Source organism: Clarias gariepinus, chromosome 9, assembly GCF_024256425.1.
Source record: "Clarias gariepinus isolate MV-2021 ecotype Netherlands chromosome 9, CGAR_prim_01v2, whole genome shotgun sequence".
In the NCBI taxonomy this organism is placed as follows: Eukaryota; Metazoa; Chordata; class Actinopteri; order Siluriformes; family Clariidae; genus Clarias; species Clarias gariepinus.
The window spans coordinates 32,223,603-32,295,691 of NC_071108.1; the positions used below are offsets into that span (position 1 = coordinate 32,223,603).

The following is a 72,089-nucleotide window of genomic DNA, read 5'->3' on the forward strand; positions in this document are numbered from 1 at the left end:
GATTACACACAACAGAGGAACATTAAAGCTTGTTGATGAAATGCAAATTCCACAATGTGAAGGCTTGCAGCATTCTGGTCAAAGTCCACCTACAAACTTTGGTTGTCCAAAATCGCCACCTCTATAAGGTTACACCATTCAGCTCAATGGCGAAGATTCGATGATGGCTAGTCCCACTGTGTCCTAAATTACATCAGCAGGTGTGTGACATCACTAAAGAATTTGTTGTGAGACAGATTTTAGGTCGTCTAGACTCCCTTTGGTCTCATAGCTCAAGTGTAAAACCGAAGACACAACTATAAGATAACCAAAGCAGAAACAATTTATCAAACTGTTGGGATGATAAATGTAACACACACACACACACACACACACATACACACACACACGGTGATGGAAACTCTCTGTTCTCTCCGGCGTCTCTTTTCTTGGGCCAGCGCATGATGTGGAACAAAAGAGAAGGGAGGAGAGGGTTTTATCTTATTAGTGCCTTTCCTTTATATCTTTTTCACCGTCCCTTGTGTTTCCCCTTCTCTCTCGCTTTTCCTTTTTAATAGGTGGAAGAGATGGAGTACCAGCTGTTGATCTAACATGCTTCACCCTGTCTGAACCTAAGAAAGAGATACAGATAGATAGATAAAGAGAGAGAGAGAGAGAGAGAGAGAGAGAGAGAGATGAAGGATAAAAGGGAAGATAACACAAGTGGCTGAGTGAAAGTGAGGCATAACCCCTAGGCCCTAAACCACACACAACCACACACAACCACACACACACACACACACACACACACACACACACACACACAGGTGTACAGGTGATCAATGGGCCACAAGCATATAACCACAAGTACTATGGTCTAATATACTGTATGTAGCACACACACACACACACACACACACACACCTCCATTTGTTCACTGACAGTGCTGGCCAGAGTTAAGAAGAAAAGGTGACAGCTGCTTCTGAGGCATCTGTGACCAGATTCCATCTTTCACATTTTTCAAGTGATTAATTCCCCCTACTGCAAACACACACACACACACACACACACACACACACACACAACCTCTAACTGAAAAATGTAGACCCCTTGACAGTTTAATTACTCTTCACATGAAAAGAGGTTTAGAGAAAGTCAGTTTTAACTGACAGATCAGTTACAATCTGTACAGATGAAATAATTACCCCCCCCCCCCCCCCCACACACACACACACATACCCGTTGCTCTAGATATAACTTTTGTTTAATCATATACTATTTTTGACATGCACTGTCAGAGTTCTCAGGATTACAGGTCGTGAAACCGGTCTCGCTCTGTATGTTCAGCTGTTCTGTCATGTCAGATTTGGACGGAATTTTAAGAAAGATCTACGAGGTGCAGCGTTGCAGTCTTTAGTTTTTTCTGTTTGCTCATTTATACAGGGATTATACCGCACATATCTGAAGTCTAGAAATAAAAGATCAATAAATAAGATAAAATAAATCAATAAGATAAAATTCCGCACCATTGATGCTAAAGCATATAACCACAAGTAGGACATAATTAGAATCTAAAATGATGCGCTAAAACTAGAGCTAAGAAAATTATTGGAAATGCCAATGATTTGGTGCATGCATTCAGGAAGTAACATTTAACCTCAAAGATGTACAATTTTCAAACTTGCAATACATATACATAACAGACTGTCAGCATAACGGAATAAAAAAAACATTATTACCAATAAGATGTAATTGTCTGTGAGGACATGTTTATTCATTTATTCATTCATCTTCTAGACCACTTATCCTGCACAGAGTCACAGAGGGTGTGGAGCTTATCCCAGGAGATTTTGGGCAAGAGGCAGGTAACACCCTGGATGGGATGCCAATTCATCACAGGGCACACACACTCATGCAAATCAAGATGTCTTTGGGAGGAAACCATGAGTACCTGGATGAAACCCACCCAACACAGGGAGAACATGGGCACAGAGACCTAAGGCAGGAATCAAACCCTCGACCCTGAAGGTGCAAGGAGATGTTTATTTGTTCTTTATTTATGAAAGGAGTTTTCAGTGTCAGGAGGAGAATTCCATTTCCACTTTCATGATTTTTCCTTTTACTTAAAAATATTTAACATTCGGACTTAATTACATTCTCAATTCATGGTATATTGTGAATATATCTTTGGGCTCCTACAGAGAAACCAGTGTTTACTGACAATTTGCTTTTTTATATATTATAAAGGCAAACAGAGAATAAACCTGGAATTATGTGGAATACAACAACATGGGTGTGAAGGGGCACAGACTTTTGGCAAATTTGTGTAGATTTCTGAAGAAGAAAAAAAAAAGTAATGAATGTGATGAATACATGTAAATGATAGGAATCAAGTGTTACTTTAAGAAAAATAATTTTATTGCAAAATAGAGCTGCTTAGATGCTCAACACCAGTGTTATGAAGGGAAATCTCTCTTTTGGATGGTTCTCGTGGTTTTCTCCAGTGGAATCACAACAAAAATAAAAAACCCTTCGATGTATAGTTTCGTATACAGGATATTTAGGGTGTATATGTAACTGTAAGCTATTTCTGTGGAATGGGAAGTTGACTTCATCCCCAGGCATTTAAAATGTCACGTATCAACCTCCACGTGAGCTGATAAGATAAATAAACAGCTTGATTTGGAGACCAATTCAACCAATGGGAAATACCAAGGGCCAGTGATCAAGGGTGTGTTAAAAACAGTACTGGAACAGAGCCTGAGTAAAAAAAAAAAAAAAAACTAATGCCTCGTAGCCCTGTGTTCCTGTTTCCTGTTATGGGTTCGGTGGTCATGTTTGGACGTCACGGGGTACAATGTGTTCTCCACGGTTATCAGTTCTGCTTAATGCATCGTACTTACGAGCGATCGGATTACAGAGCTGAATCTGTTGGATAAATCACATGTGCTGTGGGGTTTCGTATGAAACAAGACACTGCATGGAAAGACTTTATGGAGTTCAAGGTCATGTAAAACACACACACACACACACACACACGCAAGTAGTCCAATCAGCAGATACAAGCACGAATAAAAGGCAAAGTGTGCTACTGTTTCATGAAATTATCACCCCTGGTGCCAAGAATCCCTCGAACGGGTTCCAAGGACCGTGGCTTACTTTTTAAATAAAACATAAACAAGGAAAATATCAAACCCATTAATCTTTCATTAAGCACGTCGGATAAAAAAGAATCGCTTAAAGTATCATTGGTTACCGTCAGTGCGAGAGAGCGGGGTCCCCTGCTGACTTCAAAGACTTCCTCAAAGGAAAAAGAGCGGCGAGAGAGAGAGAGAGAGTGAGAGAGAGAGAGAGAGAGAGAGAGAGAGAGAGAGAGTGCATCAGTTAGTTATCTTTTTGCTACTTTATGTTGGGCATTGAACCAGTTTGTGCCTGTTTTTTTATTACAACTCCAAAAAAGATAGAGAGATAGAGAGACAGAGAGAAAAAATGTTGTTGGTGCTCAATGGATGGAATTTTAAAAGTTAAAATATATGAAATATAACATCCAAGATAAGATGATTACTGAAAATGAATGAAGTTAAATGTTAAAGTTCAATTTAATTTAATTCAATTTTATTTGTATAGCACTTTGGTCATGGTCGCAAAGCAGGTTTATGAAATCAAATGAAAACTATGATATGAAAATGTGTATGATGTGTGAGAAAAAAATAGTAATTTTTAAAGGGCAATAAGGGAAGAACCCTTTAGAGGAACCAAGCTCAACAGGGAACCCACCCTCATTTGGGTGATATCAGATAGGAGGGATTGTTTTGCAGTCATACAGGGTGTACTGTATGACTGCACTGTGTACTGTGTGTTATGCAGCTGAAGTTTAATATAACAAAAGAAGTTTTTAAGTTAATATGGAATCCACTTCAGTATTGGACGCTCAGGTACAAAGCTGTAGGGAATTCCAGTCCTGAACTATCAAACAACTGCAGTCATAAGTCCTCAAAGAAGAACAGAGGTCTGCATCAGCCCTAAAAGTAGGGACAATTTTTATATCAAAGACAGATCAGAAGCACTAACAGTCCACCTAAACATACAGACTTTCTATTTTTACACTATGAAACAAGCATGCTGCTAACTATCTAACTGTGCTGTTTTAGCTTCTTTCTTTTTTTTTTTTATCTATTTGTGGCATTTAATCCTACATTTTGTTAATTAGTTCCAAATGTTCCCTAACTATTATTTTAAATCACACAATATAATGGTTAGCCTAATACTAGTTAGCTTTCTGTGTGTGATTTATTCCTGTGCTTGCTTGCACGGCTATAATACAGTAATAGCATTATGTTAACAGACTATAGGTTTCTAATAGTTAAGAATAATACTTAGTTTAAAATAAGCAAATTCCTAATAATATTGCCTTTTAGATACAACAAAAAAAGTTTGATGTAGTGTATTTAGTAGCAATTTTGCTACTGCTACTGGTTCTAAGCACACAGCCAAATTTTAGCTAGCTTGCTAACAAACATGACTCGCTAATAAAACAAAGGTTATCTCTACTGCTTAAAAGCTGAAGTTATCATTTGATACACATCTAGTTACCTGACTTATATCTGCAGTGTGTTGTACTTAGTTAGCTGTCTGGGTTAGTGTATTATATTGTGGCGTGGGCGGGGTTTCGGGTAATAACCATCATGCTTTGCGGGAGGGACTGTTTATGTGTTCACCGTGTTGGGGAAAGGTGTTTGGTTTAGTGGCTTCAACCAGGGTATGTGTGATAGGGTGTTCTTCTTTTAAGCCGTCTCATGTGTTCGTGTTGTGAGATTGTGTGCTTAAATAAAATACTCCCAGCCATTTGCATTGGGCAGCAATATAAGCTCGCTCGTCTCTCCACCATCCTTTCAGGTGATAAAAATGCCACAATATTGTGTGTGTGTATATAAAGCAGAAACTTATGCTAAGTTAACTAAGAGAGAGAAAGAGACATCATGGAGTGAGTCTGTGTATCATTCAGTATTATCATACTTATAAGTTGCCATTGCCACCACATTTAGGTTTTTATGGTCATGGAGACTCGATGCTGAAACATCATCACAGCATGACCTGAAGTGTTTGCGTTTAAGGTTTGAGTGTTGGTGTGTGTACATGCCATGGGTTCTTACAATATATATTCTACACTCAAGCACCTTTAAAGTCTCTTAATGTCCACAGGGCTCCATGCTTCTATCACACGCTTTGTCATTAAAATCATTCAAGAAGTGGTTTCCTAACATGTCAGCACATTAAAGATGCTCTCAGCTGCCTTCAAGGTGCATTGTAATTGCAATAAATATCAGACCCAGCCTTCGTTTTGTTTCTGAGAACGAACCCCCAAACCTTGTGTTTTGTTGTTGGTGTGAACTCATTTCAGGGCCACAAAAAATATAAACAGAAGATAAAATGAGAAGGAAATAATAATTGCATGGCAATATTATAAACAACATAATTCCCCCATGTGTGGTATGTTTGAAATTATTTGAATATTAAAATCATATAATATAAATATTATATAAACTATATTGTGACAGAGTGATTGGGCGAGAGGCATTCCACAAGTGGTACTAATAGACAGTAACAAGACTGGGACTTTTACTTATATGTATCACTTGGTCGCATCATCTGTGAAAGTGGGTCAGTACAGACTGCAGTACTGAGGAGAGAGCAGTTGCCTGCCAAAACCCACATTCAAACCCGGTCACACAAGCACTTTTATATCTTTATTAATTCTTTCTAAGTTATTCAAAATTGTCTCTGAATTCATGTTGTTTTATTTATCCCTAAGATGAGCTAAAAAGCTAACTACCGTCTAACACAATGCTAATCTCAAATCCCTTAGTAACCCCTGATCAAGGGCACTACTTGGTGTGTTGAACAAGGGATTGTACACCCTATACAATGCACTATGGCCACATCACAGCCGTGCTGATATCCAGAACAACAGCACTCTGTGATATTGCCTAATTACTGACTGCACTTTTTAAACATTTAACACACACACCAAAAAAATCACATTATCTTACATAAACAGAGATATCTATTTGCGTGGAGGTATGCAATTTTTACTCACTATATTTTTCTAATTGACATTTAAACATAAGATTTATATAGGATTTATTAATGTTAATTTATTAAAATATGCTACATGGTGAGAATACACACTTTTTTAACATATCAATAATATTTTCAGGTAAAAAAAAAATAATAAATAAACAACCTAGGAGCTTAGTAATAATTTTCAGAATATACCTTTACTATACCTGTCCAAATGTTACCTGGTAATCTACTCTCCTCTAGGACACTTTAATTAGGGATGCTGATAATGCTGCAGTACCCCCGATTTGCAGGACTGTATAACTGCATCTACCAAATAATGATTCCATATCATATTAGTCACCTTCCTCTCTGTATTTCTCACACTTTTCAGCTTTTCAATTCATTTTTCCTCACTAACTCACTAGAAGTTACATGAACGTGATCAGGATTTTAAAAGCCCATATCTTTAAATGCCACAGAAATCCTCTGATCAACAGGAAAGGTGTTCATTAGGACTGCTTCAGAAGAAGGCCTAGTAGTTTCCCAGCTCTTATTTGAGCACTAAACATCATGATTAGCATGAGGATGTTGTTCTTTGGATTTGGGCCTCCACCCCAAGGCGTGACGGAGTGATGAAGTTCATCTGTAGGAGGAACGATTGAATTGACCGAGGAAATGGGTAAAAAAAAAAGGGTATGGGTTTAATGAGATTTCAGAGCAGTGGGGGAGATGGTTTTAATTACTGCTGAGGATTGGTTTGGAGGTGTGGAGTTGGGTGCTGAGTGTGTGTGTGCGTGTGTGTGTGTGTGTGTGCGTGTGTTTAGGGGAAACTGGGTGTCTTTGGGTGAGAGTTCACACACCACTAGAGGAGCATGCTGAGATCTAATGCCTTTGATGCTCACTTCGGCATGGCGTTTCCTCTCTCTCTCTCTCTCTCTCTCTCTCTCTTGCTCTCTCGCTCTCTTTCACTCTCACTGTTGTTGCTCTATTCTTCTCCTTCTGCCCCTTTCTGTTCTTCTTATTAGATTGCCTGCTCCTCCCTACACTATTGTTCTGTACCATGCAAAGAAAGAAGACATGGAGGGGGAGAGTCTAACTCGGTGCCCTTTAAAAAGTTCCTGTCAACACTCTGGGTAGCAAGTTAATCATCTGTATGTGTGTGTGTGTGTGTGTGTTTATGAATGCAAGAAGTGAGTTCTTGGCCCAAAAAAATCTTTCAGGAAGAATCATTGCCAAAATGGCTGCCAGAAAACAGCACAGAAGGCTAACATTCACAGATGATAAGTTTATCTCACCCAAAATAAATTTCGTACTGAATGAAAGCTGAAGAACTGATTAAAAGAAGATTTGAAGATTCTAAGAGCGATTGACTTGATTTAGTTGTTTCCTCAGTGAGCCATGTAGCTGCTGAACATAAGTTTTGGATGATCACTTCCATTTGTGGTAAGTGTGTAAAAAGAAAATGCCCTTAAACCACAGATAATTTAGCAATTTCTGTATCAAATGTTCTATTTGAACTGTGCTGCTTGGTTTTTACCAGTATCTGTATCTTACACATTGAAATATAGAAGGCTGATTGGTGTGAATCTTCTGTATCGTTGTGTCCCAGCACCCCCAGCGGGACACCGCTGATTTGCTCATACTTTCTGTTCCCTCAGCTGCCCAGCTGTGTCCCCATGCTTTTGTTGACTTTGAAAAAAGATCACATAGCTTCCCTGCTCAGCATGGGGGGACAAGAGAGGGGAGAGAGGGGATTCACAGGGCTTTGCTCCAGTCAAAATGAGACACACACACACACATAGAGCCATATCCCCTACATCATCTTGATGAAGTAAAGGAACTGAGCTTATCTTGTCACATGCAGGCATCTGTGTGTGTGCATTGCTCCTTTGAGCCGAAGGCCAAGTGGAACCCTAAGTTCAGCATCTGGATCTTTTAATAGAGCACTCCATTCCTTTTTCTGCTCTGGGTGTGTGACAACAAAAATTTAATAGTGACAATATAGACGTGCACATCTGACTGTCAAACCAAGTGACTGACTGACTAAATAACTGATTATTGTCACAGACTCACTGACTGACTGACTGACTGACTGATTATTAGTGGTGTAGTGGTTAGCACTGTCGCCTTGCACCTCCAGGGTCCAGGTTCGATTCCCAGCCAGGCTCTGTGTGTGCATGGAGTTTGCATGTTCTCCCTGTGATTGGTGGATTTCCTCCGGGTACTCCGGTTTCCTCCCACAGTTCAAAGATATGCAGGTTAGGCTAACTGGCGTTCCTAAATTGCCTGTAGTGTGTGAATGAGAGTGTAAGTGTGTGTGTATGTGTGTGTGCCCTGCGATGGATTGGCACCCTGTCCGGGGTGTACCCTAATTCTCCTGGGATAGGCTCCAGGTCCCCGCGACCCTGAATACAGGATAAAGCTGTATAGAAGATGAGTGAGAGTGAGTGAGTGATTGGCTCACTGCCTGACTGACTGACGGACTAACTGGCTTCACTGACTGACTGGTTGGCTTCACTGATTGACTAACTGATTAATTCAATTAAATTTTATTTGTATAGCACGTTTATTAATTGTCATTGTCACAAAGCAGCTTTACACAATCAAAAGAAATTATGGAAGTTTGTGTGAAATGTGAATGTGTATAAATCAAAATGAGAAGAAAGAAAAAACTCCCTGGAGATGGCAATAGGATGGAACCTTGAGAGGAACCAGACTCTATAGGGAACCCATCCTCATTTGGGTGATAATGGATAGCGGGGATTCATCTGCAGTACTGATCTGCATACTGTGTGTTAGGTGGCTGGCAGTTCAATATAACAGTAGATGTCTTTAAGTTTAGATGGAGTACAGTTTGGTGATTATTCTCACTGACTGACTGGTTTTACTGAATGACAGAAACTCATTGGCTGTCTTACTGTGTGCCTGCCTGACAAACTGACTGACTGTCAGTAAATGTAATGTAAGTGTGAGGCATATAGTGTTATGTTACAAATACAAGCTTTATGTAGAAAATACATTATACTCACACTTTAGCCAGATTAATTCTGCCATGAAAGACCAAACAGGAGATTTATGGATGCAGTGAGAGAGGACATAAAGTTATTTGGGTGAGAAAAGAGGAAGCAGAGGATAGGGTTAGGTGCAGGCAGATGATTCGCTGTGGCGTTCCCTGAAAGGGATTAGCCGAAAAACATAAAAGACTTATGCCATGAAAACTTACTAACATGAAAGGCCAATATGAGGATTTGGCTACATTAAAGCGAAACTTATTAGCGAAGTGTCTAATATATATTCCATTCCATAGGGCTGCAACTGATCCATTCCTCATAGCTCCCGCCTGATTTGATGGCTGTATGCAAGAATCAGGGAAATATTACAAGTTTAAACCAGTGTTATAATTTTCTTACAATCACTGACATTATTCCAGATCATTGTCATTATTTCCAAAAACACAAATTTTACTCTCCCTAAATTTGTGCACAGTTCTTTCATGACATATTGAATGATAGGGGAATAAAGACAGGCTAGTTTGGTTGCATATCCAGTTGTTTGATTTAAATAGGATTTAAACCATGTATAATTGTGGTTTGAATCCTATTGGTGCATATCAGATTTCATGTGTTTTCCTTTTCATCCAGAATGTAGAAAATATTTTTTGCTGAAATCCATATGCCAAAATAAATTTACACTGGAGTCGCCTGTTTGGGAAGGGGGAGCTAATCATTAACTTTAGGCTATAAGGCTGGTTTTCCTGATGCAACTAGCATATATGTGCTCTTTGACTACTTGGGCATATTGGTCATAAGTAAATAACTTTTTTAATTTAAACCAGTTCCTACATGATGTGCAATTCAAATTCCGTGTTTATTGATCTGCATGTACTAAATATAATCATAACAGAATATTTTAAGTCAAGTATAGTTTTGGTACATTAGGGTAATTTGTAGCAATGACAAATGTAATTGTTTTTATGGGTTTTAAGAGTCTTTAAATGCTGGGCCAAAAATAATGTCTAAAACTCATGCAATGTTTCAATTTGAACTTGATATCTAGTTGTAATATTGTGCATGAGATATGGTTCTGTGTTTTATTTCCCTCTTCTAACTCTTGAAAATGTACTAAATTTGATCATTTTAAAAACTAAATTTCTAAAACAAAAATGTTATAAACAGTCAATTGTGTGTTATAAACAGTCACATGCTTGTTAAACTATCTCAGACAACAACTGATTTTTTTTTACAAGGGTTCTTTCGCCAGGGGTTGCATTTTGCTTTTCAGTGAGTAAACCAGCATCTATAACAGGTTCGTACTTTTAAAGTGACCTAATCAGTCATTATAACGGTATCATTTAAAAATAAAGAAGAATGGGAGAACTTTGATTCCAAATGTTTCGTTAGGGTGAATGCGTTCAGGGTTGAGTAAATGTACAAAAAAAATGTTTTTTCATAATGTCCAAATGTAAAGTATTTTAATAATCAAAAATAATGTTTATGAGATAATAATTTTGTAGATTTATTAACGTTTTAGGTTATTATGAAATGTGCACATACCTGTGTTTGCAAGATGACCGAGTCAAGTAGATATCAGAATTATAGTACTGATTGTGTGTCACGACCGGGACATCGCTTATTCACTTCCTGGCAATATCTTTTTTGAAACTGCTATTTAAATTTTTGTATTAAACCTGGCACACAATCAATAGGGTAAGTGTACAACTTTTTTCCCCTTTTTTTCTCAAAACATTTTAATGCAATTTAGGGCAACTTTGGGAACATAATTAATTTCACACAATCATGTGTGTTAGAACATCACCAAATATGGATTATACTATTTTCTGCCCCTGTATTTTAATCTGGATTTCAAGCCATATCAAGATCAAGCCTCTATTCATTATCAGCTGTTTTGAATTTTGACCTGCGTTCTTGATCGTTCAAGTAATTATACAGGGCATCGCAAAGAAATCAGTACTGGAAGGAAACTCACTAGTGTATCACAGAACCAGTCTGAGGTTTTATCTTTATGACTCCCTGCCCGCATTGCCTCCCTTCAGCAGTTCTGGTAGATGTGGAACAGGTCAAGGGCGCTGCACTGACTGGCTCCAATTGTGTGTTATCATGTGTAGGGAAGCTGATTGTGCCAAATGCCTCAGGAAATCAAGCGTGTGCTCGGAGCACCTTTGAAGGTTGCATTTTGTTTATGTGAGTATGAGTAAAAAAAAATCCTGTTATTTTTTGTTTGTTTGTTTGTTTTTTTAGTTATACATTTAGTCTGACAAAGTCCACCTTTATTCATTAGGGTTTTTCTTATGTGCCGTTTTATGAAAATCGTAAATCAAAACACTCATTAAACATCATAAAAACGCCAATAAAAGACCACAATTAGGATATTCATAGGTCATAGTAAGACCAAAGACACAAAGGTAATACAAATAATGGAGTATAGTCATAGTATATACAGTGCCTTGCAAATGTATTGATATCACATTTATTCACATTTTGTCACGTTGCAACCACAAATGTAAATGTATTTTATTGGGATTTTATGTAATAGACCAACATAAAGTGGCACATCATTATGAAGTAGAAGGACACCAGATAAACAGTATATAGTATTTTTTTATGTTGTGTTTTCTATGTTTGAATTTTAAACACCCTTGTTGAATAAGCTTTAGTTTCACTGTCAGTATTAAAACCAAACCTTTATCCACAAATGCAACCCACATACTGTACATGTAGAATAAGAAGTCAGTGTGCCGTCTTTGATTAGCAGACATGCATGCTAATTTATGTTAAAGTTAGCATTCAGCATTTGTCCCATTCTGCTTCTCTAAAGATGTGCGCAGCTAATCAAAGTGACATGGTAAACATGGTACGATTACCAAGTTGTCATAAATGATTGGTTTCACCCTCATCTTAACAGCTTGCCTTGCTAACAGCAGGGCTAATGCTAAGGATATCTGTCAACTCCTTGGATTCACATAATAAAAGATGTGAAAGCTTCTAAACAGAAGTCATTAGACCATGACCTAGGTCATGGTACATTGGTGCCTTGGTGTGTATCTCGAGAAACCATGTTAACTATTCCCTGAAGAACATGTGTTTTAAAGCCAGGAGCAGAACAGGGATGAAACTGCACCCCATTTGCTCCACTCATTCTGCAGACTTCAAAGCTGTCCTTCATCTTCAATTAATTGAATTGCACTCTTGGTACAGAAGTACAGTTCGTCATGTCTCTAATATCTTTAGACGATTAATGGGAAATGAGGGGATTGCTTTGGGCCCATACAGAAGGATGAAATCGTGGTCAGATGTTTCATTTTGCAAATTCTTTCTTCACCAGTAGACCAACTGCATGCTGAATTAGCTGAACATATTCAGCCTGTCTGTTGCAATTGCGGGTTTCTAGAAGGATCTTTATCTCAAAGGACATTTGTTTCCACTTATGAGTTCAAAGAAGTCTATTCATGTTAGTCAGAGCTGGTTAGTGGGAAGATAATGCAGTCATTTTGTATTTTTACAGATTAAAGCACAGAGCTTTTGGTTTATCAGGGAAACTTTGTCCGTTTGTTTTCACTCTTATTTTGTTCAGTGTACCCATAAGCACCAGTAAAGGGAGATTATAAAGCACAGCGAAAGTAAAAAGTGAGAAACAATGACATTGGGGATAAAAATTTAAAAGCTGAATTGGCATATATGGACATGCATGCCAATATTTGTCGCTGTTTCTCCACATCTTTATAACATTTTAAAGTACCAGTTATCAGTGAAGCTTATATATGAAAGAAAAGCTAAGTCCACTGCCTGGTCAAAAATAAAAGCATCTGTTTTACTCACTCACTTATACCTTTATCCAGTACACAGGGTCATGAGGGACTGGTTTCCTTCCTAGGAGACTAAGGGCATGAGGCAGGATACACCCTGGACGGGGTGCCCATCCATCGCAGGGCAAACACGTGTGCAGGATGCACACTCATTCCCGCACTATGGGCAATTTGGGAACACCTATGTCTTTCCAGGAGGAAACCCACCAAGAATGAGAAGAACATGACTAAGCCACCATGCCAACCGGTTCAGATAAAAATTTTAAAAGGTAAAATGATTGGCTGCATCAAGCAACAACTAAGGAGATTTCTGAAATGACTGGAATTTGGTTAGGAATCCTTTATACCTTATTAAACATAATGCTCAACCAAATGCAGATCAAATTCATAAATGGAGATTACTTAAATGCTTGGAGAATTTGCCTAATAAAAAAGTGAAAATCACAAGCTGTCTAATGATAATAATAAAGATAATAATAATGAAAGTAAGAGTTTTTCACACATAATGTCATGAGAACTTTGGGAACTTCAGCTTGGGACTAAAAACCTGTGTTGCCAGAAAAAAACATATTTTGGTGAGGTTTGTCAGAAAACAAGCTTGAATTTGCTAGGGAGCATAAATATTGGACTTTGGAGCAATAGAAAAAGGTCATGTGCTCTGATGAGTTCAGATTGATCCTATTCCAGAGCGATGGTAAAAAGGGACGTCCATGAAGCGATCATGAATAGTGGCCATTGTACAAGCCTCTGGAGACAGTGTTATGATCTGGGGTTGCTTCAGTTGCTCAGGTCTAGACACAGCAACGTTATGTGGCAATAAAATGTAGTCAGCTGACGAACGAATGTACTGAATGGACAGATTTGAGCATCTCTATCTGAGTTTTTCTTTCATGATGGCACGGCAGTATTCCAAGGCTCAAACTGTGAAAGAGTCTTTCTTTTAAACATACAGTATTTTGAAGTGTATGACTTTTTTTTGTTTGTTTTTGGCCAAGCAGTATAAGTGTGTATAAGTGTGTATTGTGGGAGCCTACAATGAATAGGCAGGCAGAATTACCATTTTAACATTGTGCTACACTATTCTCCAAATTGTTTAATATTGGACATTTATTATTATGCACTGAATCAAATTTATAAAAGTATTTTTCAAGCGCAAAAGTTCATGCCAGAATGACATAAAAATCATATGTGTGAGATGAGCTACAGTAGCAGGGGACCACTTGGGATCTACTCCTGTCTGTCAAAAACAGGAATCTGTGGCTACAGTGGGAACCTGCATTGTGCTGCTGCCATATAAACAGCTGATAAGATAACTGGGTGAATGTGCAGGTTCATAAAATCGACTATAAGTGTGCACTAGGTTTTATTGGACAAGAGGATTTGGATTTATTTGTCTGGATACAGGATATAGAAGGTGTTAACAGATAAGGAGTCAGGAAGCACAGTGAGAGGTCTGTTCTCAGGGCACAGGAATTCTCATCATAATATTATACCTTACAATATTATAATACCTTCCACATGCGTTGCTGCTTTAGCATTAAATAACGCTAATAATTCCATGTGCATCCTCAGCAAAGCTAAAAACGACATTCATCCATCTTGATCACATGCAGGTAAACACAGATGGCGGAGACAACGGAGTTCTCCCTCAGGACAAAGCCTCTTAACACTCTGAGATCTTAGATATGGAAGCCAGCCTGAAGTCTGCCCTCAAAACAACATTCGAGGTGCCAAGAGCTGGCTATGAAGGCTTTCCCTGGCCGTGGATAAATGATTGGGGGACTGGGATGTTGAGATGGGTGGGATATGTGGTGGTGGTGGTGGTGGTGGTTTAAGGGGGGGGCTGACTTCATAGCAGAATCTTTAACATTTGAATCATTAATGTTTCATCAAAGTGTATGGGAAACAAGAACAAGAGCAATCAGGCTGTGAAGTGCTCCTGAAAAACCCAACATTTTTAAAACAGCTTGGTGTTGAGATTTCAGAAATGACTAGTTACCCCTTTCATCAGTCATCAGGCCAGAAAAAGAAAGCAGAGGAATTATTAAACAAGCTTGCTTGAAATTAAGAACCAGTTTTAGTATCATATCCCATGATCTTACTCAGCAGTAGTCTATAGAAAAGACATTAGAGCTTTTTCCCTGCCCTCGAATAATGACTCCTTTAAGTTTAAAACAGACTGTATCTCTCTGAAAAACAAATCTATGCAAAAATGCCAAGCAGTGACTGGAAAATAAAATAAAAATAGTCATTCATAATAGACATTTATAAGCAACTTATTTTGTAACTGGAAACACACACTAAAGAAGTGCATTATGTTCTGAAGGCACACAACTAAAAAATGACTAAGAAGCAGTAAGCAGTATGGTAGGAGACATTTATGAGTGACAGGAATCATAAAATGTGAAAAGCATCTGGCTTTGACCTAACTTTTTCGAGCTTATTAGAGTTTTGCCTTAAATCTGAGCTCAAAGCAAACAATAAAATGCACCAGCTCATTGCAGAGAGTTCACCCCTGATGTACAGGTATGGTGACTGCTCTTTGAGCAAGCGACAGAAATGAAAAACAAGAAGAATTCATGTCAAAGTCTTTTTCTGTGCATTCTACCAACTTGCCTCTTACAGGTCACAGACAAAATAAAAGGATTTATTTCTCCCTAAGCTGAGACAGGAGAAGTCTCAAATGTCTTTTCAGATAGAGATGTGATATTTGATATTTTTTAAATACATGTTTTATATGTTTTATATGATATAACGTTGGTTAATGGGATTCCGTCTTGATTCCGTCTCCAAGAAAACCTTGGGGGCATGCTGTTCTAAGAAAGTAATCAGTAGCAGGTTTTGTTATGTGGTCCAACACAAAATGAAGTTACTATGACTAACTATCTTTAACTAAAATGTATTACCATTTTTCTAGAACAGCATGTTATTGTTTTATTCCTCTTACACCACAGCAATTTATGACTTATGTCCAAAAATTACACATCAAGATAATCTGTTGTCCTGTGTACAGGGTGGCAGCGGCCTGGAGCCTATACCAGGAGGCTTAGGCAGGGCACACCCTGAACAGGGTGCCAATCCATTGCAGGATACACACACACTATGGCCAAATTGGGAAAAAATATACTGTATTATGAGTAATACTGTATTATGACTTAATCTGCATGTCTTTGGACTGTGGGGGAACAACAGAGAAACTGAAAACCCACTAAGCATAGGGAGAACATGTAAACTCCATGCACGCAGACGGAAATTGAACCCTCAACTCAGAAGGTGTGAGGCCACAGTGATAACCACTACACCATGCCAGGATAATAACACACTTAGGCTTATTTTTTATTATTTTATTTTGAAAGGCACTTCCAAGATTTACGCTTATTATTCTTGCGTCTTTATAATTATTTGGGGAAAGAATGACACAGGAGAACCGAACATTTAAAACCCATCAAACATTTTGTTCTCAAGCATGTGATACACTAATGTTAATGACATATTTTTTAAATATCAGTTTGGTGTTGTTCTTTAGGCTGCTCCAGTAAAGGGGTTGCCACAACGGACCATCTGACCCCAAGTTGTATGCCAGATGCCTTTTCCTAATACAACTTTCAAACCCTCCTCTTCTGTCCATGCTTGAGACCAGCACTATGAATACCCTGCATCTAATGGCTGGAAATTAAAGTTGGGCCTTCCACATGAAAGGCAAGGAGCCTACTACTGAGACACCAATGTCTTTATTATTATTTTTTTTCAATAGTAGCAGTTAGTAATTTGATATTACATACTGCAGGTTCAATGCTCTAGTTATCTGTATAAATGCCTTTATACACTCACTGGCCAATGTATTAGGTACAGCTAATATTACGTTGGACCAACTTTTGCTTTTAAAACTGCTTTAATTCTTCATGAATCATGGTTTGATGTTTTGTGCATTCAAAGATTTTCTGTGGCATATATTGGTTATGAAGTGATGTTATTAGAGATACTGTTGCCTTTTTATCAGCTCGAACAAGTATGGTCATTCTCCTCTGATCTCTGGCATCAACAAAGCATTTTTGACCAGAGAACTGTAGTTACTGGATATTTTCTCTTTTTCAGACCATTGTGTATAAAACTCAGACCAGCCCGTCTGGCACCAACAACTTTCCCCTCTCTATGTCGAGCTACACATGACACTCCTAAGCTGCAAGTGATCCAGATCCCCTCTGCCCTCCAGACTTGTCTGACTTACCCTGGTGCCCTGCTTCTGGCTAAAAATCTTATTGCATGGAGGCTCTGTGTGGTCTGCTTGAGATGCATATGGTGAGTAAGGATGGTTTCACTTGACCGTGAAGATTGGACTTGACTGATGCAGACAGCTGTTTAATGAAGACTTGTGACTGCAGTCATTTAATAGTTCACGACTAAAATTCCTACAAATAGTTTTGTACCTGAGCCTCCAATAACGAAAGTGGACTCCATATTAACTTAAACACCTTTGCTGTTATACTGAACCTCCAGCCTCCTGACATACTGTATGACTGCAGATCAACCCATGTTATTCGTTATTACCCAAATAGAGATGGTTTCCCTGTTGAGTCTAGTTTCTCGCGATGTTTCTTCCTATTGTCTTGTCAGGGAGTTTTTCCTTGCCATCATCGCCCTTGGCTTGCTCATCAGGAACAATCTGGTCATTTTTGTTTATGCATATTTTCTTACACTTTTTATACTAATTTCCCTATCTTTCTTTTTTGATTTTGTAAAGCTGCTTTGCAATGATGACCATCGCTAAAAGTGCTAAATAAATAAATTTGTATTTAATAGAATTGACCAACCATGCCATGTTCAAAGTTAAATCATCTTTCTTCTGCATTTTGATGCTCGGTTTGAGTTTCAGTAAATTGTCTTTACCATGTCTTGAAAACTTGTACCTAATGAATAGATTACTGTTAAATTTGCATAAAATGAACTTGCATCACACTTCACTTTGACTCATGAGATAGAGTTGAACATTACATCTGAAAATAATAATTCTAAAAAAGTGTCTGCAATTAATCAGACGACTGTTGAAAAAAGACATTAAATATTTCCAGTGGTTGTATGAAGATGTTTATGTTTCTAACGGATTTTATAGATTTTAGGCCATGTTGGGTTTTGATGCTGTTTATGCTTCACAGATTTAATGTTTCTCAGTCAGTATAATAGTATGTTGTTTTTAAAATGGTTTTATTACTGTAGGATATAAATAATTCCTTTAGCATGTGAATAAAGTATCATAGTATTAGCAGAGTTCCACTGTTACTGCTGTGGAAAACAAGGGGAACTCCATACTAATAGCAATAGGAGCTCAGGATCACGCTTCAAGGATTTGATGGGAAAGTACCATGTACTAAAAGCCATTTAGCCAATTCCCATAAAGATTAATCAGATTTTTGTAATGATTTCTCTCTTTGCTTTTTTCAACACCTGTCTCAATCCTTCTATTAAGTTAAATCCCAGAATATTACAGGGATGTTTTCTGGATACTGACCACTGATACGTACGTTTCATTCTTTAGTATTTTGTTTAATCAAAATACAAAGAGTTGTGTTCTTTTTAAAGAAAAATGTCAACTAGTTAATGTCTTCCCTTTCACAAATTATGAATTTTTATGAATTATGAAATTTATGATAAAAACAAAAGAGAAGGTTGTTGACTTCTGGAGGACACAGAGTGACCACTATCAGCAGCAGCGTCTTTTCTTCTAAAGAAGATTGAGGAAGGTCCAGCTTCCACCACCGATTCTCACCATTTTTTATGGAGAGCATCCCATAGCAGCTGCATCACTGGGTAAGAAGATCATCAGGTCCCTCTTTCATCTATCATGGACGTCAACACCACACACTGCATCCACAAAGCCACCGGCTGATCACACACACTCCTAACCATAACCCATCTGCAAAAAAGGTACCAAAGCATTTCTCAATTCGCAAAGCAATCTCAATTTAGCTCTGTGTACCAGTCAATGCTACGTTGTCACAGGATATTGCATTTTGTATGAAAATGTTTGTTACTGTTTTCACAAGTGCACTTTATTTTATAGGGTTTTATTTGTCTTTTTGTATTGTTCTTAGCTAGTTTTCTTGTTTAATGTTGTATGTATTCCTACAGGAGCCCAATTCTTTTAACTGTGTACTGAACTGTATATAGTTGGAAAAAAAAACTACTTGAAATTCTGTAGGTTTGTATTTATCTGTGTGTGAGCGCTATCTGGTGGTGGACAGCCGCCATTTTGAATCGAAGCTTCTTCCATTTTCTAATCGCGCGCCAAGAGAGCAAGTAGTGCCGGTCTCCGTCGCACGATCAGCATTGAACTATGTGTTCTTTAGATGAAAATAGTTCCTTGTCTTATTTAAAAAAAAAACACAAATACTTTAGTATTTTAATATCAGGACTATATGAAAATTTTAAATAGGAACAAAATAAAAAATAAGCAGCAAGTATAATTAAAATCTTGTTTAAAAAAAATAATAAGTGAGGTAAATTAGGCGCGGATGGATATATGTTGGCGAAGAGTACAGGGCGCGGCAGGTAACTCGGCGACAGTTAATTGAGCTCGTTGTGAGGAGTGCGCGGTGTAGGTGAGGAGGGGGAAAAGTCACATTTAATTTCTGACTTATATTTACAAAAGTTATATAAAATATGATTATTAACGTTTTTAGAAGGTTATGTTTTTTAAAGCATTTTAAATCTAAAGAATTAATACAATAATCAACAAATGATTATTATTATTAAAATATAATCCAGATTAATTGATCATATTCGAAGAAAACTTTGAGTCAACATGTTTTGTACGGCGAAATATGATGTTACAAATGTCTTAAATACGGCCAATCCACAAATTAAGTCAGTTTTATATTTATTGAATTTTTGGTGATGTTCGTGGATGTTTAAGTTAACCGTTTTTAGCTCCTCGTTAGCACAACGGTTAAGTTTTACATGACGCTTAATGAATAAAAATAGAAAAGAAAAAGGTAAAAATAAAAGAATTCGGGACTTTTTTTTTTTTTTGTGGTCTGTGCATATTTGGGCCAAAAGCCGGGTTTGTTTTATTTAACATAATGTTAATAAGTGCTAACAGGTGCTAACTATCATCCATGCGCACGCGGCGGTTAGGTGTTAGGTGCACGCGTTTAAGTGTTCGCACTGCACGAGTTGCCGCACGTGTTTGTATTCATGTAGATATGTTTGTGTATTCATTTACAGTTTTTGTGGAACATTTAAGGACAATTAAGGAAAGATGACCGGACGTGCGAGAGCCAGAGCCCGGGGCCGAGCTCGCGGTCAGGAGATTTCAGCCCCAGGCCCGGTAAGGATGCACATGTCCCCTTGTTACCAAGGAAACGTATTAAAGTTAATAAATATGCATTGTTAGCACGTGTTTTCTTTTCTAGGTGAATAATAGTTACTGGTACTGCGTTAACATGAAAAAGACATGTTTATGCATGTTTTCTTGAATTCAAGTGACTGACCCCTATATTATTTGACCATGAAATATGGTTGGTTTGAAAATTAAGTTAACTGTAAAAGATTCAGAAAAAGACATAAAGTGGTTTCTAACACTTTGCACATCAAACTTCATAAACTAATCATTACTTCAGGTTTGCAAGTCATAGTGATGATCAAAACTATGGATCAGAGGGATGCATGCACATTTTTAAACAGTGGGTCCCACAATAAATAAATGAACTGATGTTGCAGAAGATTAATCAACACCGGATTTGAGAAATTATCCAAACTGGACTTTAATTAGTATTAATTACCAGTGATTGTTTGCATATTAATTTTCATGCATGTGTTGAAAACTGGTAGTAAGTTGTAGAGAAAACAAAAGCAGTTCCACACAATTGTATTTTGAGGAGTGTATGATGTATACAAAAAAATGAATACGGAGCATTTTCATTGGCTGGAGACTGCAGAATTGACCAATCAAAAATACCCTTAAAACATTGTGAAAGGTAAGAGCTGGCTACGTTGGGTTACTGCCAGCCTTACTTTAGTTCTTGTGGGAATGCGTCACAGATGTATATACATTACATGCGCACATAAGTTAAAAAGTTTGGTCCCCCACTCTGTGTCCCCACATACGTACACAAATTTGTGTAAAATACACAGTACACTTTAAAAAGGTAACATTTATTTGCGAAGCATTGCATTTGTTTCGCTACTTACAGTCTCGTAAATAATTTTATGCGGGTAAATTCAAACATGTCATGATGGGGGGGTAAATAAGCCGCATACATCTTAAGGTAGAGATTTGTGGCTGAATTGGCATAATTGAACAGCAAGATATAAAGTTTTTTTATATGTATTTTATTTTTTCTGGATGGTGTTGCTAAAATGCAATATTGTGCCATAATAAACTCACCCATTTGTTGGATTTTTTTAGAGAATGTTACTTAGTTTCCCAGAGGTCTGAAACCTATATGCAAATATGTTCCAGCTGGAAGAAAAGTGGTTTACTGCCCAAAACAAATATTTTAAGGACTATTTTTATTAGTTTGATATTTGTTAATTTCACATTTCAGAGATATAACCTACCAACTTTTCTGTACATCTATCTATGTGAATAGTAAGACAAAATGAAAACATTAAGAACACTGTGTACAAAGATGGAACTGTTTGTCAGATGACATAGCCTTTAAAAACTAGGGCATTTTTTGCATTGTCTTAATAAATATGGAAACCTTTATAAATTGCTCTGTGTGTCCACCAAGTGCCTAAGTCTGTGAATATTGTGTGTGTATATATGTATATATACATACTGTATTTAAAGTGTGAACATAATTCATTCTGGAAGCATGCTGGTATATCAACTCGTAAATCAGAGTGAATTTCCCCACAAGAGATAATGGAAAATCAGAGTTTCACAGCCCAAAAATTAATCATGAAAATAATTAATACAAAATGTAAAGTATAAATAAAACAAATTAACCTGCACTTTACCTTTGTAAAGAATCCCCACAGAAAAGTGTTTCTGTTGGTGTGTTTGCGTGTGAAGCTGAAATAATATGAAGGGCTACTGTGTACGACGACGTTTACACATTAACGGAAACACTGCTGTCAGTAAACTTCCTAAACAAGAAAATCTCTTCTAACGGAATCACTGTCTCTCTGACGGAGACTCTGGAAACTAAATTGCTGAAACTGCAGCATGCACTTGTCACAAAGTTTTAATAAAGTCCATGTGCACAGATTTTGACGTAATACACATGATATAGTTAGGGGTCAGGATTGTTTAATATAGAGTGACATCTTTTTTCAGCATGACCTAGGTAATACGATGAACTAGATTTTTTTTTTTTTTCATTTTAACCCACTACACAAACATGACTGAGCACAGGATTTATACATGTTATGGTTGTTTTCTGTCACCAAAAATATGTGCATATTGTAAGATCTAAAAGAACTGGTTCTACTTGATGACAGAAAACCCAAATGTCCAGTACCCCTTTGACACACACTATCAGCGCTTCTTTATAAGCAGATTTTTATTTAAATAAAAATGCATATAAATAAATTAGTCTTTGACGGTTGCTGGCACAGATCTGTGCCACTTAAGTTTTAAGGGTTTAATTTTCCAGGGTTCCAGATGGTGTTTCTCTGTAAAGTGTATGCGACTGTTGGTATGCTATTTTTTTTTTTAATGGCAGCTGCCATTTGTTGCATTTACTGGCTCTTAGAACACCACTCTCATGGTAGCAAAATAAACAGGTACAGAAGCGTTAGCATGTGCTTTTGCGGCTGTCAAACTTAAGCAACCTCAGGGTACTCTGTTGGAAAACATTTATACAGTCCCGATCAAAAGTTTAAGACCACTTGAAAAATGGCGAAAAATCATATTTTGCATGGTTGAATCTTAACAAGGTTCCAGGTAGAGCTTCAACATGCAACAAGAAGAAATTTTTTGAGCATGCAATTTAATGAAAACAACAATTAAACTGAAACAGGCTGTTTTACAGCTGATCAAAAGTTTAGGACCACACCGCCAAAAAAACACGTAACCCCTCATGAGGTGAGTGGGAACATTTCTTCAAGTGGTGAAGATGGCCGCACGAAGGGCATCTACTGTCTGGAACTGTTGTCCATTTTTGTAAACTTCCCTTGCCATCCATCCTTGAAGGTTTTTAATTGGATTTAGATTAGGGGAACACGAAGGATGGGCCAAAAGAGTGATGTTATTCTCCTGGAAGAAGTCCCTTGTCCTGCGGGCATTGTGTACTGTCGCGTTGTCCTGTTGAAAAACCCAGTTGTTACCACACAGACGAGGGCCCATTGTTCCACTAAAGGAGAAAGCACCCCAGACCATTATGGCGCCCCTCCACTGTGGTGCGTAGAAAGCATCTCAGGTGGGATCTGCTTGTCATGCCAGTAACGTTGGAAACCATCAGGACCATCAAGGTTACAATTTTTCTCTCATCAGAGAATAAAACTTTCTTTCACCTTTGAATGTCTCATGTTTGGTGCTCTCGTGCAAAGTCCATACGAGCAGTTCTGTGGCATTTAAGGAGACGAGGTCTTTGAAGACATTTTTATGTTTTTGAAGCTCTTCAGTCTCAGATGCCATCTGATGGTTATGAGGTTGCAGTCATCCCCAGTAACGGCCTTAATTTGGGTTGAGGATTGTCCAGTGTCTTGACGGACAGCCAATTTGATGCTCCGGCTTGACGTTTTGTTCCATAACCCTCAGGATCATTTAAGAAATTCCAAATAACTGTCTTACTGCGTCCCACCTCAGCAGCGGTGGCGCGCTGTGAGGGACCCTGCTTATGCAGGTTAACAACCTGACCACGTTCAAAAAGGGAGAGTTTTTTTGCCTTTACCATCAGAACGTGTGACTACCTGACAGAAAATAACGAAGAATCCACATCTTTGCTCAGATTTGGCCTTTTAAAGACATGTGGTCCTAAAATTTTTATCAGCTGTAAAACAGCCTGTTTCAGTTTAAAAGTTATTTTCAATTATTTGCATGCTCAAAAAAAAAAAATCTTACTCCCATTTCTTCTTGTTGCATGTTTAAGCTCTACTTGGAATTTTAAGAGCCAACCATGCAAAATATGATTTGTTGCCCTTTTTCAAGTGGTCTTAATCTTTTGATCAGGACTATATATTATATAACAGTGGTCTCCAACCATTTTTCACGGTCTAGTTTTATGCATGACAATTTTCCATGGACCGGCCCTTGTGTGCTCTTAAAGATTAACAAAGTGCTTAAAAATACAGTAAAACCTTAGATTGAGAGTAACTTGGTCTGCGAGTGTTTTGCAAGATGAGCAAATTATTAACTTTATAAATGATCAAGGTATTGAAATACACGTAGTATGCACACGCTTTGTTTTCTGAGTGTCTCGTGATCACAACTGAACCAATGGTTCTTCTCTCATTTGGGCTGCAGGATTGAGTAATCGTCTCCCATGCTCAGTCTCAGTACACATGCATCGCTCATATAGGCTGTTTACTATAACATGTGCGAGTAAATCTTTTTTTTTATTATTTAAAATTACCCTTAAAAATATGGGGCAGTGGTGGCTCAGTCGGTTAAGGCTGTGGGTTATTGATCGGAAGGTCGGGGGTTCGAGCCCCAGCATCGCCAAGTTTCTACTGTTGAGCCCTTGAGCAAGGCCCTTAACCCTATCTGCTCCAGGGGTGCTGTAAACTGGCTGAACCTGCTCTCTGACCCCAGTTTCCTAATTGGGATATGCGAAGAAGAAATTTCACTGTGCTGTAAAGTACATGTGACAAATAATTGAATATTCTTTTTCTTCTTCTTCTAATTGTATTATTATTATTATTGTGTAGTGACTGTTCTTTAGTACCCGTTCTGCAACAACAACCCCGGTGAAGATAAGGTTAAAAAGGCTGTAGCAATGCGGGAGATTATTCTGTTTAACAACAACGCAATGTCACATTTTCCTAAAATCCTCGAAAGGAAGTGTCAATAGAGGGGCTACTTGTTAAAGTCACAGAAATAGAACATTGCAGTTATTCAGTTAGTGAGTGAGTGAGACTTACTGTGTAAGTCGTCCTACACAGTAAACCCTTTTTTCCTCTCTCGTCTTACATCAGTCACAATTTTTTAAACAAATCACAAAATAGGTAAGTGCAGGTTAATTTGTTTTATTTTGTATTAATCATTTTTATATGAATATTTTTGTGTTGTGGAATGAATTATCTGAGTTTTCATTTTTTCTTATAGGGAAATTTGTTTTGATGTACAAGCACACTTCCAGAACTAATTATGCTCACAATCCAAGGTTTTAACTGTAGTACATAAGCTTGTGATCCCTAAGCTTGTTTATCTGTGATGAGACGGTCCCATGTGAGAGTAATGGAGGACAAACACACATGACGTCTATTCCTTATGTCCACTTTGCTCAGTAATAAAAAAAATAAAAAATAATTCTGTCACTGCAGCCCATTTTCTTCCATCAGTCAGGATTGGTGAAAATGTAAGCAGGGTTTTTTGTGGTGATCTTAGGATATAGAAATTATGTTAAGCATACTTATGATGGTCTGATATCTGATGGACAGTAAAATAGGAATACTTTTAAAAATGGTTATTTATAGCTTCCTATCACCTTTTGGCTTCTGTTGTATATGAGTTGTAATATGAATTGAAATATGCTTGGAGTAAACAGTAAATGGAGTAAATGTGCTCTCATCTGATTAGTGAAGACATGGGTAGGTGATGATGGTTGTTGAATATAGAATGAACATGGACAATTTAGCATGCTCTCTTTCTCCTTTATTTAATTACATTTAGCAACAACCTCCGCCTCAGGAGGCAGCCCAGCCTGTGTTTCCACCACCTTCTGAGGCACAAGTCGTTGGAAGGGGAAGACAGAAAACGGCCCCATCATGGACACCTGAAGGTAGCATTAAATTCTTGCTGTCTCCTGGCAGAAGTGGCATCTACATAGCATTTATGATTTTTGACTGATGTGCTTATTTATAATCTTATAAATCTAATAATCATTTGAGATGTATAAGTAATCTATTTCCTTTTTTTCTTTAGATGTGCTTCAGATTTCCCTTGGTTTTCAGCAAGTCAAGCTCGGAGAGAGAGGAGGACGCAGGCGGGATTTCCATGACTCTGGAGTCAACACTCGGCAGAAGATGGAACATGTCAAGGATTCCAAGGAGGGTTAGTTTTGATGCAGCAGGATGTTTAAAAAAAATTTAATCCCTTACAGCTAAGAGTATTTTTATTACTTTATTTATTTATTTTTTTGCATTAGTGTGTTTTAATGATTGTCAAGGTTTAGAAATTGTGCAATGTGATGTCTTGTCGTCTTTTTTTTTCCAGCACAACCTAGCCAATGTAATGAAATGCTTTTTATTTAATTTTAACCAACTCTATAAACCTAAAGGCAAAAACTGTCAAGTTTTTAAATCCAGTAGATATTTTTTTTTCTATTTCTCTACTGAGTTTTCACACAGGGAGTTTGCTACACCTCGGTGCAACACCTTCTCTAATTTACACACCACTTTCTGCTTAACGTAGGCAAAGAAATACCATAGGGCCGTGTTTTCAGTTGATTTTATGACTAAACTAATCTGTATTTTTGTGAGTTAAATTTTTTTTGTGTTTATATATACTGTATATAATTTTTTATTATTATAATTTTTTTGTGTGACATCACCTTATTCTGTTAGTTGTAAAACTTGTGCATTTGGAACATAACTTTAGTCCTATTTGACTTACTCGAAAATCCAAACAGAGATTGATGCCTAATTTTTTAATTTATTATTTGTCTTTTTTTGTTTGTTTGTTTTTGTTTTTTTTAGGTATAAATTTGTAGTCGTTGACGGTGAAACGGTCTTATGTGTGTGCCCTAGTTTTTTGAGACACAAATTACTTCATGTTCTAAGACTAAAAAAGTGTTTTCTAGGTGATGTATTTGCAATTGCAGACTTCGCCTCAAAAAAAAAATTGTTGCTATGTAATGGACTGTTAATTTTTTCTTCAGGGGTGTCTGGCTCAAAGATTGAGCTCAGGGCGAACTATACGCGCCTGCTGTCTCGGCCCCAGTGGGTTCTGTATCAATACCATGTTGACTTTAAACCACCCATGGAGTCCCGGCGCATGCGCTCTGCTCTGCTCTATAATCACGAGGAACTACTCGGCAAAGCGAGGACCTTTGATGGAACCATCCTCTTCTTGCCTCACCGACTTCAGAACACTGTAAATGATTGTATTTTGTCAGTAGTTGCATTGTTATTTTTTTAAAAGATGTAAACCACAAACTAGTGCTGGTTAGAGGGCAAGCACACGTAATAGTGTTGCCATAATGGATACATGCATACATAAGAACTAACTTGGTTTAGTTCTATTAACAGTAAAGTATAATGAGTGTAGCTTTAAATATTTAATGTATTTTGGCACAAACTCTTGGCCTTCCTTTATGAATACATTTATGGTCAAATTGGTATCTGCCATTTGTGGTACCTGGTCATCACAAATATATAACATGATGTATTATTTTGAGACCTTATGTTGCTTTGTTAAATTAGATATACGTCATGTGTATGGTAGCTAACAGCTGTAGTGTTCCTGTAGGAGACGGTGCTGTGGACTCAGAGTAAGTTTGAAGAGAAAGTCCAGATCACTATCACATTGACCAATGAGCTGCCTCCATCCTCTCCTGTGTGCCTGCAGTTCTACAACATTATCTTCAGAAGGTAAGAAGTAATTTCTTTTAGGTGTTAGTCTTGTTTTGCGTCATTTAAAAAAAAAAATCTTTTCTTTTTTATATATAGGGTTTTGAAGATTCTAAACCTGCAACAGATCGGACGTCATTACTACAACCCAGAGGACCCAATGAACATTCCTAAGCACAGGTACTTGCTTCTTATTGTTTCATCCTGCACATTTATAACACTAGGCGATGAATACCATAACAGAGGAGTAAGGACTTAAGATAACACTAGAGTAAAACTGATGTTTGAATTTAAGCTTATAAAGCATTTGATCTCTATCGTGTTTTTATTGCAGGCTGACAATCTGGCCTGGCTTTGTGACCAACATCCTGCAGTACGAGTCCAGCATCATGCTGTGTCTTGATGTGAGCCATAAGGTGTTGCGCAGCGAGACTGTTCTCGACTTCATGGGCAGTCTAAGACAGCAGTGTGGAGACCAGCGCTTTGTTGAAATCTGCACCAAGGAGCTGGTTGGACTTGTTGTTCTCACCAAGTAATGGCCCATACAAACACGTACACAATGTCTGTGCTGTTTATTAAACATAGATAAGTTAGTACTAGGAGTTATGTAACAGTGGTTAAATAAACTGTGCATTTTTTGTGTGTGGTTAGCTAGCACACACAAACATTGTCTTCCACCAGTTTTCAAATCATATTTAATTACAATACAAAATTGGATAATGTACCTGAAATTATACCATTTAAATTATACCTTGTAAAGTACCTTGTACCTTTTATTCAATTATACCTTGTAAAATTGTTTCCTGACAGAGGAGTGTTTCCATTAGTGTGTTAATGCGCGCACGCTTGTATGTAAATCATCCTACACAGTAGCTTCCTCCATCCTCTATTTGAGAGGAGGAAGGGGTCGTTTTCCTTTTGTCTTACTTCAGCATCACGCACGTGCACAAATGTGCTCAGAGAACGAAAACACTGCTCTGTCAGGATTCTTTTCAAAGGTAAAGTGAAGAGTAATTTCTTTTATTTTTACTTTATATTGTACTAATTATTTCTATATGAATATTTTTGGACTGTGGAATGAATAATTGGAGTTTCCTTAATTTCTTATGGGGAAATTTGCTTTGATATGCTTGTGTACGAAAACACTCATATGCCACCGGAACAAATTATGCTCACAGTTCAAAGTTTAACTGTACAAACAAATTTGTATCAACTGTAAAACTATTTTTTTAAAATTGCCTTACTCACCCGAGATCTCTGGCTAGTTTGGTGCTAACAGGACTTGAACATGCAGACCTCCAGTTTTTCCAGTTTGTCTGACAAAATGCACCACGGTTGGAAATCGTTTAAATTTGACCAACGTCTCAGCTAAACTGAATATGCAATACAAATTCAACTATGTAGATTATTATGGCCCTTTTTTAGATATGCGTATGTGTGCATACGGTATGTGGCAAAATGTACAGTACTGAAACTCTTGCATTTTGGATGCGCTGCATTTGTCAACACACCATAGCTTCAGACACATGTTTCTGGGAGTAAAAAGGAAGTTGTGGTTGTGCATTTGTTATTGGAAGTGGGGTCTCCCGACAGAGGAAAAAGTATTCATGGTTGAGTATTTCTGCTCATACGGAAGTGGTTGTGATTGGGGACCGAGTTTAAAAAAGGTGCCGGAACACGTTCCTTTCCATACCCGTCCCATTCCCCTGATCTTTTGTTTCGGGAATCTGAGTTGAGAATCTCGGTCAATTATATGAACACTGTCTAAAGCGAGGCAGTGCACACGCTTCGAACACTTACATTACTCATACCATGGTAAATCAACATGGTAATAGTGTGTATGATGGTTTCTTTCAGGTGAAATAAACTCAGATGTTCAGGTGATATTGTTTATCTTTTCAGATTTTTTTTCTGGTACTGTATATTTGGACGCAAACTGTCTGCTTGTATGTGTATATATGTATGTACACACACATTGTGTACATATGTATGAGAGTACTTGAGTTTTTTTTTATGTGCTGACTTGGAATCATTTTACTAAACGCAGGTATAATAACAAGACGTACAGAGTTGATGACATTGCTTGGGATCATACACCCAACAACACCTTTAAGAGAGGAGACACTGATATAAGTTTCAATGACTACTTCAAGAAGGTAGGCGGGTTATAGATGATACTTGAGGTTCCTGCATTTATAGGTGAGGCTCATTTCACTGTTTGTTGCTGTCCTCATTTATTCTGATTTTAGCAATACGGTCTGGAGATCACTGATAGGAACCAGGTTTTGCTGGTCAGTCACCTTAAGAGGCTGGGACCTTCAGGAGCTCCTCCACCAGGACCTGCCTTGCTCATCCCAGAGTTCTGCTACCTCACAGGTCAGTATGAAGCATGGGAGAAACACTGTTGACAGCCAGTTATTGTGCTTATTTTTTGTAACTTGCGCAGGTCTGACTGATAAGATGCGCAGCGACTTTAACATCATGAGGGATCTGTCCTCTTACACCAAACTGAGCCCAGATCAGAGGGAGAACCGTCTGAACAGATTCATCAACAACATGAGCACGTAATTAATCAAATAATTTTTTTATTTGTATTGTGCTTTTGATTATGGATCTTGAGAGGAGTGGTAGCTTTACAGGAAAAAAAATATAAATCTCGAATCTTCATAATATGAAATGGCCCCAAATGACAGCCACCTGAACCTGGTCTACTGACATACTGTAGTTGAGCCAAGGCGTTTACACCAAGTCTTTTAAAATCTTTTCCAGGAATGCCAGTGCTCAAGCTGCTCTCAGTCCATGGGGTCTAAGGTTTGAGAACAAGCTGCTGAATTTGACTGGAAGAGTTCTTCCTTCTGAGAGGATCCTGCAGGGAGCAAGAGCAGTAAGAGGAATCACGTAATACATCATAAACAGAACTGTCATATGTGACTCACTGAGTTTTGTGTGTGTTTGCTTGTCTGGACGCAGTACGAGTACAGCCCATGGGCTGCGGATTGGTCTAAAGAGATGCGAGGTCTTCCTCTGATGAGCAGCCTGCCTCTCGACAACTGGCTGATGTTCTTTACACGTCGTAATGCTGACGTCACTTACGCCCTGCTGGACACCCTCAAGAAAGTTTCGAAGCCCTTGGGCATCCGAATACAGAGGCCGGGAATGTGAGCCAACTCTCTTATCTGGTGTTTAAAAAGGAACTCCTAGAGAAATGTAAAATGTAGAGACAACAGCTTTTTTTTTCCATTCAAATGGCAGTGGTTATTGCGTATAGTGCGGTTTCTTTAACTAAAGAAATGTTATGCAACTATCATGTCCTACATCTGCTAGACTACATGGTGTCTCACTTTTTCTACTTTTCCCTAAACAGGATTGAGTATGAGGATCGGCAGGAGGCGCTGCTGAGAGCCCTGCAACAGAATGTGGGGCAACAAGTTCAGATGGTGAGTCCGTCACATTGGATAGACTCGGATTAGGTTAGGTTTATATTTCTTCAGTGCGAGTATAGAAAAGATAAAAACTGGTATCATGCCATTATTGGTAAATTAGGTATAGGTGTAAAAGGTGTGGAGAGGGTGTAAGGGAAGGAAAAGCTGTAGGGTTGATGTGTGAGAAGGAATTCCCTTCTCATGGTTTGGCATGCGAATAATGGGGTAATTATGGTTAACAGTAAGGCTGTTTCCATATAAAAAAATCAACAAAAGAAGAAAAATCATACTAAATATTGCACTGTATTTAATGGTTGTATATTGAATGTCTGAAACATCTTTTTGAAACATAAGACCATGGCTTAAGCGTGATGAGCAATAAATAGAATTCAATTTATTACAATTATATTTTGTAGTCTTGTTCCCTAACCCATATCCCCTGATTTGAAAAATTTATTGGAAATGTTGCTTATTTTACTGTTTATTAGTGGAAGTGGTTTCTTTGTTAAAGCGGTTTCATCTTTAGTGATTTATGTGGTAAAAACAATGTAGTTCTATGATTCCTATTTGCTTTTCATGGCAGTATTTCCTGATGGGTTAGTAGTAATATTAATAGCCTTATCCTACACACTGCTTAGAATTACACGTCACAAATAGTGATGCTTTAAAGCGCTCGTATTGCAAATATGATGTATGGTTTGTGTGTGTAAGGTCGTTGTGATCCTCCCCACCAATCGAAAGGATAAATATGATTGTGTGAAGAAGTTTCTGTGTGTGGACTGTCCCACTCCAAGCCAGTGTGTGGTTGCGCGCACCATCAGCAAACCTCAAGCCCTCATGACCATTGCCACAAAGATCGCTCTGCAGATCAACTGCAAAATGGGAGGAGAGCTATGGAGTGTCGAGATTCCGGTACTGTCCTTTTACTGAAATTTTACTGAAGAAAATGGGTAGTTTCTGTCTGACAATGTCATTGCAACTATATTCTAACCAAAATATGTATTTTTGTAATTGATAGTGTTATCTCCTAATTCTGATGATGATATAAAACATATTGCCTTTTTTTGCTATTCTAGTTAAAGCACCTCATGATTGTGGGTATCGACTGTTACCACGACACTGCTGCAGGGAAGAGATCCATCGGTGCTCTGGTTGCCAGTCTTAACCATGGCATGTCCAGGTAATTAAAAACACGGATTTTGTGGACACTGTCAACAATGTTAAGAAGGTTGTGCTTAACTGGACTTTTAGACCAAGTTTGCAACTTTCCTAAGAACATAGCTGTTTGTGGCATATTTATAACTTAAAGAGGAAAAATTAGGTAACATTAATTAGAATTATAAATGGCAAAAAGGCATATCTTTGCATAACAAATGCAGTGTCCAATTATATGCAGATTGTGTCCTTTGTGTTTTACCACATCTCATCACTTGGTGAGATGTAAAATTCTTTCTGTGATCGCACTCCTGATGTTTTTTCTTTCTTTTTAATCCTTCATGTTACAACCTAAAGGCTATTTTATTGTTTTATTATGAACTATATTTAAGCTCAATGATGGAAAGTTTCAGAGACATTTAACTGCACTTACCTCAAGTTTTTTTACCTCTTAACAAACATGGAACTGGGTTCCATTTTTTTTTTTTTTTTTTTTTTTTTTTAATCTTCTGAAGGTTGCTTCCATCTTAACCTTTTTACCTTACTCAGTGTCTGGACATTTGTTTTGCTGCTGTAAAATGTTGACACCATACTGTCTGTCTTTCAGGTGGTTTTCAAAGTGTGTCCTGCAAAGTCGTGGTCAAGAGATAATCGAAGGACTCAAAGTGGCTCTGCAGAGTCGGTCATGCACTCTGTTGTAACCTCAAAAGTCATTTTATCACATCGCATTCTTCTTGCAATACAGCTTTATGCTCAGGACTTGTATAGATTAAATACTGTCAGTGTAGTATGAAAACTTGACTGCTTTGCCACAATGACACTTTTAAAAGTGCTATATAAATATAAGTTGTGGTTGTTGTTTTTTTTTTTTTCCTCAGCTGCACTGAAGGCGTACTTTAAATACAACAATTGTTTGCCGTCTCGCATCATCGTGTACCGAGACGGCGTGGGTGATGGCATGCTGGAGACTGTAGTCAGCTACGAAGTGCCTCAGATCATGCAGTCCATCAAGGCCATGGGCGAAGATTATGCGTGAGACTTCACACATCTCAATAACGCAGACTGACGCACCTGGGCGTTTTCTTAGCCATCACTATTTCTGTGTACAGGCCCAAACTGTCCGTGGTGGTGGTAAAGAAACGCATTTCATCTAGATTCTTCGCTTTACTAGATGCCAGACTGGGAAACCCTCCCCCTGGGACAGTCGTCGACACTGAAGTCACACGACCTGAGTGGTACGTTGGTCATAAATCCCTTTCACAGAAATCAGGCTAATAAAGTCTTTAAGCCCTGCCTTCACAGTCTAGGATTTGCTTCTATGTCACAGCTGTGGTAACCTAACCAATCATAGATAAAGCCTTGTATTCTTGTAACTAGTCTGTAACACAGAAGGCAGAGTGTATGTAGAAAAGTTAATTTTTGCAATTTACCCCTTTTTACCCGCTTCTGAAAGGACGGGCTATAGTTAATCAGTCTTTCTTTAGAGTGATCCCAGATCCAGACTGCATTTTCTGTTTAAATGTTGATGCCCCGATTTTTCAGGTATGACTTCTTCATTGTGAGTCAGGCAGTACGTTTCGGCACCGTGGCCCCCACTCACTACAACGTGGTGTACGACAGCAGTGGCCTCAGACCAGACCACATGCAAAGACTCACCTATAAACTTTGCCACATGTATTACAACTGGCAGGTAAAAGACAAGTCTTTTTTTAAACGGTGTGAAGCAGGGTTAACGATTAGCCATGACCAAGCTAGAGGGTATTTCTGGTTTGAGTTATGGGGCGCTTACTATTCAAATAAATGTTATTTATATTTTTTGGAAATATCTGGTTAATTTTTTAGATACCCTATCTCACATGGAGCTTTTTATTCCCCCTCCTCTTCATTAAGGGAGTTGTTCGAGTTCCTGCACCATGCCAGTATGCCCACAAACTGGCCTTCCTTGTTGGGCAAAGCATACACAGGGAGCCCAACATCAATCTGGATGACTTCCTGTTTTATTTATAAAAGTACCACAGCTTTTTTTTTTTTTTTGAATGTTCATCCCATCAATATGATGATTTTCTTTCTTTTTTTCTTTTTTTTTTCTTTAGAAATGTGTTAAGTTGAGAGAAAAAAAACTTTTTTTTTTCCCAAGAAAAATCTAACTTTTGTTGTTAAATTTAGGTTAACTGTTGTAATTTGTCACACTGTTAATTACTTTTAGCTTGGGTTGTAAGTTTCAGTAACTTGTTTAAGTAGCAATTTTGTATGAGTAAAGTTCTTTAAAAAAAAAATTGTTCTTTAATGTGCTGTAATCTTTGTTTTTGATCATTAAAAGTTTGTAAGGCCAACGTTTTTTTTTTTGTTAAAAGATCCACCTTGCTGTTAATGGTTAAATGGTCTCATTTGTTCTTTAATAAAAACAGCTGAAGTAAAGGGTCTGGTGTCCAGGGAGATTTTTCTTTTTTTGTATTTCCAGTAGGAGGCATTATTTCACAACAGTCGGTGTCATCAGTGAAAACAAGCTGCTATAATAAAATATTATTTGTCCGTGGTCTTTAGCTCTTGGTCAAATTAAGATCTCTTTACAACTCCTAAAGATGACATCTTAAAGTTTGATTATCTAATAAACTAGGTTTGTCTAAGTAATCAAGAGGGGTACTCATGACATTATTACAAATTGTTAATGCATAGTTAACACCATAGAAATAACTATACTGTGTACAATCAACGGTAATATCCTTTTGTAACCGAGGTGCTACACTATTTTGTACTTTTAATGATGTGCGTCTTTAAAGTGCTGATGTGGAGATATAATTCAATTCAGTTTTATTTATATAGCGCTTTTAACAATGGTTATTGTCTCAAAGCAGCTTCACAACAATTAAAAAAAAATTTAAAAGGAAATTTTTTCTGGGTGTGTGTGTGAGAAAAATGTGTCTAGATAATGAGATCAATGAATGAAATGTCTGATGAGCAAGCCAAGGGTGACAGTGATGAGGAAAACCTTCCTGAGATGGCAATAGAAAGAAACTTTTGAGAGGAACCAGACTCAATTGGGGAACCCATCCTCGTTTGGGTAATAACAAATAGAAATTATATAACATAATGTGTTATGCAGCTGAAAGTTCAATATAGCAGAAGTTCTTTAACATGAAGTCCAGTTCAGCACAGGGATGAGTCAGCAGGTGCAGAAGGCAAATGGGCTCTGGAAGAACAGAAGCAGCATGTGTAGCTCCAAAAATCATAAAGCAGAAACCAGCTGGAGCTGGTCCTTCTCTGGATGCCTCAGGAACCTTGCAGGGTTGGCCTTTGTACACTGAAGCTGGCACAATCTTAGATGTGTCAGGATGGGTAGAAAAATACAAAACATGGAGAGAATGAGCGTAGTTGCCATTCAGGATAGATGTACTGGAGTATGAAGTTATGGAAAGAGATGTGTCTTAAGTCTTCTTTTAGACTGGAAAATTGTGTCTGAGCCCCGAACACTGTAAGGATATTTCAAAGCTTTGGAGCTAAATATGAAAAAGCCCTACCCCCCCTTTTGTAGATTTTGAAATTCTGGGAACTACCAGAAGTCCTGAGTTATGTGATCTTAAGGAATGTGGTGGATTGTAGCGTATCAGAAGACTGGTTAGGTATGTGGGAGCTAAACCATATAAAGCCTTGTATGTAAGTAATACTATTTTGTAATTAATTCTAAACTAAACAGGTAGCTAGTGCAGGGATTATAATATTGGGGTTATATGCTCATATTTTCTGAAACTAGTGAGATCACTAGTGAGGATGAGGGACAACCACCTAGTAATGCATTACAATTGTCCAGTCTGGAGGTCATGAATGCATGAACTAGCTTTTCTGCATCAGATACGGATAAGATGCTCCTAAGCTAGGCAACATTTCTAAGATGGAAAAAGGCTGTTTTTGTGGTATTGGAAATATGATTTGGGCATATTACTTTCTAATATTACGCCCAGGTCTTTTACTGTTGAGCTGGTAGTAACAGTACATCCTTCTAAACGCAGGCTGAATTGTGAAAGCTGTTGTGTGATGGTTTTTGCGCCAATGAGTAATATCTCTGTCTTATCTGAATTTAGTAAAATAAAGTTATTGGTCATCCAATATTTTATATTCTGGACACACTTAGTTAATCAAGACAATTTGGGTATTTCGTCTGGTTTTGTTGAGATATATAATTGGGTATCATCAGCATAACAATGTAAACTAATCCTGTGTCTTCTAATGATGTTACCCAAGGGGAAGCATGTACAGTATACTGTATAACAGCAGAGGTCCCAAAACTGACTCTTGTGGGATCCCATATTTCACTGGCATTACACCAGATGGTACTCCATTTAGATCTACAAAATGGTATGGATCAGACAGGTATGATCTAAACCATTTTAATGTCTGTCCCTGAATACAGTACCTATGTGATTTTGTAAGCGATCTATGAGAATATTATGACCTATAGTGTCGAATGCAGCACTAATATCAAGTAAGACTAGTATAACACCTTTTAGAGTAAAAAAAAAAAAATCTTACATAAAAATTAGTTCTAAATTAGGAAAGTTCTAAAGGGAAACAGGCACCTTGCAATATCTAAACGTGGTTTTAGCTTAGTACTTAGTGGTATAAGACATCAAATTGGTATGGATGCTTTAACTCGGTTAAGCAAGGCTGGACAAGAAAAATTCATTGGGTTTTGTTTTCTTCATTATTGATAATTACTAATGGAATTTTTGTTTTTCCTCCTCCAAACAATCAGTTTAGCAGCTAATTATTTAAACTCAGAATTAATTCTTAATCAACCTATGTAAACCCATTACATTTAAATCAAATTCAAATTCAAATTTTATTTGTCACATACACAAACATACACAGTACGAAATGTAGTGAAATGCATTAAAATGCATTTATGACCCATATTAATGTATACTTAACATTAGTCGAGTTTAATTACATTTATATGAATTGATTAATGACACGATTGACTACTGGGATACTTTTGTTTGGTCTATAAACAACAGTTTCAAAATTGAACAAGAAAAATCAAAGCAAAGTGGAACCAAATTAATTATTAATGATCTAATATAAATATTGTTTATTTTACCCATATTTGTTTATTTTCCATAAAAGTCTAAGTTTATTAGGTTTAAATGTATTGATTAGCAAAATGTTGGACAGTTGAAATACTTTTATTTCGCATTTCATATAAAAAAAAATAGATCAGAGCAAAGTAGAACCAAATGAATTGTTAATGAACTGAAATAAAATCCCTGAAAGAAATAAACTTGTCTGTTAAAATATGTCTGGAGCAGTAATAAATGTTAAAAGCAAAAATGGATTGCTTTATGTTTGTGTTTTTGCACCAAAAACTATATTTATAGTTGTTTATTTTTCATTTAAAAACAGAAACATTCAATTTTATTTGTATAGCGCTTTTAACAATTGACATTGTTACAGTTGTGTTTAAGTTTTATTTTATTTTTTTTATGGAAATATGTATGTGGGTTTTTATTAGTTTTGATTAGTCATAATCATCAAAATTAAAAGAAATAAACACTTGAAATATATGAGTTTGTTTGTAATGAAGCTACTGTATGAGTTACAATAACCATACTTTCCTACCACAGTCCAAAGACATGCAGATTAAGCTAAATGCAATTCTCAAATTGCACATAGTGTGTGAGTATGTGATGTGTGTGTGCCCTGCGATGGATTGGCACCCTGTCCAGGGTGTACCCCGTCCCGTGCCCTAAGAATCCTGGGATAGGCTCCAGGCCACCTTTATATTCAGGATAAAGCGGATAGATGTTGAGTGAGTGAGTGAGTGTTCCGCCTCAGGAAAAAGTAATCCGCAAAAATAGTTTTATTTATATTTGTGTTTATTTTTAATTAAATACACGATGGAATTCTGGGTGTGGGGAATTTTTAATTTTAAAATTAAAATTTTATTTGTCACATACACAGTCATAAACATTATAATATGAAGTAAAATGCTTAAATGACTGCTGATGAGATAAAAATTAAATAAGAAAAGTTTCAGTATTAAATAAAAGAATTTTACGAATTAGGATATAGAGAAATATGGGGAAAAATTATTTTTACTCACATTATGTACTACAAATAATAAAATAAAAGTATAAAAATAGGAATATATATATATAAAAAAATAGAGTTAAAGGTGAATGTAGGATTTTCTTTTTGGCATTAATTTCCCCCTTATCCAACTGCAAAAATGTATCAATATTAATGTTTTATTATGACGATGATTATTGTTACGTCAAAAAATACCCGCGACCCCCCCCCCCCCCCCCAACCCCCTCTCTCCTCCCGGCCAAACCCCAACGCCCTGCGGGCGCGCGCTCATTCCGCCTTGCGCGCGTGAGCAGAGGTGCGGCGCGCGCTCACTCAGCTGGCAGGAAGCATCACCGTCACCGCCGTCGGCGCCACTTTACGGCACTTTGTACTGGTCCAGTCTTCAGACTAAACCTTTAGATTATCCGTACATTTTTATTTCCGTTCTTTTTATGAGTTAAATCCCCGCCTGTTGATGTTTCTGTCGGAGTTGGGATGGACTCGGGTGTTTTTATGGAAACAGGCCGGCGCGTCTTATTATTAACAGGAAGGTAACTGTTGTACATTTAGAGCGTCATAATAAAATGAGGGACCGACTGGCGGAGCTGAAGTCGGTAAGTAAAGTAAAGTTTAATCACAAACGCAACAGGCTGTTATTGTGTGTGTGTGTTGTGTGTGTGTGCTCTTGTCGTCTTAAACTGTTATTCCAGCTGCTAGACTCAGGTCCTGTGTTGGACGGCGGTGTTGGATATATACGTGTGTGTGTGTGTGTGTGTGTTGCCGTTCTTTGGGGATCGAGGTGCTGTTTGGGATTGGACTTTAGGTGTGTGTTTTCGGGGCAGCGCGGCTCTTGCGCAGATCAGTGCAGCGCACGCTTTACGCAGGGGTGGGTGAATTCTACACGAGTGTATGGGGGGGTTTAAGTGAGACACCCACATGTCACTCACATTGAGGTCTGGTTATCTTGTTTGCACTTTCTATCTTTGTATCAGCTTTGTAAGTCGCTCTCAGCGCCACAGTTAAGGCTGTAGGTTACTGGATTTCTGATCAGAAGGTCAGGGGTTCAAGCCCCAGCACTGCCAAGTTGGCACTGTTGAGCCCTTAAGCAAACCGTATCTGCTCCAGAGGCGCTATATCCTCTCTGACCCCAGCTTCTTAATGAGGATATGTGATATAGTTCCCTTTGGGAACAGTAAAGTACCACTTCTTCTTCTTATAATTATTATTATAACACACTATTATTATTAGTCTACAAATGCTATGCCTTGAATTGGGGGATAAAATACATTTCTCATACATTTGTATGACTGATATTCCGACTGATTGACTTTCTTACTGTCTGACATTCTGATCTTATTTTTTTACCTTTCTTCTGAATTGTCTTTCCTTTTTTAATCATAGATAATTCCCATCCATCCAACTGACTGTCTAACCATGTCTCTGATTGACTGACCATCTGATGTACAAATTGATTTTTTGTGTAATGAAAAGTTTGGCAGCAAAACAGGATAAACACCTTTTCAGTATTACAGTCTCCCATCAAGGCTTCCAACAAGACTTTATACCAAGCGACATGGTCGTTTAGTGGTTAGCACTGTGGCCTCGCAGCTTCATGGTCAAGGGGTTTGATTCCTTGTAGTCTGTGTGCATGGAGTTTTCATATTCTCCCCATGCTTGGTGGGTTTCCTTTCTCAGTCTCAGATATGCAGATAAGACTAATTGGTGTTCCCAAATTGCCCTCAGTGAATTAGTGTGTATGTGCCCTATGATGGATTGGCACCACAGTCCATGGTGTACCCAGCCCCATGACTTGTATTCTGGGATAGGCTCCATGCCACCCTGTTTGACTTTGTGATGTTTTTTATCCTTTCATTGATTTTTCTCCACTAATTTAATCATACACAATTTACTCCATCCATCCAACTGACTGTTTGACTGTATCTCTGATTGACTGATTAAAGGCCTGCCGTAGTGTCTAACTGTCTTTCACTAACTGCATAGTGAATAATTGGCCTGAGGTCGTCGGTCACAGATGAGGCGTGATGTCACAGACGCTCATGTCTGGCCTATGCCCCATGATTGATGTAAAAGTGCTAGTATCCCGCTCCCTTCAGAGAGAGCTCGACCAATCAGTTCTCTCTAAGCTCCTCGGCTGCCGTTCGAGTCACCCCGGACTCGAACTTGCAATTTTCATGTAAAGGGGCAAGAGTTACAGCCATGCCACTCAATCACTGTGTGACTTTGTGAATATATCTCTGACTGTCTGACCGTGTCTCTGATTGATTGACTGCTATGATTATTCTGCCATTCTGATTTACCGGCAGACTTTCTGGCCTTAGTGTCTGACTATCTGATGAACAACTTTGACTATCTGTATAATAAACAATTTGAGCGTGAAACATGAGAAACAGCTTAAGACTTCTGTTCATTTTGCAACCTTTGAGATATAAGCACTGTGTGTGGCGAAGCTGTTGTGTTTGCTATGTCTGGTTATGCCCGCTACTCCTGTTCTAGAGTGGGATTTTTGAACTTAGATGTTTTAACTTTAGTTAAAACATCGACTGATGTACATGGATTCAAATGATGATCATTACAAAATCATCAAAACATAAGTGCAAGGTGATTTATCAGTTGTGACAAAACTGTGGGATGTGGAGTTATAGCGTTTTGAAAAAATATACATAATTGATATTGATGTAATATTTTGCCATTTGTGGTTAACACATTTGGGACTCAAAGAAACCATGTACAAAATATTTTCTATAAATTTGCAATACTTCTTGCTTCATAAAAAATGAAATTCTATTGATATTCATAGATATATAAATTATCTATTTTTGCCTTAAAATAATTCGGATATACATTAGATTCTCAAAATGTTATTGGAAAAATTCAGGCTCTGGCTTTGTAGAGCTAGTATTGCAATAGTGGTCTAAATGAGAAATTCAAAATGCTTTTTGTGGTATATATATATATATATATATATATATATATATATATATATATATATATATATATATAAACCCGTATTTCCCGGACTTAGGGGAGGCCCAGTGATGAGGAAGATGGCAGCGTGGCTGTTTCTGTGGATCGAGGTGGCTTTATGGAGGGCTTTTTTAAAAAGGTACATGGCTAAAACACTTATCACTAAATTAATAAAATAAATAAAATGTTAATGATAATGTATTACAAATGTAACCTCTAGCCAAGTGTCTTTAATAGAACCACAGCAGTGAATATGATAACATCGATAACTTCAGAGTGCATGATGATGATGATGATGATGATGATATGGCGAGGAAGGCTGCTCTGACTGCATGTGTTTCAGGTGGAGGAGGTCAGGAGCATCATCGATAAGATTTCCTCGCAGGTGAACGAGGTGAAGAAGAAGCACAGCATGATCCTCTCCGCGCCCAACCCTGACGAAAGTGTGTACACACTCAAGCATACACTAGATGCACACACAGAACAAACAAACAGAGCATGAACAAACTCTTTTGGCCTCTGATCAGTTCGAACTTGAACTATCTTTGAAAAGCTTTAAAGTGTAGCTGAGGGGTAAATTTTAAACATGCTATGGAACTTGTTGATTTGTTTCACGACGATCTCTGAAAATAATGAATTATTTTTAAAGCATCTGCTTGTTAGCAGTGTGTCATGCTAGCTGTCATGCTAATGTACAATGCTCGTTTTGCGTCACAGCGCTGGCTGAAGTCATTGTTACAAATGCATGCGGAGACACACACACACACTTGTACAGCTCAGGCTAAATATAACCATGTCCTGTACTTGTATACTGACCACAGTAAGAGCAGGAAATCAGACACACACACACACTAACACACACATTTTTACCGCATGCTCCAGGAAGCCGCACCTTTCCCGCCTTGAAATGCGCTCATTCATCTCCCTTTTTTTTTTTATACACATTCTTAGTTCACAGCACTCGCCAATTCTTCATTATTTTTTTCCACATCACTCTCACACACTTTCTCTTTCTCTCTCACAGACACACACATGACTAATACCTCAGCTCACCCAGAATACATGTAACGCTAATATTTATTATTTTCCCTCTCGCTAAATGTTCTCAGAAATGACTGCAGAGGGCTCCATTCAAATGTTTGTCTTTTGTAAATATCAATCGCTTTTACACCCTTATTCATAAGAAAAAGTCCCAGTTTGACTTAAACACCCCTCATATATCAGGAGACCTTAACCAAAAATAACATACTAACAGTAAAGGCATAACATCTTGGACTCTGTTTAGCTAGCGAGTGATCATAGCTAACCTTGTGCTTTTTAACATATTAAAACTTGCTCATGTTCTATGTAAAAAATATTTGTAAAAATATTTTTTTATTTTTAAGCACCCTTTGTTTTGTTTTTTTACATTTGTTTTTTGTTCCCTAACAAGATTTTTTTTCCTCCTTATAAATGATTGTTAATTAAAAAAATTTTTTTTTAAGTTAGAGACTTCAGTATCAGACATAAAGCTAAAACCTTTAAGTTTTTTCCGGCACGTCTTTGTGATTTCTCTGTATCATGACATGGTGTTTTTTTTTTTTTTTTTTTTTTGCCGTCCAGGGAGAGCAAAAAGGAGAAGCGATATTACGAAACAGGAACTAACATGTTTCATGAACATTCTGCATCAATCAGACTTTCCACTGTATTCTTGTACATTTTTACTAGTTCACAGTTTTTCTCTACTTAACATCTGATTTCTTCATTTAGGGACCAAAGAGGAGCTTGAGCAGCTGACGGTTGAAATTAAAACAAACGCCAATGTGGTGCGGACCAAACTCAAATGTGAGTGTGAGTGAGAGAGAGGAAGGATGAGTGCGGTAATACGACCTTGGCTCAGATGCATTTTTTTTGTGGTTTATCCTTATAGTAAATGACATTGTGCATCCATTAGACAAGTATTTCACTTCACTAATGGTTTTCTGCTGCTGCTAGAGTACATTAGGCATCTCCTCAGGCCTAATTTCTGTTTTCTACGAATAGCAGCATAGATTGTGGGAGGGTGACTGGACAATACCGCAGGATATATATAGGAGAAGTCATTATTTCTTCTCTTCTTATCCTCAGCTATGCAGCAGAGTTTGCCTCCTGAAGACCAAGCCAACCATGCCTCGGTGGACGAGCGCATTCAGAGGACACAGGTGTACACAAAATACTAAAAAGTGTTCAATAAAATTTCTTTTTTTTTTAAAATGTTTTAAATACATTGAACCAGGCAGGGTATAATATAATAAATCACAAGGTTCCAGTGCAATTGTGACTCCTTACCTAACATTTTAGGAGTTTATTCTTGAAATATTGGAACCTTTTAATTCGAGTCTATGTAACATTTAAAATATATATAACTATAGTCTTGAAATTTTGTGACTTTAAGAAAACAGTGGCCATGAAACATTTTCGGTTTAGATGATATAGTGATATCTGAACCCTTTTGCCCTCCCCTGTCTTTCTTTAACCAGGCACCAAAGAGAATGTACCCGGCGGAAACGCTCACCTTTTTCCTTTTTTCCCCCATCTTTATGTTGAGAATTAAATTTAAAATGGTTTAAGACAGTTTAAGATGTAATGGAATGGGAAAAAAAACATGCATTTAGTTATATTAAAAGCAATTGTGATGCTTCTGTGGAAATGAAATAGGCTTTTAACGAACCAGGGTGCGGCTCCACTGCGAGTCTGATCAGGATTAGCGCTTGTTAAGGACGTTTGGACAAACAGATTTTGAAATGAAAGTATTTCTCTGTAAAGCAATCACATCTCTCCTGTTTCAGAGAGCTAAAATTCGATCATCCTGCAGGTTATTATAGGACACGCTCTGTGTGACGCCTTTGTTTCGGTGTTTATTTTGGTATAAAGCTGACTGTGATGTCTTACGGTGTCTCTCTGTATCTCGCTGCAGTACGCGGTCTTGTCTCGGAAGTTCGTCGAGGTCATGACCAAGTACAACGACACACAGGTCTCCTTCAGAGAGCACAGCAAGGGCAGGATCCAGAGACAGCTGGAGATCAGTGAGATACAAACACACATGTACACATACACACGTTCTCTTTGAAGAGATCATGATGTCACTCGCATGCATGCACTTGTAACATTTCTCGTGTGTCGCCATGTCTAATACACGTTGATCTGTCTGTCTCTCAGTCTGTCTGTCTGTCTGACACTCGCACACGCTTGTTCAGGGGTTTGTTACTGTAAGCAGACACACACTCAGTCTTATCACAGACTACTAGTGGATGGAGTACATTAAGATGGGATGGAGGAAGAGGCCGGATAGCGCTTTCTTCCGTGTGTTGCTCTGGCTCGCTTCATGTATTTCAGAGGAAGCTGAAGATGGCAGGAAAGAGTTCGGATTGGATAATTGACTTAACTCGGGTTGGGGATATTCATTCTACTAATCAAGTCTCATCAGAATAACGATTTAAAATAAACTGAAGCTGGAAGTGTAAATAAACCAGACACTACTTCACACAAATGACAGTTTGTGTAATAATCAGATCATATTTTTCCTGTTAATCTTACAGCGAGCTATTTACTCTTGTTTTGATAATAAATACGATGGATGGATGAGGGTTTCAACCCTCGTTTTAATATCGAGAGTGATCGAATGATACAGATGTCACGTTAAAATGACTCGAAATGTGAAGGGTGAAGGTGTGCGCGCACGGGGAAATGCTTGTGAGCCACCTCCTGCTTAATTAGGTCCTCATTCTGCATGTGACACATGAGACTATCCTGCCGGTCACCGGAGACCATGTTGTAGGCGTTTCCTCGGTAACGCAAGACTAGAGAGGCAGATCGTCCTCCCCACAGCGGGCAGAGAGAGAGAGAGAGAGAGAGAGGGAGAAGGGTCATGTGACTCAGGCTGTATTTATGCTCTATGTCAGGGGTGTTGTTAAAGGTGTGTCAGATGATTAATATTCCTATTTATGAATAGATCAGTATATATACGGTAGGGTAAACTGCATTCTTAGAGCCTTAAAGAAATGAATAATAATTAATGCAAAAAAGGTTATGTGTGTCATGATGTGGAATTATAAAAAAAAAAAATTAATAGTCAATCATTTGTGTGGGTCATGTATGTATTTTTATGGTAAATAGCAGCATGTATTAGTATAAATACTAATATCATCTTTTTTTGTATTAGTCATTTTAATCACATCAGTGGGAAATATTGATTCACAACAGTTTTATCTTGTTCCCATTTTCAATATAGCACATAAATGTGTATAAGGGCTTGCATCAATGCTTCCTAGTTGCCCAGCAACTACCATGATCCATTGACCTGATCGTCGACTTGTTTGCGTCCCCTTTTGTTGAAGGTGCTAGTGATGATATAGTGTGATGTGATTACACATTAATTCATAAGGTGACGTTTTTTACGATGCTGTAGAGTCTGTAACGAGACAATAAGATTCAGGCAGAAGATTCTGATTGAGATATTGGTCTACTATTAATATTCAAATAATGGCAACATGGGGAAATCTCCTTTCTAGTGCAGTAAATTATTAAGGAGTGTCCTTATCACGCTGAAGATGTCCACACTGGAGGTGAATTGCAATATGTCTTATTCTCAAGTAGCATTTGTTTTAAGATTAGTGAATATAAAAGCAGGATTTAAAAAAAAAAAAAAAAAAAAGTTTAATTTTCATAATAATTCATAATAAGATGAAAAATTTCGAGTAATTACCCAAAACTGCTCGATATTGTGTGTGTGTGTGTGTGTGTGTTATGTAGATAAACAGGAGAGCTGTAAGCATCATGGTCTCTGATGTCCCCACTGTTTCTCCCTGCAATCCTCTCTCCCTTGTTTCTTTTTTGTCCCCAGAGTGTATAACAGAACGCCTTCCCAGTGAGAGCAGCATGGAGCTTTTTCTAATATTGTGTGTGTGTGTGTGTGTGTCGCTTATATGTGTGTTCATGCTGCTTTAGGTTGTATCTCATTCTCTAGGTGTTGCCTACTGGGGACGGAAAAACAGAATTAGGATGAGTTTTTGCCGTGTGTGTGTGTGCGCGCATGTGCATGCAAAGTCATATACATATAGGTTTTCTGTCCTGCTATTGTTCAACCTCTTGACTTTCTGCTTCTCCCAGCTGAATAAACACACGTCCTGCAGGGTCGTGTTTCTCTCACACACACTCGTACAAAAATGAATACAAACAACAGGGACACAATAGTATTACGTACACTCACAATTTATTTCCCTCTCTCACACACATAGAAACGTACATATAAACACACAGTGTGTATAAATCAGCATTGTTATTGTGTGTGATCTTGCAGCTGGAAGGAAGACCACGGATGAGGAGCTGGAGGACATGCTGGAGAGCGGGAATCCTTCCATTTTTACCTCAGATGTGAGTTTGGGGTCTTTGCCATTATAGAATTTTGCCAGCTGTAATATCCAACATATGTAGCTTCTCCAATTCAGTCAATTAAATTAGCCAATTCCTTTATAATAAAAATTAGAGATGTGCCGATCGATCGGCCGTGAATGGTGATTACCCGACACACAAGCTCCCGAGTGCTGCTGAAGAAAAGGCTGTGAGTTTGACTCCCTATAAAGCCATCTAAGTTAGCATTGGCTCCCAAAGCAGAGAGGTCCACTCTCACATCAATCTCACTGGGAATATTTAATCAGCTAGGCATTCTCTCTCTGTATGCCTGGGTAAAAAAATATATATAATTAATTGAATAACTAAATGCAAATAATCTCTAATTGAAAAAAAGAAATTGATATAAAGTGTAACTGTTTTAAGTGGTGTTCTTATGATAGCCATATAAATATAATCCTTAAACCAACCCCACCTTAAACTACGTATAATATACAACATAGTGCACATACACTACCAGTCAAAAGTTTGGACACACCTAATTCCATGGTCCGTCCTGATTTAAATTTCTCTCTAGTATTGAAGGAGTCCAAATACACAATATCAGATGATATTGAGATGTATCTGCTACTTCTGCTCTGTAAATTCTTCATAACGGCTCTAATCTGAGGTGCTGTTTGATGTTAATCGGTGACTTCTGAGGCTGGTGACTCTAAATGAACATTTCCTTTGAAGCAGATTTAACGTTTTGGTCTTGCTTTCCTAGGAAGGTCTTCATGAGAGACTTCGTCATGGAGCTTGAGGGGTTTAGCAAATGCACTTGACCATACTGTTTTTGTTGTCGCTTAATGCCATAATTCTAGATGTGTTTGTTGTTTCATAGGTTTCAAAATCTTCAGTATTGTTTTAGAATGTAGAAAATAAAGCACTAAAAAAAACCCCACTGAATTAGAAGGTGTGTCCGAATTTTCGACTGGTACTGTATTAAAGTTAGTTACAGTTATATATGTTAACATTGGCTTGTAGCGGAGGTCACTGGGTCTGACTCAGAGTGGCGCAGGCCGATAACAGGGCTCAGAGGTTGAGGACGCTGGGACTCTTCTGATATAGAGAAGTTGTCACAGGCTGGGGCGCGCCAAGGAAGAACGTCATCGGTGAAGTCTGTGAGGAAGAGAATGACAATTCAGTTCCATTTACTTGCCCAGCTATGTCTGTGGTTTCCTTTCATTCTCTGCCGGTTTCTTGTAGAGAGGAAAGAGTGTAAAAAACCCATCTAACAGATGTTGCACAACACTAAATTTAGGTATATACAGATTTTTTTTTTTTTAAAGTGTAAGTTAAGGTGTGATAAATAGCTGTAGTGTGAGATGAGTAATAGTAAAATAATACACCTGGAGGTCTTGGAGTCACCCACATCACACCAGCCTGCTATTGTTTTTGTTTTTTTTTAAACAGCATGCCTTTCCTGCCCCCCCACCCCCAAGCTCATTGTGCTTTTATTTAGTTTGTCAATGTTGCAACACATCTGCATGCAGTAGCTTACCCATGCACCTCCTGTTTCTCTCCTCAGATCATCTTGGACTCGCAGATAACCCGGCAGGCCCTGAACGAGATTGAGTCACGGCACAAGGATATCATGCGGCTCGAGTCCAGCATCAAAGAGCTCCACAGCATGTTTATGGACATAGCCATGCTCGTAGAGACACAGGTGGAGCCCCTGCTTAATCAGTCAAGATTTATATTAATGTATTCCTGTAAATTTATCGGTTTAGGCATTTTTAAAGATGTGGGCTATGTGGGATTTTCCTAATGGCTCCAAATGACATGCATTAAAGGAGCATTAGGTTGCGAACAACGGGTCTCTAATTAATAAAATGCTTGAATGTTAATACGAGTGCAGACATTTCCATCCATGTACACAAAGCTCCGCCCTAAGAATTTATGGCAGGTCAGGTGGCATTAGGTTTCCTCCGAACCACGTGAAGCAAGCCGACTGCATCTTTTTGAACTCACAGACGCCCCTCATTGGCTGTATTGTACTATATGTAGTCATATAGTAAAATAAATATTATATAAATTACATAATGAATTAGGTATCACTCCTTAACATGCATAAAAATAGAATAAAAAGACTAAAGGCTCAAACTTGTGTAATATCAATTTTAGACCCATACATGGATTTTCAATTAAATGGCAGAATAGATAAAACATAAAAGTTTCTAAGTCACGCAAGGTGTAATTCAAGAAATGTTTGTGATGTCACATGTCTAAAAGTGTAACATGGATTTTTGCTGTTTTCACTTTAAATATAGCTTAATTTTAATAATGTTTGTTCTTTCTCACACACACACACACACGAACGCATGTCTTTACAGGGTGAGATGATCGATAACATAGAGAACAATGTGAAGAATGCAGGGGAGTATGTAGTCAAAGCTAACCAGGAGGTGAAGAAAGCTGTGAGGTACCAGAAGAGCGCCCGGCGGGTATAAAAAAACACACACACACACACATCCCCCTTCACTTCTCAGTGCTTTCTGCTAATTTTAAATTACACAGGTTTAAACACGTCTGAGCATACCTGCAGGCTGGCATTTATTATCCTTTTAACCTGCACTTAAACTGCTTCTGCCTTTTTCTTCTCATATTTAGCAAAAATGGATCTGAGATCACTGACAGGGCATATGCTGTTAATAGCGTGTATAGTAATATTACTTACACACACACATAAAAAAATCTTGGATTGCAAAAATTGCATATGGAAACATTGCCTCGTCACTGAATCTCTATCTCTATATATGAGTGGGCGTGGCCATGAACACGGGTGTGTGTGTGTGTCTTTGGAGCCATATATGGAAGTTTTTAATGTAAACAAAGACAGTCATTGGCATTGCTAATTGTGCGCCAGCTAGCGAACCTGAACTAACCTGACAGGATTTAAGTAACTGAAGAATTCATGAATTAATAAAAAATATGTTAGAGAATATATATATTTTTTATACAATATCCTCGTCCATAATGCTAAGCAGCTAGCTCGGATTTTGTTATTAAAGATAAGTTAAGTTGTAGTTGTTAACAATCCTCAGTATGTGTTTGCTTGCTAGATAATGGATGCTTACGGGCCAAAATGTAACATATTATAAATACAAAAACAGAAATATTTAGAATTTTACTGCTAAGGCTAGTGAGCTAAACCCAGGCTTCTGAAACATTGCAAATCTTATTCATAAACATTCATCAAGATTTTTCAGATATTTCAGAAAGATTTTACGGTCAAATTCATACTCTTCACTGCTAATAAACTAGCCACCTAATAAAAAGTAACCTAACAGGATTTAAGTCCTGTTTATAAATGATGATAATCCTTACAGCTAATGCTAGCTACCTTGCTAATCTGAGCTAACCTGATAGGATTTCTGTGAGCAGTTTAGCAAGTCATAAGAATTTTTATATATATATTAGTTTACTGCTAATAAGCTGGATATTAAATCCTGACAGGATTACTGTTTTTTTTTATATACTGTTTATTAATCAAAGTAAGTAATCTTCATTGTTATCGCTAGCTGGCTAGTCAGCATGAGTACAGAGAATACAGTATGTGGAAGAGCCGAGCCTTAGTTTTAGTTTTTTTTTTTTTTTTTTTTTTTTGTTTAAGCACAGTCATGAAGCTGTGGTGAAATTGGTGCTTATTTAGAAATGTTTTAAGAGCATATTGCTCCTATACCCAAAGACACAACCATGTGTCCATGTGAAGGACACGTCCACTGGTTCACTGATCACACCAACTAAATAGTTTTAAATATAACTTTAATTATTATAATAAAGAAATTCACTGTCTGGCCAAAAAAGGTCATCACCATCACTTATTGGGGTGCATCAAGCAAAGAAAATAACCAAGGAGATTTGAAATGATTGGAAGTGGGTTAAAAACCCTTCAAGACATTATCAAAAGCTGGAAGGATAGTGCTGAACCATCAACTTTGTGGAAGAAATGTGGTCGGAAACCAATCATGAATGGAGAGAGCACTTAAACACTTGGTGAAGTTACAGGGTAAAGAAAAGTAACAGTAAAAAACAGAGCTATGTTTTAATAATGAAAGTAAGAGCATTTCCATACACGCACAACGTGATGAGAACTTGCAGGATTGTGACTAAACAGCTGTGCAGCTATAAGTGAACCAACTGCTAGTAAGACGAATCAGAAAAAGGGCTTCAGCTTGCTAGGGAGCAGAGAATTGCAATGGAAGAAGGTCACATGGTCTAATCAGTCCAGTTTGACACTTTTCTAAAGTGAAGAGTGTGTCAGGGTAAAAAGGAAAGCGCATGAAGCGTTGCACTCTTCATGCAGAGTACTCACTGTACAAGCCTCTGGAGACAGTGTTATGACCTGGGGTTGCTTTAGTTGCTCAGGTCTAGACTCAGGAATGTTATGGGGCAATAAAATGAAGTCAGCTGACGACCTGAATGTATTGAATGACCAGGTTATCGCATCTATGGAGTTTTTCTTCCCTGATAATACAGATAAATTTCAGGACTCAGATTGTCAAAGAGTGGTTCTGGGAGCACGAGAAATCATTTTCACACATGAACTTGCCACCACATTGTGTGCAAGTTTTTTTTTTTTTGGCTAGGCAGGTATAAATGACAGATGCTTTCCGTCAGTGGTGACATTTTGTTTTTCTGTGTTCTGGACAGAAATATTTTATTTTGGCTCTCATCTTGCTTGTGGTAATCGGTGTTCTTGCGCTGATCATCGGCCTTTCCGTGGGTTTGTCATCTAAATCTACAGTAACTGCCGCCTCCTCTATCACTGCAACAAACAAACCAGCTTAAGCATGCCTTCTGCACTAACACACTGACCAAGCAGAGTACGTATTGTCATCATGTATGAGCTTATAATTTCATGCCTGATTTGTAACTGACTTAATTAACTTTTGCCTTTCTGTCTTTTCATCAGAAAATCAAGTATGTTGCCATTTGCGGAGTGATGTGCCTTGTTCTTCTGCTCATCATTATTGTTGGAGTGTTTGGTAAATAGTCGCCAAGACTCTGATCGAAGAAGTCCAGAACCTTTAGCGCTAAGCATACAGATTTGTATTTAGTGGTTTTGCTACTAGTAAGATTTTTCTAATCTTATTGCTCGTGTTTATACTTTTGGAGGTTTTTCCACATTTCTCCAGGAGCTGAGGTTTAATACTTTGTTACTGTGATGTTTTGCCATGTGGCCAGGTTTTTTTCTTCCTCTTATTAAGAGATAATCTATAAGCTCTGGATTTACAAAACACAAATGGAAAAAAATATTTTTTTCCCATATTTTGTCCATATTTTTGTCCAAGAATAAAATGAAGGCAGTGTACACAACAAGGACATTTGATACAGGGTAATGAAGCTGATGCTCCACATTAGTATCAGATGAAGCCCAGAGTTTGAAGGTGGGATTAAATGTGTTCAAGAAAGATTTGGTTACATCCACCACCACAAGCAACGATGACAGGTTTAGTGCTCCTTGGTATAAATTCTTCAAGTCTCTTGAGCTGTAAGGTATCCCCAGGAACAACACCAGGTTATCCATAAGATCTTTCCTCAGTCTGTGTTCCTGATCATCATCTAGGGGAGCGCTCTTCTTTTTTTACTTGTTGCTCCAAAATCCCCTTTATTTGTTTGTCTGGGTCAAGATCTGCTGAGCTGAAAGGCTGTAGTGTTTTATTTACAATGTTATTAATTTAGGACAGCATCCTCTACTCAGTGGATTAATGCGAGTCATCCTGGAAAAGGCCACGCCTTTGATGAAAGAATAGTCCTTGTGGGATAAATTTGATGAGTCAAAAAGAACTGGAAGTTTGATTTGCTTGCCTCTAACCATTGTAATGAAAATAAATAATGAAAGTAATTAAATAGAACGTACACACGTATTATTAATATTAGACTGGTAAGCTGGTCAGGATTCTTCCCTCCAGGAAAATTTATAAGAACATATAAATTTAATTTTGTTTTATCTTTCTAAAAGGAAAGAACATAACTTAGTGTGTATAATAATTAGCTTTATAAACCTTGTTTATGGAAATGTATTAGTTCTCTCTATCTGGAATGGTTTACTGAAGCCTGTTGTCATTTGGTGCAACGTCTTGTTTTTTGGGTCTGCTTTACCTTTGCATCACACTCATGAAGCTGAAACAGAAGTTACTGCTTTGTGTGTCTTCATACATCTTTTTCTAAATCTGTTTCACAAGCTTCTGGAAAACTCTGGATTTCCAATCAGGTTTCACATGTTTACATCTTGTTCACTGCTCAGCGTGGCCTTGTTTAAAACTTGCTGATCGAATGTGGGTTGACATTCTTTGTCTTGTAAAATCACTGATCCTCCTTACTTTGTGTCCTAAACTGTACGTAATAATAATTCTGCCTAAGAGTTGCACAGTTGAATAGTGTTCTTGTTTCGCAGCACTATGATGGGCAACATCACTTGCTGTCTTGTAAAATCTCAACGAAGACTACAGATGCTGACGCAATCCCAAAATATGCACTTGATACTGTAGTGCAGAATACACACTGAAAGTGCACTTAATATTTAGCCAAATGTTGAAAAAAAATATGATATAAATATGATGAGTGATGGTGCGAAGAGTCACAGCACACTGTAAATGCGGTCATTTTGTATCAGGGATATGAGATTTTCATACAGAATTTGGTTTATACCTCCAATCTGGTTTGGAAAAAATTTACAAATAGCAATGATTTTTTTTTTTTTTTTGTAAAGTCTGTCTGCTGGGTGTTTCAGGGATGGAAGGCCAATATCAGACCTTTGCACTCCTTGAAACTTTCTTTGAGAAATTTTTTTGGCTGTACTGAATGCTTCTATAGCTATGTATGTAAAAGTAAATTTCTGTAATTAAAATTAAATTGTGCAATGTGTGGATTCGGTTCTTCGATTTAAAAAAATGTGTCAAATTTTCACCACATAAACGAACATAAAGATCACTGATTTTCTCGTCACAGTGCCACCTGTCAAGAGGTGGGATATGTGACCGGAAAAAAACCCTGTCAGTTCTTGAATTTGATGTGTTGGAAGCAGGAAAAATAAGTAAATGTATAAGGATCTAAGGGCCAAGTTGTAATATCTAGAAATCTGGGTCAGAACAACTCATAAACCATATAACGTGTAGGGTATTCCTGGTATGCAGTTGCTAGTACCTTCCAAAAGTATTCCAAGAAAGAACAACTTGTGAACCGATAATAGGGTGATGCGTGCACAAGATGTGTGTGGGTGAGAAAACACAAGCCAGGCTGGTCCAATGTCAAAGAAAAGCTACCGTAGCTCAAGTTGCTAAAGAAAAGTGAAAAGTGAGCACACGGAGTATCGCAGCTTGTTATGTATGGGGCTGCAGAACGATCACAGTGCCCTTGCTGACTCCTGTCCACTGGCAAAAGTGCCTATGTGAGCATTAGAACTGGACCAATGGAAGAAAGTGACCTGGTCTGATGCATCATGTTACTGCATAAGGCTGGGGGTTGTACAACGTCGCTTACTTGGGGAAGAGATGGCACCAGAATGCACTATAGTTATAAGGCAGGCTGGTCGAGGCAGTGTGATGCTTTGGTCAATGTTCTGCTGGTACTTGAGGACTTTGGACATGTACCACCTACTTATACATTGCTGCTGACCAACTTAACTCTAAACAGGATAATGCACCTTGACACACTGCAAACACTGTTCATGTTAAATAACATGACAAAGACTGTTGTAGTGTTGAAATTCTTGGCCTCCAAATTCTCCAGATATCTGCAATGTGCTGCTAATAAACAAGGACTTGCAACTTACATGACTTTAAACATCTGTTGCTGACATCTTGGTGCCAGATACTACAGCACGGTCCAGGCCTCAACTGGTCAAAGCTGTTGTGGCACAAGGGAGGGTAGGGGTGGTTAAATTTAAATGGATTATCTGAGGTAGTTGAAATAGTTATCATATATTGTTATCATATATGTTAATCAAATACAGTAGGTATCAAATATATTACATATATTCAGTATGTGTACTGTATGTATTGGTGCATATAGACACACACAACATGCAACTCGATGAGTGTGACAAAATGGAGGCAGGTGCAGGGCCACTTGAGGGACTCTCTGTCTTCCTCACACTTATATAACTTATATACACACAAACACACAGCTCACCTGACTCATAAAGCTAATGGGAGATCTGATGAGCCGTAAACGGGAGGCACACTTCCATCTGGACAGAGCACATACACAATCGTGAGTAAAAAAAATCTCTTATTTTTAACATTACTAAAAACTCCTTATCTTATTTCTGTAATAACTTATTTAGAATTTATAATGTTTAGTGTACACCATGATGTGTAGATGATGAAGGAGTGTGGTGTTAATAGGCGTTTAAGGATTAATAAAATGTGATTGCTGTAATTCTTTAAATAAAAAAAAGCACAACATGAAAACGGACTGAAAAAACTGAAACAAAAAGCTGCCTCGAGTCAGACCCAAGATCTTATTGGACGTCTCACTTGAAAATTTTATCAGGGTTTTCCATTAACAAAAACAACAGGATTTATGTGAGAACGTCTAAGTATCCTTCACTCATTTTACTCTGATTAAGGTCATGGTGGACCTGAATCTTATCCTAGGAACACTATTTTTAAAGTCAGAATACATCCACACACTCAATCACGTTTAAGAGCAATGGAATGGCATGTTTTTGGGACATGGGAGAAAACCCACAGACAAGACAAGAACTTGAGCCTCTACATAGAGAGTAGTGAAGATTGAGAAGGACTTTGTATCAGTCTGTGTTTGTGTACTGCCATCTCATGGTCATGACCAAAATTTCCAGCAAGTTTCATCAGGCTCTGTCTCATTACTTTTTCCCTTTGATGAATCTCCTGCCTCCATCTTAAGAGTTGATTTGTTACTTTGCAGCTTTTAGAGGGATGACGTATTAATATCAGCAGATAGAAAGGAAAGAAAAAATCCAGAAGGAATTACAATCTAACATGGAGCCTGTCCTAGCGGGCTTAGGGTGCAAGATGGGTGACATGCAATTCCGAACATTCACTGTAAGCATTTTGGACGCACCAATTAGCCTACAATATATGTCCTTGGACTGTTTGGGGGACGAGTCCTAAGTAGATCCCACAAATCACAGGGAGAACTTCTCCTCACATCCAGAGCAAAATGAAGGTTTAAACCCCCAACCCTGGAGGTGTAAGGCAACAGTGCTAACCACCGATCCACCGTGCACCCATGTGGAAGGTTTACCAGTGTCAATAAGATCTAGAAAATATAATAACTGCAGCCATATCCAAGACTTTAAAATTGATCTTGACCAAAAGAAGATGCCTCTTTTTAACCTCATTTATTAACTTTGGCTCAGACATTGAATCTTGTATGTCATTGATTTTTCTACTAATGTTTAAAAAAGATTAGAAAAGATTGTGGCTAAAAAATATTCTAGATACGTTTCGGTCTGGGTTTTGTTGCTTACACTCCAAAAAACAGCCCTTCTTAGGGTTCAGAATATTTTTTTAATGTATGGTGATGCTGGATAATGTTCAGCACTTGTTCTGTAGGATCTAAGTTGAGAGACATAGTCAGTGGGTTGGCATATGTGAGGATGTACAGTAGCTCAGTGGTAGAGTGCATGCTTTGCATGTATGGGGTCCTGGGTTCAATCCCTGGCATCTCCATGAAGCAGCACATTTTTTGGACATTCATGCAATACATATTTATATATCTGACCATTGCACATGACACAATAATAAGTCACTTTTCATGCATATTTGCACAGCCATTGCCACTTTAAAATTTTTATATATACTTTTTTTCCCCTTACCCCCTATATTCCTATATTTCTATATTTTGTAATATTTTTATTATGCCCTTATTTGTACAGTTTATTTTACTAGTTAAATTTATTTTCTTTCGTATTTCTTTTTATTGATATTTATTCCTTATATATAGTTGTTGTTTTTTTAAGGTCACTGGCGGTTTAATTCTGCGGTGTCCCTCAAGGTTCAGTTCTGCGTCCAAAATATTTTATTTCTTGCTGTTAATTAGAAACGTCACAGACGATGCAGCTGGTATTTTTTAGCTAATTTTTTTTCTACCTCTGTTGAACTATTTATGTGCAATCTGGCAGTTATTTTGTGCAAAGATTTCTCTACATACTGTACAGTCATAAAAACACACTGGTTTGTTTCTGCTTCTTTTAACTTAGCAATATTGCAAAGCTTTGTTCAAAAAGTCTTTTCCTCATTTTGACTGCAACTGCAACTCCTTATTCATAAGGTTAAAAAGGAAATCTAAGGATCGATTGCAGGTGATCGACAACTTTGCAGGGAAAATTTCTGAGTAGATTTACGGAAAGGGCTTCTGCAATACCCACTTTTAGATCACTGCACTGGCTTCCAGTATCTTTTAGAATTCAGTTTAAGATTCTGAGATGCCAGGCTCCTGCTTATACAGTAGATCTGAGCTTCTCCGCCGCTACACCGCAGTTAAGCCACTGATATCTCTGGATCAAAGTCTGCTGGCAATCCCAAGACTAAGATTTAAAACAAAAAGTGACTGTGCCTCTAAATCTGCAGTTCTAATGCTTTACCTTTGGAAATAAATTATGTGGACACTGGGAACATAAAAAAAGTCAGTTTCATCTTTTTAACATGCTTTTGATTAGTTTTAACATGTATTGCATTTATCTACTTATGCACATATATGTACATACATCTACATCAAATATAAAGGTGTGGCAATAATAATGCACACTCTGATTATAGTAAAACTGTGTTGGCTACTGTCTCTGCAGTCACTGCTGTGCATTGCCGTAAAATGGCTAACCCTGTGCTCTGACCCCTGCCTACTAACAAGAAGCTGGGATATGCAAAGAATAAAGAATTTTACTGTGCAGTAATGCATGTGTGATGAATAAAGGCTGAGTTGAAAATTTTGACCAGAAGGTAAAATTTTCTTATAGAAAATCACTCATCACTACGAGCCTAAGACTAAACAGCAAAGGAATGGAAACATCCTCAATTGCCGACCAAAAAAAGTTCAAAACTCAACCATCAGCTGGAAAATGTCTTAATGCTTACAATTTTACGGGATTCTCAAAAGCCAGAAGTATTGGAACATTATCAGAAAAAAAATTCAACACTCAACAGTGCTTATTACGGTGCGGCGCTTATTGAAGAGTTAAAGCCTAAACTTCAGATTAAACCCAAATGACTGCTATCCAAGGGCATCATGATCTGTTTTAAGATCCTCCCTATAGTCCTAATCCTGCATTTGTGGGTCGCAGCTCAGCCTAAAACATTTTTATTGAGGGAATACGGAAGCTTGTTGACAGATGGACAAAGTGCATAGAAATACAAGAAAATTATTTAAAAAATTATTTATTTGTCATTTCTAAAATTAGTTAAAATAAATTCTGCAGCCAGAGTAGGGAACAAGATAATTTTTTACTCACCCTTAAAGGAAATTTCAAAATTCAGTAGCAATGAGGACAGTAACAAAACAGGTTAGTAGTAGTGATTGCCCAATGTAGACTGTATGTACTGTATAATCAGAAGACATAAAATGCTTTATAAATGAAAACAAATGCTTCTAGTACTGTAATGCTCGACTACAAGAATACCATAAAGTGAGATACAGAAAGGCATTTATAAGGGTCTACTATCTATCTATCTATCTGCAAAATTTAAGTACTGTATTTCAGCAGTAATAATATGGTTAAACTAATAAAAAAAGAAGTTGATAAAAAAGGAATGAATAGAATATGAGGACGCAGTACAACCACTGATGTGCAACTGTAGCAATGAGAAAAGTGACAACAGAGTAAATAACAATTTGAGCAGCGTAAAAGGTGACAGTTTGCAGTTTGCAACAGGGTCTTTGCGTATTGCCATAACACTTAGACCTAAGAGTGTGTGAGTGAGCAGACAGCTAAACCCCGTAAGCCTAAAACTCTCAATCCACATTCCCATGGCTCCATAGAGAGGGCTAAGATAAGATGAAGATAAGTACATTATATAAGAATGATATTTTTCAATCTTCAATTAAAAGTTTACCTCTATTGGTTTGCTAGCATGCTAACAATTTATTCTCAAGCCAACAGATATAGTGACCAATTTTGAAAAAATAAATGTTATGTCATACTTACTGTTTTTTTTGAAAAACTCAACATGCTAGATATAATGCTAACATCTGGTAAATCCCTCAGGCCTCAAAAGCTTTGTCTAACAAACTCCACTCTACCTAATTAAATATTGGCCGGGCCCTTAAAACCACACCGAGAATTCTCCCTTGGGTAAACGGTAATTGGAAGTCAATGAGTGTGTGTAAAACCATATTGGAACAGAGCCTTAATCTGGTTTCTTGATAGCCAGTGTAACCCAGTGTCTATACTTACATAACAGCAGGGAAGTGCAGCGATTAATAATCTCGCATGGCATTGAAGGGGGCAGTGCATTGTGGGAAAACATCAAGTTGTGCAGCATCTGTTCAAATCTCAGTAAAAGAGTGAGTGTAGATTATCCGTAGGTTATGGGTTAATGTACAAAACACACTGCTGCCACACTGGTATGCGAGGATTAAGATCATGTGTAGATTACGGGATTGTGTTTGTGGATCGGTTGTGGACTTTGCGCTATGATGAGAAATGATTAAAGGATAAAGGATGCAAAGTGTTATTCATTCATTTATTTTCTATACCGCTTATCCTGCACAAGGTTGCAGGAGGCCTGGAGCCTATCCCAGGAGACTTGGGGCAGGATGCAGGGTACAACCTAGACACAGAGGTAATCCATCGCAGGGCGCGCGCGCACACACACACACACACACACACATACCCACAATGGGCAATTTGGGAACGCCAATTAGAAAATCTGCATGTCTTTGGAAGGAAACCAGTGTACCTGGAGGAAACCCACCAAAAGATCGAACATGCAAATGCCAATGATAACATTTTATATAACAATTTCCAAACTGATTATAGATAATTTTATGACATATAAAAGGTATGTAACCTGTAAGAATTCTGGATTAAATGCATAACTATCTTTGTATTGGCTTGCTTGAGTGCTAGCAAACTCTAAATGAATGAATGTGGAAGGCATTTTACTTTGACTGCTATCTGGTCATGGATTGTTTTGATGTTTCAGGAGATGATGGGGGCTGACAGACAGTCTAAAGTGGAGCTGATGCTAAAACAGTCGCAGAAGGAGCTATGCTGGATCCAGAAGCAGTTGTCGCTCATCGTTAATGGGAGCAATGGACCAGTGAGGACAAACGAGAATGCGAAGGTGAATCACCAAACATTAAAAATTTCTTTACACTTTAAAGCAATGTGTTGTCTGGGGACACCCCAGACTGTGTGCAGTACCTAGTATATCCACAAGGGGGAAGCAGTACATCGTGTGACAGCAGTAGGACTAGGAGTAGGAAACCCGGAAGGTGACAAATAACCCCGTTATTGCAGCGCAGCATCCGAGGACTCTCCGATAGGACAGCTGCGCTGGTTCTCTCTCTCTCTCTCTCTCTCTCTCTTACTGTTTTTATTAATATGGGTTACCATATTAAACTCAAAAATAGAGGGAAGAAACACTGGGGCAGTGGGTGGATAAATAGATGGGTGGATGTTGGATGCTCAGATGAACAGATGTATACATTGTTGGAGGGGTAAAGGAATGAGGGATGGATGAAAGAATGGGTTTGAGTAAGGATGAATTAGGATTAGGATTGAATTAGTCAAAAACACAGATGGAAAGACGGACAGCAGGAAAGATGGATGCATAGATGGAAAGATGGATGAATTGATCAATGAGTATGTGGGATGGATTGATTGACAACTGAATGGAACAGTGGAAGGATTGTAGAAACAAATTGATGGATGGATAGATGGATGGATGGATGATTGAGTGAATAAATGACAGATGGATAGATGGATAAATGGCTGGATTAAGGAATGGAGGGATGGGTGAATAAATAATGGATGGATGGATTAGGAATGGGGGAATTGAAGAATAAATGATGGATAGATTGAGGGATGGTGGGATGGGAAAATAAATGATGCATGGATGTGTAGTTGGAAAGATGGATGAATATGTTGGATGGGTTAATTGACAAATGAATGGAATGGTGGAAGTATTAGAAAACCACAAATTGATAAATGGATGGGTGGAGGAATAGGTGGATGGGTACATAAATGATGGATGGATGGATGGATGGAGGAATGGGTAAATAATTTATGGATGGCTGGCTAAATAAATGTTCCATGGAAGAGTGGATGAAGTGCGAGATGAACAGATACATGGATGAACATATAGGACAAATATAAACAAGTATAATAAGATGGATAGATTGATTAACAGACGGATGGATGAATGGATGGATAAATATATATGATGTATAAGTAGATGAATGGACAATGATTTGTGAGGTGTGCATAAAGAGAGAGAGAGACCTGAAAACATCCCAAGCGACCTTGTCAACTCCAATCACAGAAGAGGGAGAGAGAGAGAGAGAGAGAGAGAGAGAGAGTGTGTGTGTGTGTGTGTGAGAGAGAGAGAGTTAGAGAGAGATGGGGGGCGGCGCAATCTAGCAGCAGCAGCAGCAGCGTGTCAGAGCGCGCGAGTGACCGAGACACTGCTCTCTCTCTTTCTCTCTCTCTCTCTCTCTCTCTCGCACGCGCGCGCTCGCGCACTCTCCTCTTCTCTCCTCTGTGGTCTCGTGCGCTCTCTCGTGCAGATCTCCTGCGTCTCGCGCTCACTGTTTCCGAGGCGCTGATCCGGAACCGAGCGAGCGGATATCTGTCGCTTTATATTTAACAACAACAACAACAACAACAACAAAAAGAAGAGCGACAGGCTCACGTTAGGATACGGCAGCGCTCGCGCGGAGAGGCGGAGGAGGCGAGGGCTCGGGACCGCCGTTATTACCGGACGCGGCGCGGCGCAGGATAAACAGGTAGGCTAGTCGGAGGCGACCCGCATACTGCCGCACTAAAGGGTAGGGTAGGGTAATACCGGTGACACACACACACACACACACTTCCGTACTGGTGTGGAAACTGGAGTACGCGTAGTCACGCGCGCGCCAGTAATTTGGAGTACAGATGTTTCCTTCCAGCTGCTGATCTTTTTCGGGGTTGTTTTAAAAAAAAAAAATACTACCTGGTGTTTATCACCTGTCAAATTGTTGATTACTTCTTCCGTTTCTCTAATCAGTCGGTATTTATTGTGTTAAAATGTCGCTGAAGTTGGCATAACACGAACATGTTTGCGCCGCGATTACCGCGGTTGTCATGGTAACGTTGTTTCTACGTCACGACGTCACGCACGACGCTAATGATATTAATTGGCCGCTTTGATGTTCTGTCTGTTAATGTGGTGTGAGGCCGTTTAACCCCGTCTGCACGGTGCGTGTGTGTGTGTGTGTGTGTGTGTGAGAGAGAGAGAGAGAGAGAGAGAGACAGGTGTGTGACTGGAATAATAGCTGTACACAGACCATCGTGTCAAAACCAAAACCATCTTTGCTCAATGTGTGTGTGTGTGTGTGTGTGTGTGAGAGAGAGAGAGAGAGAGAGAGAGAATGTGAGAGCACAGGCCATCTTGTCAAAAGCAAAGCCATCTTTGCTTAATGTGTGTGTGTGTGTGTGCGTGCGTGCGTGAGAGAGAGGTGTGAGAGATGAATAATACCAGTACACAGCCCATCTTATCAAAACCAAAGCCATCTTTGGTCAGTGTGTGTGTGTGTGTGAGAGAGAGAGAGGTGTGCGAGGAATAATAGCAGTAGACAGCCTATCTTGTCAAAACCAAAGCCATATTTGCTAAATGTTTGTGTGTGTGTGTGTGTGTGTGTGTGTGTGTGTGTGTGTGTGTATAATACAATATGTGGAATCACTGCAGCTCTTCTGATGTCTCGCTGTGTCACACATTTAGGAGAAATTACAGGCTTTTAGCTTTGCTCGTATATGTGTGTTTGTGTGTGTGTCCGTGTGTGTGTGCGTGTGTGTTTGTGTGAAGATCCTGATGCTTTCCACTGATCTTTGCTCAAGTTTTTTTTGCCGCTATGTATCAAATTCAAATCTAGTCATCTTCAACAGCACATATATAGAAATCACACATGTGCGCACACGGACGCACACACACACACACACACACACACACACACACACACACACACACACACACTACTGATTATGTAAAACACATGTCCAGCATAGTATTTGTTTCCTCATTCATCCCTTATGGTTCAAACACACACACACACACACACACACCCACACACACCACACACACACACACCATCCACTCCAAAGCCAGCTTACTAAATGGACTACATCCCTACTGCAGAACCAGAAACCCAGGGGGGCGGGGTCAGACTTGATCTAGCTCCACCCACATCATGTTACCATTGATCCTATTTATTTATTTATTTCCCTGTTTCTGGGGTGTGTGCTGGCTGGTTTTAAGTTGTTCCTCAAGCTTCATATCTCACACCTTGCTCTCACCAGCATGAGAGTAGAACCCTACTGATTATGTAAATTATCTATTGGCACCCATACATCGAATCTAAATTGTATCTAAGCTTGTGAAGTGTGTTAGAAGTTTGCCACAGATTGTAGCATTTGTTTAAGATCTTACAAGTAAGTTGAAAATGAAATTCAAATAAAATTTGCAAAAAAATACTCCAAACCACCCTTTTTTTTCTTATTTAATTTATATGTTGGTATAAGGTAGTGTTGTATTTGGCTGCATTTCCTCTTTAATCCTGCAGGCGGTGTGCTCTAAACTATTCGCACATTTGCAGGCAGCACAGCATTCCATGTGCTAGGAATGAATTATTTCCTGAGTTGAAGTGGAAGTGGGATATTTATAAAATTGTGATACAGAATCGCAATTCAAATCGAATCGGCACCCGGATAACGCGATAATATATTGCGAGGTTCCTTATGATTCCCATCCCTAGTCGTCACTGTGTGTGAGTGTGAAAGGGAAATACAGTAATCATACATAATGAGGGTGATGTGATGTAGCAGTGGGATATCAGTTAAGTGTATTATTTGGCTTAAGAAGGATTAGTTTTATTTCCAGTTTATCCCGTGAGGCTAAATGGTTAATAACTAGCCCTAAGAAGGACACGGAAATCCCCCTTTCTTTAACAAACTGTCTCTTTTACAATCAATTACTATTACTCTTTATAAAATACCATATATAACACATGACTATATATTTCCCACATTGATTGGGGGATGATTTCAGAATGATACTTGATTCCTCAGTCAAGCATCGTGTCTTCTCCACCCTCTTATTTTTCACACGGTCATGGTCCGGTGAACAGGATTATGGGATTTCCTTTGCTGGGAAGAACATGCTTTTGTCAAATTTGTCCTATATAAGTTACACGAGGAGACGGACGCCTGAGCTGCCTCTTCCTGCATGGGTGATATGTTATAGCTTCTATGGTTTTGAGATGATTTAGTTCTAGATCATGTGCAAATGTGTGTTTTTTATTATTTTTTTTATCGTGAGTGACTCAATTATTTAATACAACATATTCCATATAATATTACACTGATTTAGGACAAATATGCTTCTGTAAAAAAATAACACAGTGGCGTGTCTTTATTGGAAACTAATCAGCGGCAGAGTTGTACGATGATGCAGAGTTACATTAGCCATCGTTAACATTGATTATTGTCCTCTAACAGCCCAGCCTGAAGTGTTTTCTTCGCCTTTTTTATTCCTTATTTTATTAACGAAAGAATAACAGTACATCATGCTACATTTACATTTAGTTAACACGGCCGTCTGTTGAGACTAGCGCTGTAAAGCACAAAAAAATATAATCGACCGTTGTGTTAAATTATCGTGCAGTACACTTGTTTGCTGTGAGTGTGTGTATGTCTGGTTGAATGACTTACATGTTAAAACAGCATGCTCACTTTGGCAAAATGGCATTAATTCAATAGCGCAGTGCTCGAACACTCTGTATTCAAGCCAGGTCTCTGCAGTGCACAGATGTGTGAGTGTGCGTGTGTGCGTGTGTGTGTGTGTGAGCAAGAGAGAGAGAGAGGGAGAGACTGCATTGTAGTAACATCTGGAGCCATTGCTGATAATGCGTCGTGTTCGACCAGCTGAACGGTGCATGTGGGTTTTTATTTTTTCTTTCTTTCTTTATCTCTCCATCTCTCCATCCCTCCACCGCTGCTCAGCCTCAGTTCCAGTAACAGAAACAGCTGAGGGTCAGCCGAGCGTCCGGATTATGTAACAGGACCTCCCTCCCTTTTCCCCCTCCTCCACTCCTCACTTCCTCTCTTCTTCCCTTCAGCCCTCTCACACACGGAGTGTTGATGCGTAGGAGGGACGGCCGCGTCGAACTCCAGGGCAAGCGACGTGACTTTGTCGTTATCGTCGTCACCATCATCACCGCATTAGTGCTGAATCCGTGTGTGACCCGCAAGTTAATTATTTACTATTTGGAGCATGTAACAATTTTTATTCCTCTTTTACCACAAGAGCAAATTGACACTAATTATATCAGTTAATTAAATCATGACACTCATGTAAACAGAATCAAAGTTGGCCATGTGTGCAAAAAACAAACAAACAAAAAAAAACGTAGCTTGCGTTTTATGTTATAGAGAAACCACACAACATCTCATCTTCGGAGACGTTGTGTGTGTGTGTGTATATATATCAATCCATTGCATGGCACATGCACACCCAAACACACTACAGTCAATTTGAGGACACCTATTAGCCTAATCTGCATGTCTTTGGTCTGTGGGAGGAAACCAGATTACCCAAAGGAAACCCACCATGCACGAGGAAAACATGCAAACTCCATACACACAGACCCCAAGGTGGGAATCAAACCCTGACCCTCGGACCATCAAGATATTATATTTACACGCTACCAGTCAACAGTTTGGACGCACCTTCTAATTCCATGATCTTTCCCGATTTTTATTTCTTTTTAATGACAAAGGCGTCCCAAATATTCAGTAATCTCCTTCCAGGAGTTGATATTGAGATGTCTCTGCTACTTCTGCCCTGTAAATTCTTCATAACGGGTCTAATCTGAGGTCCTGGTTGTTAATTGGTGATTTCTGCGGCTGGTGACTCTAAATGAACTTCTCTGAAGCAGCAGTGGTAACGTTTTGGTCTTGCTTTCCTGGGAAGGTCTTCATGAAAGACAGTTTCATCATGGTGCTTGATGGGTTTTGCAAATGCACTTGTGACAATACTGTACTGTACAAGAACTGGTCCAGAAAGGCTGATTTTCATGTCTAAAAAACAACTGACTTATTACCATATGTATTAGTTTATAGTTTTGAAAAATCCAATATTGTTCTAGAATGTAGAAAATAAATCCAAACTTGTGTCCAAACCTTTGATTGGTACTGTGTATACAATATATCTGTTTGTTTAATTATTTATTTAAGATCCTGTAGAATCAATGCCATTGCTATGGAAATGATAGGGTTCCTTTAAACAAGAACATTTATACAACCCTGTTACAGTAAGTTCAGGATTATCAGAGAGCTGTTATAGAAAAATAAATCGACGGCTTTCGACCGCACAGAATCAAGAATTCACAGGATCAAGCTTGCAGCAACTCTCGCTTGGGCGCCCAATAATATTGATCTCCAGGGGTATTTTTTTGGTTAAAGGTCAAGATTTGGTAAGAGATCAGATCTCTCAGAGTAGAACAACAGCAACCAAAATAGGAAGAGAAACCAACATAAAGCGATCTTTTTTATACTTAATATTATATTTCACACAAACACTACCGAACTTATCCCAGCATCACCAAAACCACAATTCCACCAGTTTACATCGGACCCACGGGAACCCTGTGTGCACTGTGTAGAAATTGGATCTTGCTGAAGAAAAACCTGTTACAACATAGAGTATAAAAAGCTCTGCTCTGAATTCTGATTTATTGTTTTCTTATTAAATATCAAGTCAACGTCAAAAGCATGAGAACCAGCAACTCTGCGCTGAGGTATGAAGACAAGCTGGAGTCTGCGTGTGAGTTTATGTGTGTGTGTGTGTGTGTGTGTGTGTTTCATTTGAGACTGTTCAATCAGACTGTAATTGGAACAAAACCGAGCGCCCACACACGCAGCTTCTGACGCTCTCGTAGTGAGCAGATGCTTTTATTGATTATTTAAATCGGCGTGCGTCGAAATGAAGCGGAGGTTAACGTCAACTTGTGGATAAATAACAAGCAATATGAGAAAACAGATTCTTTCTAACAGCAGCGTGAAAGGATTCTTGAGTAATAAGAAAAAAGGAGTTGATGAATGATATATTTCAATACATTAATATATAAAGTACTGTTGAAGAATGGAAAGAAACATCACCTTCTAACCGCCAGTTGTATAAAGTCATAGAGTCTGTATTGACTGTAGGGTCAGTTTCTTGTTCTTGTTTTGGGGAGTGTCCCCCGATGTGGTCTTTTGTCCTTGCAGTCCATCCACATTGTTTGGTGGTTTGACATGCTTTTCTGCTTACCACGCTTCTCAAGAGCGGCTATTTGAGTTCCTTCCGTGATTCTGGCATTTTTCTTTTTAATTCAGCATCTTTGGATGCGTGTGTATGTGTGTGGGTTTTTTTTCTACGAAGCATCCTGTGTAACCTCTAGAGCAGTGTTTCCCAGCCCAGTGTGTGGGTGGGCTGCCATTAGTGGGCCGTAAGGCTACTGCAAGTCGGGTGTGAGACGCCATTTACAACAGATACATAAAAAGTTTTTAATTTTTAACTTTGTACATATGTGTACATATTTCAAAATTCGAACTAAATAGTTCTGATTAAGTATTTACATTAAAAAAGGAATCAGAACTAATAAAACAAAGCCATGAGAGTTAAATGACATGATAACCTTGATTTATTTTAGCCCCGTTTGTCAATCAGAGTTGCGATCAACGGAAAGCGCTTTCCTCCTAATGGAGCAGTTCGAAAAGATGCGGTGAATAAATAAATAAATAAATAAATAAATTGAGATGGTGGGCCGCAGAAGATTTAAAATTGAGACACAGCCTTGTGAATAACGTCTCTAGAGAGTTGTATTATTGTCTAGTTGACTACAGTTGTCAGGTACGAGCGACTGTGCAACTGTCAAAGTCACTGATTTTCTGATGTTTTCAATAGAAACCTGGTTTTGCATGATTATAGGATACAATATGATAGTCTTACTGTATAATTGCATAAACATGTATGGATACAGGTGTTCCTATTAAAGTGGCCGGTGAGTCTGGTTTACCAAACATTACAATGTATACGTACATAAAGTTAAACTATCCCTGCCAAATTAAAATGATCAACAAAAATAATAAAATAGAAATACATATTTAAATATAAAAAAAAATACTGCTAGTCTAACTGCACTCCTAGTATAACTACAGCTGATTAAAAAGGCTCGCTTTGTGAACCGGCTGAGAGAAACACACTAACGAGTTCTCGGTCTTGTTTAGCGTGTTTCTTGTAATACTTATCGCAGGTTTTTTTTTTCCCTAGCCTTGTGCCAGACCGGATTTTGATCTCAGCGGGATTGCTAATGACCCAGGCATAGCGAGAGTGGGAGGCGTGTTGATCCAATCATGTAGGATTGACATCGCACCCCGATGGCAAATCTACCACCGCTCGTTGTGTTTACGCTCGGGAACAGGCACTAATCATAGAGGCCGCTTTTCTTGTTTACATATCGCACTATATTCACATGTTTAGGACAGACGTCCAAGAATAGATATGCAGACACATACAGCATTAATGGGTAACGTTGTGGCACAAAATATTTTTTAGAAAGACCTTGTTATAAGTGTTGCCGCTAGATTTGGACAAGAAAAAGAACATGAAAGGTGGCGCATATGTCTGTTGTGGCTTCATCAGAGGAAATATACGCTCACTGCAAGAGCACCCAGTCATTCTTGCGACCCATTCACTATGAAAACTCAAAGGATAACTCTTTACAGCTGCGGTGAGCAGAAAAGCAGAGAAGGCCAGATGAGGTTTTTTAGACTCAGGTGGTAGTTTCTGGCTAACATAAGTTGAACTAAATGTGCTTTTCTGCTGCTGTTGGACCTCATTTGTCTCAGGGTTTCAACATGCTGTGTGTTCTGCGTTGCTTTTTTTTTTTACTCACCACAGTTTCAATAAGTAGCTGTTTAACCCCATTATCCGGATGCACTTCTTTAGATTAGGTAATTAGACCAAACTTGTTTCTGATTGGTCGCTTAGAATTTAATCTTATTTCAAATTGCTAATCCTGATGCTAATCCTGTTGATTCCAAGTGGGAATCCAGGGTATTTACTTTTTTCAGTATAATTTACCAGCATGTCTGAGTGAAACATTGATCTTCTTGACAGGATTATCTCATTTGTTGTCCTTCATATGCAATTTATCGTTGGTGTTTGACAGCTAACATTACCCTAGCTAGTCTTTAGCTGATTTGTATGTAGCATCTATTTTTCCAACGAAGTTAGCAACAGAACCGACGCATTTTGTCTTCCGCTTTGCCTGACTAGAGGACAAATTCATATTCCATTTTAACGCTTTTAAGGCTAACAATTAGCTAAAAAGTTACCTATGTATAACTTCTGAGTCAATCCTGTTTCTTTACTTCTATTGGTTAAGTTTAAAAAAAAATATATATATTTTTTTTTATAAGGATGGCACCTTATGGCACAGCTCCCTGTTTTGCGTTTCTCTGGACCCTGAGGGGGACATCAGTTTGTGTCTCAGGTGGTTTGGGTTCTTTATTATTGTTTTGGCCTTGGTGTAGATGTCTGTGGAGTCGACAGCCGGCAAAGAGGTACAGATGAGACGTGCGCTGGATACACAGGCAATATTTATGGGGCGAAAGATTAATTTTGTGGATATATTGCTGTAATAATAGGACGTAGTGGTATATGTAGAGGTAATGTGGAAAAGCATACCAGGTAAGACAAGTTAAATACATTTAGGGGAAGATTGAGTATAAGGGAAAATGAGGTCATGAGAATTTTCAATTACAGTATGTACTAAAGGGTTCTCATTAGTACTCTTATACCATAGCACCTTATCAATAAGTAAGTTTTTTATTTAGGAGCAGCAACTCATATTTTTAATCCATTTAGAGTTAAATTTAATGTTCTGAAGCGTCCTGTTATTGCTTTACATTATACTGGAGCAGTTATGCATAGTTCCTGCAGTTTATTTTCTCTTGAAGTTCATAAATCAAAAAATGCAGCTTCTTACTGCGGCAGTGTAACATGCTTTATGTTGAAAACTTTCCTGTGGTGAAAAAAACTTTATTTTTTTTTTAACTAATCAGACATGGCAACTGAAATAAGCACTTTTTACAGCCACGGTGAGCAAAAAAGCAGAAAAAAATCCAGCCAAGGTTCAACTACCCAGTTTTGGTGAACAGGTTACAGGTTTAACACTGGAGACTCCTTTAATAATTAAACGTTTTCTTACAGGAAAAAAATGGACGCATCTGTCTGTGGGAACTGTACACACAATCATTCACCAACACCACTTTCACATTGCAGGAACTCAGCTGGAAGTTATTGCTACGTCCCCCGTACATTCGTAACCCTTTTCTTAAGCCATTTCCATATGTTTGGGCCATTAAAGGAGTTCCTGGGAGGCCAGCGTTTCAGACATGAAGCAGGCAGTTCAATCATGGCTGTAACTGAAAATTTGTTCTACTTCGATGGTATCCAAGCATTAGTGAAACACTGAGCTAAGCGCATTAATGTAGCAGGGAATTATATAGAGAAATAAAGGGAGTTTTTATTCCTATAACTGTGTTCTCTTACTCTGCACAACTAAAAGTCCTGGGTTGACTTGAACGCCTGTATTAATGACTGATACATGATGATCGACTCATGTTTAGTGCTTAAAAGACAAAAAACTAACGTATGGTGTGTGCGGTGGACCGAGTTCCGTCTGCAGTCTTTCTGCAGCATGAAACGTGCATATGTGCATGTGTGTTGGGTGGTAGAGGAGATGACTGGAGGAGATGACTTTGCTTCGGGCCCTCTGTCCTGGTCCTTCTCCAGCGCTGCCACGATTACACCCCTGATGATAAAAAAGCTCATCAGTAGCCGGGTTTTTCGGCCTAGCGTCTGCTGCCTGGTGCCGCTGTGTACGCTGGGCTACAATCTGCGCCCTCTCAAGTGCTCATCACGTCCCTTGAGTGGGCCAGTGGAGAAAGCATGTGCAAGTGAATCATTTTGACGCTTGTGCCACAATAGCTGTTTCTACAATACCATCCTTCTTCATTTTTTAGTTTATATTACAGTTTTTTTTTTGTCTATTTGTCATTTTTTTGCCTTACATCGAGCTTTCCTATTTCTGTATCTGAAAATTCGTTGATGAGCTCTTGGCTTGTTTCATTTAAATGTTTTTTTGTTTTTTTTGACACACACCATATGTTGCAGACTCGTTTGGATCCTGCCAGTCTGAACGTAATGACGCTGTCTGAGGGGGTGTTGCGTGACAGAAAGGCTCCTTCGGAAGTCACGGTGCCTTTGATTTCTCTAGTGATCAGATGCAAATGAGAGACAGATGTTCAGAAGGTAGCTGAACCTTGGTGACATGATCAAACGACACCAATAAACACTATCGACCAAAAACATGACGAACATGTCGTCGTAAAAATTTTCAGTGTACAGTGACAACTTGGTTGATATGTTTTTTAATTTCCACAATACAATTAAAATGTACATGTAATATCTCTATACAGTTATCCTCACAATAAAACTGGACCTTTCCGTGTTTTCCTGCCATTCAGTATAGCTAACAAGTTTGTTAAACAAGCTCATGTTTACACAGGATCAAAAATATGCATACAGCACACCTAATGTTTGGTTGAACTTCTCTTAGAAAGTTTTACATTTATCAGATGCTTTTGGATGCTATTTGGATGCTACCAGCACCATTGCTTAACACCTAGTACACCTGGGTGTTCTTGGGGTTGAATGCCTCCTCCGAAACAGACCTCGTAGCTACACCAATTGTTTGCTTACAGTTACATTTGTTTGAACTGTAACAGCAACAAAAGATGCTATAATAATTAAAGCAATTTCATTCATTAAAAAAATACATCGACATTCCCAGTGAAGGTGTGGCTTGTGTTTTCTCCTTAGAAAAGGGGTGTGGCTGGTGTTCTTCTCCATGATGAAGGTGGTGTGGCCGTGTTCTTCTATATAGTGCAGGAGATCTGGTGTCTTTTCTTCTCTATAGTGAAAGAGGTGTTGCCTGTTCTCCATGGTAAACGAGGTGTGGCCCTTTTCTTCTCTATGGTGAAAGAGGTGTAGCATGTGTTGTTCTTCATGAAGGTGTGGCCTCTTTTCTTCTCTATTGTGGCGGGGCGTGGCCTCTTCTCTTCCTTATCGTGATGGAGGTGTGGCCTCGTTCCTTCTCCATAGTCAGGAAGTCTGGCTTGTGTTGTTCCTCCTGGTGAAGGAGGTGTGGCCTCTTTCTTCTCTATAGTAAAGGAGGTGTGGCCTGTGTTCTTGGTCGGGGTGAAGGAGATATGACCTCTC

The 72,089-nt window shown here is 38.4% G+C and overlaps 2 protein-coding genes across 3 annotated transcripts; both read left to right on the forward strand.

The window, feature by feature from the left end:
- Positions 1-19,410: 19,410 nt before the first annotated feature.
- On the forward strand, positions 19,411-34,429 carry piwil1 (piwi-like RNA-mediated gene silencing 1). Its single transcript, XM_053504000.1, has 21 exons — positions 19,411-19,461; positions 20,087-20,189; positions 25,644-25,752; positions 25,896-26,024; positions 26,851-27,065; positions 27,441-27,562; positions 27,641-27,721; positions 27,876-28,073; positions 29,589-29,697; positions 29,791-29,917; positions 29,988-30,105; positions 30,311-30,425; positions 30,512-30,699; positions 30,906-30,978; positions 31,675-31,875; positions 32,040-32,143; positions 32,726-32,796; positions 32,997-33,150; positions 33,228-33,353; positions 33,661-33,808; positions 34,009-34,429. Exons 2-21 carry the CDS (start codon positions 20,121-20,123, stop codon positions 34,123-34,125), a joined length of 2,574 nt encoding a protein of 857 aa, XP_053359975.1. The 5' UTR covers positions 19,411-19,461; positions 20,087-20,120; the 3' UTR covers positions 34,126-34,429.
- A 4,044-nt stretch (positions 34,430-38,473) lies between these two features.
- stx2b (syntaxin 2b) lies at positions 38,474-53,443 on the forward strand. Of its 2 annotated transcripts, XM_053504271.1 has the most exons (11): positions 38,474-38,795; positions 41,225-41,305; positions 41,510-41,609; positions 42,916-42,990; positions 43,273-43,346; positions 44,102-44,210; positions 46,484-46,557; positions 48,104-48,241; positions 48,909-49,019; positions 51,229-51,401; positions 51,491-53,443. In XM_053504271.1, the coding sequence occupies exons 1-10, from the start codon at positions 38,766-38,768 to the stop codon at positions 51,364-51,366; spliced, it is 930 nt and encodes a 309-aa protein (XP_053360246.1). In that variant the 5' UTR covers positions 38,474-38,765; the 3' UTR covers positions 51,367-51,401; positions 51,491-53,443. The 2 variants fall into 2 exon arrangements, with proteins under 2 accessions (XP_053360246.1, XP_053360247.1); XM_053504272.1 differs by lacking the exon at positions 51,229-51,401.
- Positions 53,444-72,089: the final 18,646 nt, after the last annotated feature.

Bases quoted from the DNA above. Each gene is read 5' to 3' on its own strand.
- piwil1 (XM_053504000.1), top strand. From the start codon at position 20,121: ATGACCGGACGTGCGAGAGCCAGAGCCCGGGGCCGAGCTCGCGGTCAG. The intron at 27,066-27,440 runs GTAAATGATTGT...GTGTTCCTGTAG, and splicing joins CTCACCGACTTCAGAACACT to GAGACGGTGCTGTGGACTCA. The intron at 31,876-32,039 runs GTACTGTCCTTT...TTGCTATTCTAG, and splicing joins TATGGAGTGTCGAGATTCCG to TTAAAGCACCTCATGATTGT.
- stx2b (XM_053504271.1), top strand. From the start codon at position 38,766: ATGAGGGACCGACTGGCGGAGCTGAAGTCG. The intron at 43,347-44,101 runs GTGTACACAAAA...ATCTCGCTGCAG, and splicing joins AGCGCATTCAGAGGACACAG to TACGCGGTCTTGTCTCGGAA. The intron at 48,242-48,908 runs GTGGAGCCCCTG...ATGTCTTTACAG, and splicing joins CCATGCTCGTAGAGACACAG to GGTGAGATGATCGATAACAT.